This window comes from Poecilia reticulata, chromosome 17, assembly GCF_904066995.2.
Source record: "Poecilia reticulata chromosome 17, P_reticulata-male-v2, whole genome shotgun sequence".
Lineage (NCBI taxonomy): Eukaryota > Metazoa > Chordata > Actinopteri > Cyprinodontiformes > Poeciliidae > Poecilia > Poecilia reticulata.
This window is the reverse complement of record NC_088846.1, coordinates 30,363,693-30,428,832: the sequence shown is the minus strand read 5'-3', so window position 1 is coordinate 30,428,832 and position 65,140 is coordinate 30,363,693. Positions and strand designations below refer to the sequence as shown.

General features: G+C 44.0%; 2 protein-coding genes and 1 long non-coding RNA gene across 6 annotated transcripts; 2 read left to right on the top strand and 1 right to left on the bottom strand.

Annotated features, from left to right (window-relative positions):
* The first annotated feature begins 7,035 nt into the window (after positions 1-7,035).
* Positions 7,036-21,796, top strand: smg7 (SMG7 nonsense mediated mRNA decay factor). Of its 2 annotated transcripts, XM_008434679.3 has the most exons (22): positions 7,036-7,191; positions 7,855-7,886; positions 9,231-9,348; positions 10,198-10,330; positions 10,401-10,572; positions 10,649-10,720; positions 12,048-12,198; positions 12,268-12,403; positions 12,491-12,641; positions 12,813-12,972; positions 13,046-13,116; positions 13,200-13,380; positions 13,452-13,878; positions 13,953-14,094; positions 15,267-15,616; positions 16,157-16,516; positions 16,765-16,911; positions 17,109-17,195; positions 17,367-17,517; positions 17,592-17,762; positions 19,017-19,171; positions 19,773-21,796. In XM_008434679.3, exons 1-22 carry the CDS (start codon positions 7,166-7,168, stop codon positions 19,884-19,886), a joined length of 3,507 nt encoding a protein of 1,168 aa, XP_008432901.2. In that variant the 5' UTR covers positions 7,036-7,165; the 3' UTR covers positions 19,887-21,796. The 2 variants fall into 2 exon arrangements, with proteins under 2 accessions (XP_008432901.2, XP_008432902.2); XM_008434680.3 differs by lacking the exon at positions 16,765-16,911.
* Positions 14,387-15,037, bottom strand: LOC145547918 (uncharacterized). Of its 2 annotated transcripts, XR_014084201.1 has the most exons (4): positions 15,012-15,037; positions 14,928-14,963; positions 14,716-14,787; positions 14,387-14,441 (listed from the first exon to the last, which is right to left on the bottom strand). It is a non-coding gene; the product is annotated as an uncharacterized LOC145547918 (long non-coding RNA). The 2 variants fall into 2 exon arrangements; XR_014084200.1 differs by lacking the exon at positions 15,012-15,037 and having other exon boundaries at positions 14,928-14,988.
* A 2,693-nt stretch (positions 21,797-24,489) lies between the features above and the next one.
* LOC103479960 (uncharacterized) lies at positions 24,490-34,539 on the top strand. 2 transcript variants are annotated; one of them, XM_081598092.1, is made up of 5 exons: positions 28,709-28,836; positions 28,957-29,121; positions 31,369-31,644; positions 31,733-31,759; positions 34,098-34,539. In XM_081598092.1, exons 3-5 carry the CDS (start codon positions 31,491-31,493, stop codon positions 34,205-34,207), a joined length of 291 nt encoding a protein of 96 aa, XP_081454218.1. In that variant the 5' UTR covers positions 28,709-28,836; positions 28,957-29,121; positions 31,369-31,490; the 3' UTR covers positions 34,208-34,539. The 2 variants fall into 2 exon arrangements, with proteins under 2 accessions (XP_081454217.1, XP_081454218.1); XM_081598091.1 differs by lacking the exon at positions 28,957-29,121 and having other exon boundaries at positions 24,490-28,836.
* Positions 34,540-65,140: the final 30,601 nt, after the last annotated feature.

Sequence of the window (65,140 nt, the reverse complement as noted above, 5' to 3'; positions counted from 1 at the left end):
TCAAATCTCATGTTTTCATGTCCCAGAGACAATAAATTAATCGTTTGTTTGTGGCTTAAAATAAACGAAACAATCTTAATAGAACAAAGCTACAAAAATATAATACAGATTTAAAGTTTTGGACCCGTTTTATTTTTTGGTTTCATTAAACTGAAGATTCTTCAACATGAAGCTAAACAGTGAGTGGAGTCAGTGGCGGAGCTAGACTTTTAAAGTTGGGGGGGCGAAGGGGGGGCCAGGACTACCTCTCGGGGGGGCAAAATTTTAAATGTGCGTGTGCACATCTATATATATATATATATATATATATATATAACATTTAAAAAAACCCAAACTGAATATTTGGTTATTTTTTAAGCCCCTCTGTCATTTGACATGTTATAATTAACACCTTTGACTGGAGCACATGGAGACATGATAGACTTTATGCAGAGTTCATCGCAGAGGCAACTAAAATCAATCAAATTAAAGATCCTTTCTGAATATCATCTCATGGACACTGAACTAAATGCGTCTTTCTGACCAGAGCTGACAGCGTGTTGAAGAGTTATGGACACCTTGGTTAGGAAGCTCTGATTGGACAGGTAACAATATTTCTGGTCGGACCAGAACTATTTGCCTGATGGTGTTCGGGCTTCTGATGAGTTTATATTAATGAGTTTGCAGCACACAGAGAAAACCTGAAGATAATTTTATGATCTACTTATTGTAGTTTAAGTAGAGGAATAACAGCTGATTGTTGAGAGAGGAAAGAAATTAAAGTGCAGATCCGTTAGAAACAAGCGCAGAGGGCTGGGCAATAAATGCTCCAATTAATCACACATGAGACGACAAACGCCAAATATACAATATATAGTTACACTGCTGAGTTAATGGTGTTTTAAAAACAAAACCAGTAAAAACTGAGTTAACATGTCAGATTCCCTCCTCACCTCGTCTTGATGAGAACAGAGAGCAGTTCACTGGTTTCTGTCCAGACTGTGATCAGCTGACCACTTGGTGCTCAGACAGTTTAACTTTACGCACAGAGAACATCGTGGAGCTCATTATTAATCATTATTAATCATTATTAATCATTATTAATCATTATTAATCATTATAAGAACAATATCTGTCAGAGAATCACCTCTGATCTGGTCGCTTTAACGGACCAGAGGCTCTGGAGCGTCCAGCAGCTGATCCACTTCTGCTGGTTTTCCTCCTGCTGAGGGATCAGGAACCGATCAGGAACCAATCAGGAACCGATCAGGAACCAATCAGGAACCAATCAGGAACCGATCAGGAACCGATCAGAGTTCTGCCGTCTTCTAATCACGTCATTTCCTGAAATGTTACCTGATTTCAAAAACGTTCTAGCAGAGAAATAATAAATGTTTCGTTTGATGACTACAAATTGGAAATAAAATGATTTTTTTCTTTGACGGACAACAAAAAAACTCCAACCCAACCTCTGCTCCAAACTAGAACATTGTCGGCCCTCTTCGGTTTTTTCTCTTTTTTGCGGAGGATCAATAAATAACTTATTGGTGTTTTACCATCACCACCAGGTATGAAGGGCTTTAGCCTTTGAGTTTCACCACAGCAGCAACTGAAACACCAGGAGAAGAATATCAGCTTGTTGTTATGAGTATAAAGGAGGCTGGTATCACGCCTGATGAAAATCTATTTATTTATGTCACATGAACTTATATAAAGTTTTATACATTTCATATATTTATTATTGTTTTTCTTCTTTAGATAGGTTGACTTAGAATGATTCCAAATAATGTACAGGAATAACCTGGTGCCGTTACATGTCAATCATCAGGGGGGGCCACTGGGGGGCCAATCAGATGACAGGGGGGGCACTGGCCCCCCTGGCCCCCCCTCTGGCTACGTCACTGTCTGCTCTGATTCCATCTAGGAATCAGACCCTTTATTTATGATCTTGTCCATTTCAATCTGCTTGTGCCGTTTGTATTCAACTTGATCATCCCATGCATCAGTCAAATACTTTTGCATTTTGACTTTCTTTTTTTTCTCCTGTTTGTCAAGTAACTTTTGGGCAAACTCCTGCTTAGTAATTTCTTGATTAAGCTTTTTCTCCTCAACAGCTTCTTTGACATATTCTTTTCTCTTTATATCCTCTATATTTTCATAGGCCATCTTCTTACATTTCTCTTGAAATTTTGCCTGCTCGTGAACATTGTTCTCCCTCTCGTCATGAACATATTCTGACCGTTTGCCTTCACTAACTCTGGGTGTTTGCCTGGGCTTCACCAATCGTTCCTCTGCCTTCTCTCTAACCTGTTTGTTGAGTTTTTGTTCATTTCTACTTGACGAAGACTTTTTAAACTGTTTGCCATGCTTGTCCATTCCAGAATCCTCATTGGAAAGGACAATGAGTTTTGGACAAGCTCTCAACTTGTCAGCTCTAAACTTGTCCACATCCGTGGACAAGTTGAGAAGTTTTTGCCCATCTCTGTCAATTTGCAGCAACGTTTTTGATGGAGTTTTCTCCCGCTTGTCTCTCCAGTTTTGCACATCCCGTGCGTAGGCATTCGTTGGTCTTGGCTTCTTCTCCTGTAATTTATGAAGAGCAGCTTCGTGTCTTTCTTTCAACTCCTGTACTTTTCGAAATTTATTACGCAGGTTAATGCGTGTCTGAATATCATTTCCGTCTACCAAACTTAGAAGGAAACCTGAGCTTGTGCTGGAGTTGGAATCACTTGTGGCGTAATTCTCCTGAATATCTAGTTTTCGTTGCGGTATCGGGGTAGGATGGATATCTTTCTTAATTTTAGGTAACTTTAAAATGGAGTTCCTTAAAGTACGGTCCTGATCTTCAATTTTGACGCTCTTCTTGAATCCAACATCACATGGGAGGTCTGGGTCAAATGTCTTCCTCGTCATAGGCACAGGGGTATTTTGCCTCCTGGGGAATCGACGGGGCTCCATCTTGCGTTTCAGTCTCTGGGTGAAAAATTGCACTTCTCTATAAATCCGTTGAGTTCTGCGCATCTGGCTTTAGAACACACGTAACAAGATATTCAAAGGGTTCAGAGCTGATGTCATAGAATCTATGACACAAGGCCTGGGTTCCTAGTGACATCATCAGTTGGGTAGAAGTGTAACAGTTGCTATGGTGACCAGGAAAAGCTCTGAAGGGATTCACTCTTCCTAGTGAAGGAGATGTTTCAACCCATCAAAACATTTCCAAATAAACTCATTCATATTAACACAAATGTAACTTTTTCCAACAGCTTAGACAAGATTCAGCCAATGTGGCTGTAACTGATTTAGGCTTTTCAATGTGCAAAACACAATCACCTGTAAAATAAATAAAATCATAATTCTCCGCCGTTGTTTACGTCCTGACGACGTCTTCCCTGTCGCGGCGCAGAATCGTGATGCACGTCTCACGTCGATGACGTAAAATGTCGCACAAAACGCAACATGACCGCTCAGACTGCAGACACTTTGAAAGCGATCGGATACGAATCTGAATTGGGTCCACATAAGGAAGTGGCACAGATCTAATCTACTTTGGGAGAGAGGAGGTGAAAAGATCAGAACTGGGCCCGTTCAGACGGACGTGGGTCGCCATCGTTTTCCTCCGGGGTGTCACGGTTTCTCCAACGAGCCCCCTGAGATCGGGTCACATTTATATTATTGGCCTGAAGAGCCCAGTGACAGAGCAGATCTCTGAGCAGTGGCTACGCCGTAAAACTGAACGAGATTGTGTTCATCCTTTGGAGAGAAAAAACATCCGACTCCCATCTCATACCTTACACACACACACGGCCTTATTTTGACCCTCCTGGGTTCCACTCCACGCCTCCTTTACTTCCACAAAGCCTGTTTGAGTTTTAAAACGTGTGGGATTTCTCCAGCAAATTTTAAATGTGCGTGTGCACACGTCACTGAGTGGAGGACCTTGTATGTACGACAACGTAGAAATGAACAAACTGACATATTGGGTTCTTAATAGCAACCCTAGCAGTTATTTTACACAGTTTGATTTATTGAATAATGATTGTGTTCATTTACGGACGCCTTCAATTGGAAATCTGCAATCTGAAGCGTCAGTGAAATACTTTAACCAGTCAGTCCTCAGGTCGTCTGCCCTGCATGTTTCAGGCCTCAGTAAATGTCTGATGGATGAACTAATGCTATCGTTTGTATCAGGGGCTCTGGAACAAACACTTTAAAATGTTAATGTCCTGTATAACAGAGTGATATAGACAAATGTTTTCATCTCACTGTCATTTCCACTCTATAGCTGAAGCTCATCACATTTCTGGATGTTCTGTGTTTCAGTTAAATTGAAGTTAGCAGGTTTTTAATCAGGGCCACAACACCCTGTGTGTGTTGGGTTTAAGAAAAGAGGCTGCTCTGTTTGAGCACCAGCATTCATTTTTCCTCTGATGTTTGGGTGAACTCTTCTCTGTGGAGGTCGGCCGTCTCTCTGCTTCTTCCTGAAGGAGACCCATCAGGAGTTCTGGTGCTGCTCACAGTGCAGACGGTTCTCTCTGCTTCTTCCTGAAGGAGACCCATCAGGAGTTCTGGTGCTGCTCACAGTGCAGACGGTTCTCTCTGGTTCTTCCTGAAGGAGACCCATCAGGAGTTCTGGTGCTGCTCACAGTGCAGACGGTTCTCTCTGGTTCTTCCTGAAGGAGACCCATCAGGAGTTCTGGTGCTGCTCACAGTGCAGACGGTTCTCTCTGGTTCTTCCTGAAGGAGACCCATCAGGAGTTCTGGTGCTGCTCACAGTGCAGACGGTTCTCCTCACTGTCAGCCCTGGTCCCTCTCAGCCAGGATCTCCAGTCATTCTGTTCCTTCACCCTTGAATAAACATAACAGAATATGTTCTGGGTTTATGATTCATTTGTTAATTGAAACAATGTTTAATATCAAGATTAATTTATTTCCTTAACAGTTCCTCCTCCTGTTCCCTCAGAAGGGCAGAGTTTAGGAGTGATTAATTACATTTACTTAAATATAGTTGAGTAACTTTTTGAAACTCAAATGAACTTTTAGGAATACTCTTACTATGCTGAACTTTTTACTTTTACTCAAGTCATTTTATTATGAAGCATCAATATTATTTAAACTAATTTTTCATTTTGTCTTTAAAATACCAACATTTCCACTGAACTTAATATTTTGGGCCTTCTAATTGTGTAATTATTTAAAGATATGAAATAATTGATAACTTGGTCAGTTACTCGGTACTGATCAACTTTTTACCAAATGCTTCTTTACTCTTGTTTAATTTCTTATTCAGCTACTTTTTACTTTGAGTAAAAACATGTTGAAGTGCTGCTGTTATTCCTGGACAATAAATTGTGGGTCCTCTGTCCACCTCTAAGGAACAGTAACCACATGTTGAGGCACATGTTGACCAAAAACAGGCAAACTAAGGTGGGAAAGTTATACATACAAAGAAATACTTAAATTAATAGTCATATTTACTTTATATGCATGTGGGCCACACTTGGCACACCTCAGGGATGTAACCAAGAGAGGCAAAGATTGTAGCAGGAGTTCAGCTTTTATCCATTCTGTACCCTCACTAAAGGTCACTGTATTCAGGTTGTCTGTTTACAAAGGTAAAACAAGGCGATCGACTCTAAACCTCTCCTACCTTATTACTGTCTTTAATCAACATTTATTTTTTCCAAGTTTTGCGGGGAAATAGAATGTGATAAATAAGAAAATAAGGAAATACTAAATGAATAAGGGAAATTGGAAAATGGGAAAAGTAACTTTTTCAAACAAATGTTAAATGAAAAATAGATAAAAGAAAAATGGGTAAATAAAAAAGGAATATATTAGAAATTAATGAAACTGGGAAATAGAAAATCAGGTTAAAGGAAAAAGGAAATTGAAAAGTGGTTAAATGAAAAATAGATTAATGAAAAATGGGTAAATGGATAAAGGGATAATATGAAAAATAAATAAATGAAAAATTGGGTTAATGAAAAAGCTAAATTAAAAAATGGGTAAATGAAAAACAGATTAATGAAATAAGTGAAATTGAGAAATTGATAATAAGAAAAATAAATAAATGAAAAATTGGGTTAATGAAAAAGCAAAATTATTTATTTTACTCATTTTTTATTTATTTCACCCATTTATTTATTTATTTAATTTTGGCTGAAACGGCTCTCCATACTCCCTTCACCTTTAAAACATAGAAACAGCCACAAACCTGTGGAATAAAACATGTTATGAAGAGTTTTTCATTGATTTGATCCTCATTTTATTTTATTTTCCTCATCCAGAGTCCAGTGAAAAGCAGGAACATCTCCGCTGTCAGTCAGACTCTGATTCTCCCTTCAGCCTGTTTGGTTTCACTGGATCCCAGCAGGAAGTGATTCAGCAGAGCTGCTCCTCTGCTGCCCCCTGCTGGACGGAAACGGAACCAAAGTATCTTTTTTATTCTGGTTCCAACTCTGACAGGAGTCAGTTTAGCTGCAGACACTGCTGAGTGAACGAACTACAGTTCGTTTGTCTTCAGCGTTCAGCCTTGGATCTGTCCTGATTCTAATGATGCACTTTGAACGGAGCTACAGTCTCTTAATGTAAAATAACAGCCTAATATGAGGTGGGTCTGCAGACTGTGGGGATTTTTGGTTTCCACATTGTTTCAGGCCCTTCAGTGAATCTCTAACATCCCAGGATGAAACGTCCTGATATCATGTTTATGTCAACAGCAGCAGTGAAAACTGAGATCCACCTGAAAGAAACGGTTCAATCTGGAATATTTTCTGCTAAGAATGATAAAGGAATGGATCAAATTCATGGATATTGAAAATTACTTAAACATCTGTGTCTGTAATACTCAAGCAGTGACTCAGTTGGTTTTAGAGAGGATGAGTATTCAGTGTGTATTAGTATTGTTCATTTTGACTGATATGATATTAAAGCAAATGATAATTTCCCAAAACAGCACAGAACCACAAAGCACCTGTGTGTGTTTAATTTATTCATTCATTTTTTTTTCCACTAAATAGTAAGCGGTACCTGATACTCGGGCCCCCGCCGGCCCCCCGGCTCTCCGCCCCTGCTCCGCCCCCGCACCACGGGCCCTCTGCAGGTCACACAGGAACATTATGGCGCCTGGAGGAGAGCTAGCTTCGGGACCAGTCGTAGTATAAAATACCGGTTTTGACCCGGGAGAATGAACCTCTGCGCCCAGTACCTGCGGTGAGTTGGGCTCCGCGTCCCGCCCCGGAGGTTCCGGTGGTTCCGGAGGTTCTGGAGGCCCGGGAAGAAGCAGGTTTCTCCCCGCTGCTGGATTGTTTTGCTCGGCTGTTAGCCTGGAGCTAGCTTAGCTAGCATTACGAGTTGATAGCTTCATATATTTGTGATCAGAGGCAGCAGCAGCTTTTATTCTCAGTCATTATTGTTGGATATTGAGTTAATCTGTGTTTAGAGGCAGACAAGTTTATTAATTTGTGTTTTAATAGTTTGTATAAACAGTTTGTTTGTTGTTAGCTTGTTAGCTTCTCTCTGCGGCTGTCAGGTTAGCATCGATACTGCTACAGTCAGTATCGATGCTCCTGGGCTGGAGCCTCTTCCAGGTGAGATTCCAGGTGAAACCGTCGTGTCAGACTCTCTGTCTGCTCATAGTCAGAGTTAATAACAGCTGAGAGGACGAGTTTCATCTTTAGGAGGCCTCACTGTGTGGTTGGTTAAGGGTTTGGCCCCGGGAAGTAGCCGGAGCCCCTTGGCTTCATGTTGACATGTGATCTGAGCTGTTAAATGTTTTAGTGAGGAGGAAGAGGAGCAGGTGTGATGAAGAGGTGAATGCCGGGGTCCCGCTGTGTGTCTCTAACCTCCTTCTCCTCTCTGTTTACACCCGAGCAGCCAGGCTGAGGCCCTGAAGGCTGACATGACAGGTAGGTCTGCTCCGTCACACGCACACCTGTCCGGGCTCCGTCTACTTCCTGCTGGTTTGGGTCCAGATGTTTTGGTCGTGATCAGCAGGAGCAGCTCGGAGCCTCTGTGAGGAAATGAAAACGAGTCATAACCAAAACAAAAAGAATGTGAATGAAACGGGCAGAAGCTGCTGGGTCAGATGAAGCCATCAGGCTTTTCACTGACCTCTGACCTCTGACCTGCTGGTACCGGTTCTGATGTTATACTTTATGTAGAATAAAACAGATTAAAATGAGGAATAAATGCTCTTTATCTGTTTAATCTGGTTTTCACTGGGAAACGTTTGAATTGAAGCATTTCTGGATAAATGTTTTTATTCATTTAATGACCTCAGAGGTTTTTTTACCTGGTTCTGGTCTCTGATTGGTTAATCTCACTTCACCCAGTCCGGTCTGCTGGTGACCCTCAGGTGAGCCACATGCTGCAGGTGTGTCCAGTCTGACCTGACCAGCCGGAGGCAGGTTATAAACATGTAATAAACACGTTTATTACATGTTTTGTAGATATTTATCCTCTTTATTCACTTACTCAACACTCCTGTAGTTGAAGTTCTGCAGACAGACGACCTGCTTTTCCTCTGATGACCTTTGACCTGACCAGTGGGTTCAGTTTTAGTTCAGCTCCACAGAACCATCCAGCCCAGTCGGATCAGGTTCTGATTGGATTATGACTCTGCACTAAGATCAGCATCTTGATTATTGGTGGACATTTTTCTGCCAAATCTCAGGTTTATTACAGATTATTATTGTTATTATTGTTGTTATTATTGTTATTATTGTTGTTGTTGTTGTTGTGACTGCAGGCTGAGGCAGCAGCTGTTGGCTCTGAGCTGAAGGTCCGACTCGGGTCAGAACCTTACTGGACCTGTAGGTCCGGATGGGTTCTATCAAACCCAGTTTTGTTGAAAGCCAATGGACTTCCTGTTTACATCACAGTCACATGATCTCTGACAACCAATGAAACAGCTCGTTGCAGTTTTGAGGAAAATATTTCAGTTTATTTTGATCAAATTTCAGTTTTTAATATTTGTTTTATTTAAGGTTTTGAGGAATTTCTTAAAAAATAATTTAGATTAAAAAAAAACCCAGTAAGTTTATAAATGTGCAGAAACTCAACTTTAAATGTTGATTTAAGTGAATTGGAGGAAAAGTTCAAAGGAAGCTGAAACACTGACACTGGAGTCGACCTTCACTGATCATAACGTCATCAGAAACGGTTCTGGTCCGATTTGAGTTCAGTCCCCCTCCTCCTCTTCCTCCTCTTCCTCCTCCTCTTCCTCCTCCTCTTCCTCTCTGGGTGTCCAGACTCCAAGCTGGGGGCAGCAGAGGTGTGGACGTCCCGCCAGGCGCTGCAGGACGTCTACCAGAAGATGCTGGTGACGGACCTGGAGTACGCTCTGGACAAGAAGGTGGAGCAGGACCTGTAAGCTGCTGCACACACACAGACACACACACACAGACACAGACACACACACACACAGACACACACACACACAGACACACACAGACACACACAGACACACACACACACACACACACACACACACACACACAGACACACACAGACACAGACACACACACACACAGACACACACACACACAGACACACACACACACACACACACACACACACACACACACACACACACACACACACACACACACACACACACACAGACACACACACACACAGACACACACACACACACACACACACACACACACAGACACACACACACACTCGATCTGTCACAATAAATGAATCTGCAGCTTCCATACCTGTGGTCACCTGGTGAGGAGGCGGGGCTTGGCGCTGCACGCAGACGGTTCAGGTTCAGAGAGATTTATGAGTCATGAGACTTTCTGTCTGTTTTATCATCACCTGGAAACATGACGACCGTTCAGAACCACAGAAGAAGAAGCTGTTAGCAGCAACAGCTAGCAGCAGCTAACGGCAGCGGTTAGCATCAGCTAGCAGAAGCAGCTAATAGCAGCTAGCAGCAGCTAACGGCAGCGGTTAGCATCAGCTAGCAGAAGCAGCTAATAGCAGCTACCAGCAGCAGCTAACGGCAGCTGTTGGCATCAGCTAGCAGCAGCAGCGGTTAGCAGCTAGCGCTAACTGTTGAACTGAGAGCTGAGGGTTTTTATGTTTTCTCTCTATGATCTTTATTTTCCTTCAGGAATGAAACTTGTCCATCCTCTCCTCGGGTTTGTCCCTGTCCTCTGGTGACCTCTGGTGACCTCTGACCTTTCTGGTTTGCTGTTGCTGCAGGTGGAACCACGCCTTCAAGAACCAGATCACCACTCTGCAAAGCCAGGCCAAGAACCGGGCCAACCCGAACCGCAGTGAGGTCCAGGCCAACCTGTCGCTGTTCCTGGAGGCCGCCAGCGGCTTCTACACCCAGGTACGACCCGGTTCCGGTTCCGATTCCGGTTCTGAATGGCCGCGTCTGACCGGCTGCTGCTGTGTTGCAGCTGCTGCAGGAGCTCTGCACCGTCTTCAACGTGGACCTGCCGTGCCGGGTCCGATCCTCTCAGCTCGGCATCATCAGCAACCGGCAGGGCGGCGGCGGCGCCATCGTCACGCCGCAGCCCAGCTCCTGCTCCTACATCTGCCAGCACTGCCTGGTCCACCTGGGAGACATCGGTCAGCAGAACCTCGGCCCGCTGCTCGCCGGCCGGTTCTGATCCGCTCTGACCCGGTCCCTGTTTCTGTCTTTCAGCTCGATACCGGAACCAGACCAGCCAGGCGGAGTCGTACTACCGACACGCGGCCCAGCTGGTTCCGTCCAACGGTGAGTGGCACTGGGTCCACCCAGACCCACTTGGTAGTCTGACTGATGTTCAGCAGCCATGTTTGTAGTCTGGCTGATGTTCGGCAGCCATGTTTGTAGTCTGACTGATGTTCGGCAGCCATGTTTGTAGTCTCTGACGTTTGGCAGCCATGTTTGTAGTCTCTGACTGACGTACGGCAGCCATGTTTGTAGTTTGGCTGATGTTCGGCAGCCATGTTTGTAGTCTCTGATGTTTGGCAGCCATGTTTGTAGTCTGTGACATTCGGCAGCCATGTTTGTAATCTCTGACTGACGTTCGGCAGCCATGTTTGTAGTCTCTGATGTTCGGCAGCCATGTTTGTAGTCTCTGACTGACGTTCGGCAGCCATGTTTGTAGTCTCTGACTGATGTTCGGCAGCCATGTTTGTAGTCTGGCTGATGTTCGGCAGCCATGTTTGTAGTCTGGCTGATGTTCGGCAGCCATGTTTGTAGTCTCTGACGTTTGGCAGCCATGTTTGTAGTCTCTGACGTTTGGCAGCCATGTTTGTAGTCTCTGATGTTCGGCAGCCATGTTTGTAGTCTCTGACTGACGTTCGGCAGCCATGTTTGTAGTCTGTGACGTTCGGCAGCCATGTTTGTAATCTCTGACTGATGTTCGGCAGCCATGTTTGTAGTCTCTGATGTTCGGCAGCCATGTTTGTAGTCTCTGACTGACGTTCGGCAGCCATGTTTGTAGTCTCTGATGTTCGGCAGCCATGTTTGTAGTCTCTGACGTTCGGCAGCCATGTTTGTAGTCTCTGACTGACGTTCGGCAGCCATGTTTGTAGTCTCTGACTGACGTTCGGCAGCCATGTTTGTAGTCTCTGACTGACGTTCGGCAGCCATGTTTGTAGTCTCTGACGTTTGGCAGCCATGTTTGTAGTCTGTGACGTTCGGCAGCCATGTTTGTAGTCTCTGACTGACGTTTGGCAGCCATGTTTGTAGTCTCTGATGTTCGGCAGCCATGTTTGTAGTCTCTGATGTTCGGCAGCCATGTTTGTAGTCTGGCTGATGTTCGGCAGCCATGTTTGTAGTCTCTGACGTTTGGCAGCCATGTTTGTAGTCTCTGGCTGACGTTCGGCAGCCATGTTTGTAGTCTCTGATGTTCGGCAGCCATGTTTGTAGTCTCTGATGTTCGGCAGCCATGTTTGTAGTCTGGCTGATGTTCGGCAGCCATGTTTGTAGTCTCTGACGTTTGGCAGCCATGTTTGTAGTCTCTGACGTTCGGCAGCCATGTTTGTAGTCTCTGGCTGACGTTCGGCAGCCATGTTTGTAGTCTCTGGCCCTGAGTGCTGTGCTCGGTCTGCAGGTCAGCCCTACAACCAGCTGGCCATCCTGGCCTCCTCCAAAGGCGATCACCTCACCACCATCTTCTACTACTGCCGCAGCATCGCTGTCAAGTTCCCCTTCCCCGCCGCCTCCACCAACCTGCAGAAGGCCCTGTCCAAGGCCCTGGAGAGGTACCGGCCCCCACCCGGCTGTGACGCCGCGCATCAATACCGTGTAACCGCTCCTCTGTGTCTCTGCAGCCGCGACGACGTGAAAACCAAGTGGAGCGTTTCTGATTTCATCAAAGCCTTCATCCGGTTCCACGGACACGTCTACCTGAGCAAGAGCCTGGACAAGCTGGACGCTCTGAGGCAGAAACTGGAGGAGCAGTTCCAGGTAGCACACCTGGACCCGGGCCAGCTGGGCCTGGACCAGGACCAGCCGGGTCTGACCAGCAGCCTCTCTCTCTCTCTCTGTGTGCAGAGGCTGATCCTGCAGAAAGCCTTCAGCTCCCAGCAGCTGGTCCACATCACCGTCATCAACCTGTTTGAGCTTCATCACCTGACGGCCGACGGCGGCGAGCCGAGCGGCGCCGAGCATCGGGTCAGCTGGTTCCAGCTGCTCGGACTCTTCAGTAAGAACCACCAACCATCCCGTCTCCTCAGTGTCCTTCCCGTCTCCTCAGTGTCCCTCCCGTCTCCTCAGTGTCCCTCCCGTCTCCTCAGTGTCCCTCCCGTCTCCTCAGTGTCCCTCCCGTCTCCTCAGTGTCCCTCCCGTCTCCTCAGTGTCCCTCCCGTCTCCTCAGTGTCCTTCCTGGGCGTGATGTGCAGCCGGATTCTGCTCAATAAGACGCGGGGCGAGGACATCATGGGGGAGTGTCCCCTGCCGGCCATCAAGCTGTCTCTGGATTGGCTGAAGCTGAGGACCAGCGTCTTCCAGGAAGCTGCCGTGGAGAACAGGAAGTAGTGAGTCCAGCTTCCTGTTGCTGACGCGGCGTCTGAACCGCTGAGACCAAACGTGTCCTCTGTGTCTCCGCAGCGTCTGGCCGTGGCTGGTGTCCGTCCTCAACAGCTTCCAGCCCAGGGAGGAAGACCTGTCCTCTTCCTCAGGTGCGGCGCCATGAAACGGCTCCGCCGGCTCTGGACGTCGGAGCGGTCCGGTTCTGATGAGGGTGCGTTTGTTTCGCCCACAGCGCTGCCGCTGCCGGAGGAGTTTGAGCTGCAGGGCTTCCTGGCGCTGCGTCCGGCTCTGCGCTGCCTGGACTTCACCAAAGGTCACCAGGGCATCCTGGTGGACCGGGACGGCCTGCCGGTCCACGCCCGCCACCAGCGGCTCGTCGCTCTGGGGAAGTGGGTCGCCGACAGCCAGCCGGGGTGAGACTCCGCCTCTCAGTGCGTCTGAGACCCGGTCGGGCCAGAACCGAACCCGTGTCCCGTCTCGGCAGGCTGATCCGGTGCCAGGTGAACGAGGACGGCCTGCTCCTCTTCCTCACCGACATCCCGGAGGAGGCCGTCGAGGAGCCGCAGGAGAAGGAGGCGCCGGTGCTGCAGGAGGCGTCCAACGGCGAGCAGACGCAGAACGACGCCGCCAACTCGGGCCTGAAGTCGGTGCTGTCCGCCGGGAAGACCCAGAGCTCCTGGTCCGACGGCAACGAGCGGCCCGTCGTCACCTTCAAGGAGAACATCAAGCCCAGGGAGCCGGGCCGGGAGCCGGGCCGGAACCAGCCGCTGAAGGAGCTCAGCAAGGAGCGCCGCGACTTCCCCAAGGCCGGCGGCTCGGCCGCCGCCAAGATGGAGCCCAAGAGGGACGGGAAGAGGAAGAGCGAGGTGAAGAAGGCCGCGCACGAGAAGGCAGCCGACGCCGGGAAGCAGGTCGGACCGTAACTGACCCGGTTCTGCCGTCCGGCCCGGTCCTGGTCCACGCAGTAACCGCTGTTCCCCCTCAGGTGAAGGCTCAGACGGAGCTGAGGAAGACTCCGGTGTCAGAGGTGAAGAAGACTCCGGTCACGCAGAGCCAGACGGCCGGGTCGTCCCAGTTCATCCCCATCCATCACCCCGGAGCTTTCCCACCGCTGCCCAGCAGACCCAGTAAGGCTCGACCCGAAACCAGTTACTGATGGGCCACATGACGCCAGCGGAGGGAAGAAACTCCAGAACTGAGCCAGATGGACCCTCAGTGAAGATGAACTGTTTTCCATTTTATGATTAACCCTCTCATGTTTCTACATCTTCTGACAATAACCTGCTTATGTTTCCTTTAAATTACATCCTGACTGTTAGACTCCTGACTTGGTCCATCATTTTACACCAAACGACGGCAACACGACGTTACCATGGCAACCAGCTGGGAGACTTCCTGTCTGAGACACAAGGAACAACCGGCTGACCTTTAACCTGACCTCTAGTCTGACCTTTAACCTGACCTCTAGTCTGACCTCTAACCTGACCTCTAGTCTGACCTCTAACCTGACCTCTAGTCTGACCTCTAGTTTGACCTCTAATATGACCTCTAGTTTGACCTCTAATATGACCTCTAACCCTAACCCTTTAATCTGACCTTCAGTCTGACCTCTAGTCTGACCTTTAATGTGACCTCTAGGCTGACCTTTAGTCTGACCTCTAGTTTGATAGTTTGACCTTTAATGTGACCTCTAACCTGACCTCTAGTCTGACCTTTAGTCTGACCTCTAGTCTGACCTCTAGTCTGACCTCTAGTCTGACCTTTAATCTGACCTCTAGTCTGACCTTTAACCTGACCTCTAGTCTGACCTTTAACCTGACCTCTAGTCTGACCTTTAGTCTGACCTTTAATCTGACCTCTAGTCTGACCTTTAGTCTGACCTCTAGTTTGATAGTTTGACCTTTAATGTGACCTCTAGTCTGACATCTAATCTGACCTTTAGTCTGACCTCTAGTCTGACCTTTAACCTGACCTCTAGTCTGACCTTTAACCTGACCTCTAGTCTGACCTTTAGTCTGACCTCTAACCTGACCTCTAATCTGACCTTTAACCTGACCTCTAGTCTGACCTCTGATCTCTCCCAGCTGTTCTACTCTTGGCCCTCGTCCAGCCGTTCGGGGTTTGATCTGGACCCGTGGTTCTGAATGTGGCCCGGTGATGAGGATTAGAATCAGAACCGGGTCTCAGAGATCCTGAAGTCTCTGTCCAGGCTGCTGGACGTTGGTCAGGAAGTTTTATACGCTGCCAGTCTTTTACTGTGAAAGGAGAGCAGATGTAACTTCCTGTCTGCTCCTCCTAGGTTTCCCGCCGTCGGCCTACGTGATCCCGCCCCCGGTGGCGTTCCCAGGAATCCAGGTGAATCCGGGCTTCACCTTCCCTGCCGGCGTGTCCGTCCCCGCGTCCTTCCTGCAGTCGGCCGTCCACCAGCAGGCGGGCGGCCCGGCCGGGAAGCCGTCCCACATTCCCTACAGCCAGCAGAGGCCGTCGGGGCCGGGGGCCTCGGGCCAGGGGCCCCCGGCCCCCCAGCAGCAGCCGTCGGTGCAGCTGCAGGTCCAGGCCCTCGGCCAGCAGCAGCAGCAGTCCCCCACCAAGCCGGGGCAGCAGGGCGGGATGGGCAAGAGCCCGCCGCACCACCCAGGGCTGCAGCAGGTAGGGGCAGCTGACCCGGGTCAGAGCTGGAACTCCATTCAAGACGTAGTGAGATTTCTGGGCCGACTGGCCGCACCATTCAGAGACCCGTTGGTAGGACAGTTGACCTCATGGCTGGACCAGAGACAGATTTTAATTTATCCCTGCAGTAGTTAAACATTAATCAGCAGTGGATCTCTGCAGATCTGACCAGCACCGCGTTTCCACTCTGACCCTGGAAACGCGGGGCTGGTCAGAGGGATTCCGTCGACTTGATGGGAAAAAGTGATTTATGGAGGAAAGTTTTTGGGATTCGGCTAAACTGATCATTATGCTGACCCTCGGTCCGAATGACGGGAATATTTCAACACAAGTTATCGCTCACAGGAACTTATGCCTTGATGTAGTGAACCTAAGCACCTGGTCTGACCCCTGTCTTGACCCCTGGCTGACCCCTGAGTGGTGCGACCGGGACGGTTCCTGCCCGTTCATCGGCAGCGCCCCGCTCCGCCCGCCTCAGGGTCCAGGCAGGTTAACTCTTCCTCTCTTCCTCTCTAACAGTTCATGCAGGTCCAGGACCAGCCGGCCATGTGGAGCGCGCCCCCGGCGGCGCTGCAGAAGCTCTCCCCGCTGCAGATGTCCATGAAGCAGCAGCAGCAGCAGTTCTTCATGGGGGCCCCGGACTCCCTGAAGCTGTACGAGCAGCAGCTGCCGGGCCCCCAGACTCACGTCTCCAACATGGACAAGAAGATGAAGTTCCCCGACGTGAAGATGCAGGACTTCTACTGGGAGCCGTCGTACCGCATGGACCGGATGGGGGAGGGGCTGGCCCTGATGGCGGAGCGCATGAAGAGGGCCCCGCCTGCTGGGATGTGTGTGGAGCCGGAGGGCCCCGCGGGGCCCCGGGGTCCAGCATACGAGGTCAGCTGGGAGACGACCCTGCTGTCTTTCTGGGGTCTCTCTCTCTCTCGCTGTGCTGCAGCTTCTCCTCCTGTCAGAATGTGTTAGCCGCCTGCTGGCCAGTTTAGGAACTGCACCCTGAGTCTCTCAGCTCAGATGAAACCTGCTGTAGCTCTCTCTCTCTCTCTCTCTCCCTTCCACTGTTCTTACTGCCTGCTCTCTCTGTTCTCCTCTTCCTCCTCCTGCTCTTCCTCTCCCTCTCTCACCAGGACAAGAACTCGCCCTTCCTCCCTCCTGACCTGTTAAAAACTCTAGCAGACCTGGAGGAGGACGAGGAGCTGATCTTTGCTAAGCCTCCTGATTTCTTCCAGGCCCTGGCCGGCCCTCTTAGCTCGGCTCCCGGACCAAATATCTTTGTATGTAGCCACGTCTTCCTCTTCCTCTTCCTCTTCCTCTTCCTCTTCCTCTCTCAGCATGCTGCCCTCCTCCTCCTCCAGGCCGTGTCTCTGTAGATCTAGAAACTTCCTGTTCTCCTCCATTCCCTCCTAACATCCCGACTGGTTGGATGAGATCAGCTGTCAGCAGATGAACGTGTCACTTCCTGTCTCTGCAGCTGCCCAGCCAGAGCAGGATGGACAGCAGCCAGGAGGCCGTCAGCCAGCCGTCCTCTCTGCTGCCCGTCGCCGGCTTCCCCATGCAGGTCAGGTTCTTCTCCGTTCAGCGTTGCCCAGAACCAGAACCGGGTCGTAATGAGACTCTGATCTCTGCCGTTCTGTGTTTGGTCCCCTGGCTCCACCATGCTGTCCAGCAGCAGGGTCACTCCTCCTGTCCGTCCAGAAACATATTCTGATCATGTTTGGTGTTTCTGCAGGATTTCACCCAGAACAGCATCTTCAGTCAGGCGTACGGTAAGAACCTGCCGCCCGGCTCCAAAGCCGACGCTCCCATGATGCAACAGGAGCCGTCCCTGTACTCCCTGTTCGAGGGAAACCCCTGGTCGCCCTCCCTGCCCGCCAGCTCAGGTACGGCCCGGTCCGGTCCAGGTGTGCTCTGCCCTGCTGCGGCGCCGTTAACCATGCTGCTCTCTGATTGGCAGACCACTCCACCCCGGCCAGCCAATCCCCTCACTCCTCCAACCCCAGCAGCCTGCCCTCCTCCCCCCCCACCCACAACCACGGAGCCGCTTCCTTCTCCAACTTCGGGCCCATCGGCACCCCGGACAGCCGGGACCGGCGGGTCGTGGACCGATGGAAGGCCGAGAAACCGGGTGAGTTTCCGGGTCGGAACGTCGACCTGAAGCCGAGTCCTGGAAGCAGACGGTGGTTAAATATTTAATGACTGGAAATCAGTTAAAGTTTTATCTCAACGTTGTGATGAGAGGAAAACATCCAGCAGCTGGAGAGACGATGAGCTTCAGGGAGCCGTCAGCTGCACCCCATGGAAACGGTCACCATCTCCTGGATACGGACCGTTTGGAGGATTTATTGTTACCATGATGAGAAATTTACCCTGATAAACGGGATAAATGGCCACCAGTCTGACCAGTCTGACCTGGTCCCGCCCTCCAGGGTCGGGGGGTAAACACGAGGCTCCCGTCCTCTGCTCGGACCGCGGTCAGGTCAGACTGGTTCGTCCTGTGACTTCACTTCCTGTCCAGACTCGTTTTGGCTGTGATCTGTGGTGCTGCAGTGACCCCCAGTGGCGGTCAGAGGCTCTGCAGTGTGAAGCTGCTGAAATCAGTGAAACATTTAGTTTTTCTACTTTTAGTTTTTCTGCTTTTAGTTTTTCTACATTTAGTTTTTCCACTTTTAGTTTTTCCACTTTTAGTTTTTCCACTTTTAGTTTTTCCACTTTTAGTTTTTTTATTTTTAGTTTTTCTACTTTTAGTTTTTTTTAGTTTTAGTTTTTCTACATTTAGTTTTTCTACTTTTAGTTTTTCTACATTTAGTTTTTCTACTTTTAGTTTTTCTACTTTTAGTTTTTCCACTTAGTTTTTTTACTTTTAGTTTTTTTACTTTTAGTTTTTTTTACTTTTAGTTTTTCTACATTTAGTTTTTTTACTTTTAGTTTTTCCACTTAGTTTTTTTACTTTTAGTTTTTTTACTTTTAGTTTTTCTACATTTAGTTTTTCTACTTTTAGTTTTTCTACATTTAGTTTTTCTACTTTTAGTTTTTCTACTTTTAGTTTTTCTACATTTAGTTTTTCTACTTTTAGTTTTTCTACTTTTAGTTTTTCTACTTTTAGTTTTTCTACTTTTAGTTTTTTTACTTTTAGTTTTTCTACTTTTAGTTTTTTTACTTTTAGTTTTTCTACTTTTAGTTTTTCTACATTTACTCAGCAGGTTAGAGGATGAAACGCTTGTCGTTTGTCATCGTAACGTCATGAACACTCTGGTTTCTTTGCTCAAACTGTTTTCTGCTGTAATGTTTTTAGCTTCGCTGTGTTTCGCCTCCCGTCTGGTTTTCCTGCTGCTGATTCTGCAGTGATTTTCTCTCCTAACGTTTGTGGTGCTGCGTTCAGGGACCGGCTTCGGCCTGGACTACCTCCCAGCCGCCGCCTCCGCCGCGCCGCCCGACTCCAGCTGGCACCAGGCCGGCTCGGCGGGGAGCTCCTGGACCAATCAGGAGTCTCCCATGGAGGAGTCGTCCTCCACCGTGCTGCTGGACAGCCTGAAGGTACCGGCTCTCCTCTGACCACATCACTCCCTTCCTGTTAGCCGCTAAAGCTAGCGCGGCCATTACTGCAAACGGAGAGACGTCCATGAAACCAGACGGTTCTGGTTCAGGACGGACTTCATCCATGAAACATGATGTCAGTTAAAGCTGAAGATGTGGATCTATTAACTATTAAACTAGTTTATCTTTCATGTTAGACGATTCAACAGGAAAAAACTGTTTGATGACTAATGAAAGAGACGGTTGGTCCAGATTTTAAACAAACCGTCATCATTGATAAGTGATCGTCTGATCAGAGCCGTATTGATCAGATCTGTGATCAGCTGATCGGTCCGAAACGCATCAAACTGCAGCAGAGCCTCATGTGGAGGTCAGACTAGCACAGCTGACCTGCAGAGTGTGTGTGTGTGTGTGTGTGTGTGTGTGTGTGTGTGTGTGTGTGTGTGTGTGTGTGTGTGTGTGTGTGTGTGTGTGTGTGTGTGTAAATAAAACTGTAACCTCTGCAGTAGCTAAACTTGTCGTCCTCCTTCAGGTTTTATTGTCTGATTGTCATGTCCATGATGTCAATGTGACGTCCAGTAACACGCTCCATGTCCTGCAGTCCATCTGGTCCAGCTCCATGATGCAGCCCGGCCCGTCGGCGCTGGAGCAGCTCCTCCTGCAGCAGAAGCAGAAGCTGCAGCGAGGCCACGGCGCCATGAACCCGCCGCACTGAAGGGCAGCGCGAGGCGGCGCTTTAGTCCGGACGAACCACCACCAGGAGGGACGGAGGGAACCAAACACACATCAAATTAAAGCGGTGGAGGCTGGGGAGGCGACGCGACCCCCCGACGAGGCTCAATCACCACCCCACCCCTCTCTCGGCCGTTCGAGGAGCGGTGGCGCCCGCATCGGAGGGCGACCGCGGCGCCACGCTGCCGCCGGCTTCCTTCAACCGGCGGGAACCTGAACTTTGAGGAACCCCCAGCAACACCTCGGACCCCCGGACTCAGACAGACGCCTCACCCGGAAATCTGGTTTCTTCTTGGGAAAAAGGTTGGAGCTCCTGGACGTCTGCTTGGTCCTGAGGCCGACGGGGCGAGGGCGGCTGGTTCTGGTTTAAGGGAGGCCAGGTGGAGAACGGGCCGGACACAGACTGGACTTTCTGATCTCTCCTGTCATTTTCATTGGAGTGAAGGAGGAGGAGGAGGAGGAGGAGGAAGGTCTTTAAATACCTACTGATTATATATGGGCGTAGCTGAACCAGGGTTCAGACACCTGGCGGCGGCGGCGCAGTGGGCGGGGCTTAGAGCGGCCCAGTAGTGTTACTGTTAGCTTACAGAGATTACAGATATTAACTGAAAAAGAAAAAACTGTATTTTGTGATTTGTTTGTAGCAGTTTTAGCTTCTCGCCCTCGAGGTGAACGGCTTCATCCGTTAGCTTCCTGCTTCAATACTTCCGGGTTTTCCTGCCTCTACTTCCTGGAACGCTTCACCTGATGATGAACAAACTCCAGGTGTGACCTGCTTGCTTACTGAACCGGATCTGCTCCTTTACTTTCTGTTCCTGTTCTGCCTCGTTTTAGTAGCAGCTGCTGTGGGTCCGCCGGGCCACCGGTCCGCCGGGCCACCGGTCCGCCGGGCCGCAGCGTCTCCCTGACGACCAAAAACACAGCAGCTTCACTGCTGCTTTAGAAAAAAGGAGGTAATTAATTGCATGACGTGAACAAAATGGTTGAAAAGCTTCCTGATCAGATCCAGTTGGAGTTTATTAGAAAGGCTGAAAGTTTCCTAAAAGCAGGAAATTCATGTTTCAACCAGAAGCTTCTGGGACCAGAAAAGTCCAGAATCCTAAAATATCAACGGTTTTTCATCCACGTCTTAATATTCCAGTCTGGGAGCTGAGCGGCGCCATCTGGTGGACGGAGAGGAGATCTGCAGCTGGCTGGGATTTGAACCAGCCGGCCAGGTTCTGGTTCTGGTTCTGGTTCTGGATCCTTGGAGCTCTGAGGCGCCAGCAGGATAAAAACTGAACGTTCAGCTGCAGCTGCTCTGGTTTAAACTTCACTTTTTATTGAACTGTTACAGTATTGTAAATATCCAGTTATGAAAAAACGAGGTGCCGTTTCTGTCACGTGACTTTTTGTTTTATAAAAAATGATCAGACGGTTCTGAAAGCCCAGCGGGTTATTGATTATTGATCAGCTGGCCGTCTGAAGGTTCAGATGAGGGAACAGTTCCAGGGTTTGATCCGGTTCGTTTTACAGTGGAGCTAAAATCAGCTGGACTTTGGGTTCTGACCTGAAGTTCTGCAGTTCCAGGCTCGGTTCTGGTGTCTCCCATGCGGTCAGGGTGGACCCGGTTGGACCCGGTTCAGCCCAGCTCAGCTGCTCTTTTCCCTGGGATGTTTTCTCCAGACTTTGTGGTCGTGCTTTTCCTGTTGCTTCATCTGAAGACCAGCTGCCGGACCGGACCGGACCGGACCGGAGGAGCCGGTTCTGGTCCCGGTTTACTCTGCAGGTTCTGGTGGGTTGTAACGCCAGCCTGGTGTTCTGGTTCAGGGCTGACCTTTGACTTCTTGTGTTTGTCTCTGTACTTTCAGATTTGGTGGAATTAGCCTTTAAATAAACGTGGACTGTTTCCTCCACTCGGCTTTTTATTTTAACACTTTTCTTATAAATTCAGAATTTATCAAAGTCACAAACAACAAACTGGTTGAACATGTTGCTGGTCAGCGGTGGAACCTGGATCCCGACATGCTGCAGGTTTGAAGCGCCTGGGTCACGTGATGGTCACCTGATGACCTGCTGAGGTTTTTGTTTCCGCCACCAGGGGGAGACAAACACCTGCTGGACCCACTTTGACCCTCTGCTGCTCATCGGGCCTCATGATGATCCTCAATAAGTTCACATCGATTTTGAATCAATACATCACGTGACTTGGATGCTATTGAAGAGGAAATTTAACTTTTAAATGTAGAATTAGCTGAAAAACATAAAAAGGTTCATAAAACGAGTTTTCCTCATCTGGTCTAGTACAATCATTTCACAGATTGTCAGTGGGTCACATGACCCGGAAGCTATTGAAGAAACAGATTCGGTATTTTTTTCATATTGAATAAAGTGAATGTGCCTCATGTAGTAACACGAACCAGACGGCAGAAGGCAAAACGCCTATTTGGTTCGGAAATCTGTTGACGGGCCCGAACCGAACCTCCGAGGTTCCGAGCAGGGAGCGGAGAGGACGGCTGGCCGAGATTAGCGTTCATGAATCGGGTCAACCTTCAGCTAAGAGCCGATAAAATCCACCAGGAAACTAAAACTGCGGTGAAAAACCCACTAAAGTTATGAAGGAAAAATCTGAGAACTATTAGTTATATTTTAGTTATTATATTTTAGTTATTGTATTTTATTATATTTTAGTTATTATATTTTAGTTATTGTATTTTATGCAAAACGCTCCAGTAACATTACATAATGTTTTTTAGCTTCAGAAAATAAAACTTTACCTTAGAAAAAAGAAGCTGTGACTCAGCGTGACGTTATCATGACGTAAATGACGTAAGAGCGTTTATCGCATTTTCTGTTAAAATACAAATTGTTCTGTATTGAGCGAAGAAATCAGAGGTGGGCGAGAAACTAAATAAAAAATTAAAAAGGATAACTTGCAGTGTAAAAGCTGACCGGATGTCAAAACCGGACCAAGAACCTTTGTAATCCAAATAGACATAAGGATAGATATAGATATCTATATCTATAGATATAGATATCTATAGATATAGATATCTATAGATATCTATAGATATAGATATCTATAGATATATATATCTATAGATATATATATCTATAGATATAGATATCTATAGATATCTATAGATATAGATATCTATAGATATCTATATCTATAGATATAGATATCTATAGATATATATATCTATAGATATAGATATATATATCTATAGATATCTATATCTATAGATATAGATATCTATAGATATAGATATCTATAGATATCTATAGATATAGATATCTATATCTATAGATATCTATATCTATAGATATAGATATCTATAGATATAGATATCTATAGATATAGATATCTATAGATATCTATAGATATAGATATCTATATATATCTATAGATATAGATATCTATAGATATATATATATATAGATATATATATCTATATATATATATATATATAGATATATATATCTATAGATATAGATATCTATATATATCTATAGATATCTATAGATATAGATATCTATATCTATAGATATAGATATCTATAGATATCTATAGATATAGATATCTATATCTATAGATATCTATAGATATAGATATCTATATCTATAGATATAGATATCTATAGATATCTATAGATATCTATATCTATAGATATAGATATCTATAGATATATATATCTATAGATATCTATATCTATAGATATCTATAGATATCTATATCTATAGATATCTATAGATATAGATATCTATAGATATCTATATCTATAGATATAGATATCTATAGATATCTATATCTATAGATATCTATATCTATAGATATCTATATCTATAGATATCTATAGATATAGATATCTATAGATATCTATAGATATCTATATCTATAGATATCTATAGATATAGATATCTATATCTATATCTATAGATATAGATATCTATATCTATATCTATAGATATAGATATCTATAGATATAGATATAGATATCTATATCTATAGATATCTATATCTATAGATATAGATATCTATAGATATCTATATCTATAGATATCTATATCTATAGATATCTATATCTATAGATATCTATATCTATAGATATCTATAGATATAGATATCTATAGATATCTATAGATATCTATATCTATAGATATCTATAGATATATATCTATAGATATCTATAGATATAGATATATATAGATAAATATAGATATCTATATCTATAGATATCTATATATATCTATAGATATAGATATATATAAATATCTCATTAGCATCAGTCAAAAAGTGTAAATATTCAGAAAGTGTGTTAGTTACTTTGTAAACATCACTGCTGTGTTTTTTTTAAAATTATTTTTCTTTTTTTTTGTCCATCACTGCAAACACAAAATCTTGCCCAGTATTTTTGGTCTAATTTCTAGTGTGAATATCTTTTGACTTATTTTAAATGTGCTTCATCAACAAATAATCGCTTGTTTAAAGACACGATTCCTTAATATCGATGAGAAAGAACCACAGTTTCACTGGATCATTTCACTTGAAACAACATTTTTCCTGTTAAATTTATCTGCCATTGGATCTGGTACATTTCCACCAGTTGTTCTTGAAACAAAGGCCTGTTTCTAAGTTTCTTTTTCGTTAGTCTTATTTGAACTGAGTTATTTTGTCTATAAGACCAAACTGACGTGGTAAGTTTGTGTCTTTGCAGTGTGATGAGCTGCAGTAGATAACGATCCTCCTCCCTTCAATCCAACCACAGCGAGTTGATAAGAAAAACCTCAAACCGCCTTCAGCTGCTGCTGCGACGCTCCCATAGAGAAACAATTCAACAGTTTTTGTATGAGTGTTTCTCACCGTGTTTACGGACCACAGTGACTGAAGTCGGCCTGAACGTCTGACAAAAACCTCCGAGCCTTACGACGAACCGCTGATGGATTCAACACAAAGCTCTGATTCCTCCAATCCTTATTGTACAACTTTGGACATTTAAACCACCGATCCACTCCACCTGCATGGTGACCCAGCTTCTAGGAGTCACTAGCTGGTCAAATGTTGCCTGATAAGGTTTTAGGCAGAGAAATTACAATTCCCATCAGTCCGTCTGTCTGTCCATTAACTACATTTAACTTCTCACCTTCACATTTCGCTACGTTCTTCCCTCAAATGGTCCAAAACTCCATCCATCCATCCATCCATCCATCCATTTTCTTCCGCTTATCCGGGGTCGGGTCGCGGGGGCAGCAGCTTCAGAAGGGAGGCCCAGACTTCCCTCTTCCAGCTCCTCCAGGAATCCCAAGGCGTTCCCAGGCCATAGAGAGACATCGTCCCTCCAGGTGTCCTGGGTCTCCCCTCCTCCCGGTGGGACCTGAACTCCTCACCAGGGAGGCGTCCAGGAGGCATCCTGACCAGATGCCCGAGCCTCAACTGGCTCCTCTCGACGTGGAGCAGCAGCTGCTCTACTCTGAGTCCCTCCCGGATGACCGAGCTTCTCTCTCTAAGGGAGAGCCCAGCCACCCTGCGGAGGAGGAAACCCATTTCGGCCGCTTGTACCCGTGATCTGGTTCTTTCGGTCATGACCCAAAGCTCATGACCATAGATGAGGGTGGGAACGTAGATCGACCGGTAAATCGAAAGCTTCGATTTACCGGTCGATTTAGCTTCGCAAATGGTCCAAAACCCAGAGACGCCAAAACTCAGCCACTGGAAGCTGCGACTCAGTTTGACCCAAAGGTGACCATTAAACTGGTTCTGCTCTTCAGCTGCAGACCCAGCAGAACCACTTCACCTGCCCAACCACACAGAATCCAAACAATCTGAGTCTTAATGGGCCTCAGCTGTCTCTAGTAAAGACCAGTGGAAAAATCTGACCTTCACTGAGAATCAACCTGAATGTTTCACAGCAGCTTTAAAGCCCAGATTCACAGGAACCAACGAAGGAAAAGAAAGTCCTTCCACATCGAGAGGACGGTGGCAGACGAGGGCCAAAGCAGAGTCCCAGCTGAGTCAACCGGCTGTTTCAGCATCACAAGAACAGGAATCTCAACGACCACCTGATCTGATTCTGCCTGAAGGCTTGAGCTGACGGACTGATCCTCATCTGCACTCAGATTTTCCAGATGTTTCTGTAGTGGTGGGATGTTTCCTGCTGCTGGACAGCAGATGTGGTTCCTGGTATCTATGATCCTCAAGTCTTGGGAGAGCAGTTGATGCCTCTGAGATCGTCTCAGGTTGCTGAAGGCTCTGCAGTTTGTTTACAGTAACAGGGTTTCCCCCAGCGACCCGCCATCCTTTACTAGCGCCACCGCCTGGCTAAACCTTACTTGTTTATGTTTTTAGGAAAATAATAATTAACAAAAAAACACGGGCTGCACAGTGGTGCAGTTGGTAGAGCTGTTGCCTTGCAGCAAGAAGGTTCTGGGTTCAATTCCCGGTCTTTCTGCATGGAGTCTCCATGTTCTCCCTGTGCATGGTGGGTTTTCTCCTGGTACTCCAGTTTCCTCCCACAGTCCAAAAACATGACTGTCAGGTTAATTGGTCTCTCCAGATTGTCCCTAGGTGTGACTGTGTGTGTGTGGTTGGTTGTGTGTCTCTGTGTTGCCCTGCGACAGACTGGTGACCTGTCCAGGTGACCCCGCCTCTCGCCCGAAACGTTAGCTGGAGAGGCAGCAGCACCTCCTGACCCACTGAGGGACAAGGGTGAAAGAAAATGGATGGATGGATGGACATATGTTTATAGCAGATAGGTTTCTAGTTTAGGCATTTAAAACCGGACCAATCACACCGCTGGCGCCTCGCGCGCTGCAGTAGCTGGAATAAGTTTACCTCAGCGCAGATCCTGCGCGCATCCTTTCACTCAAACTGGACACAGGCTGACCTGTATGGATATTTACATCAACCCCCTGTGAGGAATTATGATTCTTTGCAGAGGTTTTGATCAAGGTAGGAGTTTAAACACCACTCTGGTTGGCTCTGGTTGCGCAGCTCTACGTGAACTGCAGAAAGAACTTGTAGTCGCTTTCAGAGGTCTGTTGAGAGAGCGGTGAGAATGATTTATATTTATGGACAAAGAGTTTTGTGTGGCTTTTCCATCTCAACACGCTGCCCAGCGCCCGGCTCTATCTGTGTTCCCGGTTGGCTGGTGTATTAGTTAATGCACAGTAGGTGAGGCTGCCATGCATCGGCGCCACTGGGCCATCTGACCCACAAAGCAGGTGCAACGTTTAGCCCAAAGACAGACAGGTGGAGCGGGAATCGAACCCTCTCTTTGTGGAACAAACTCCTACCACCGTCACCATCAGCACAGCTTATCATGATACAGTCACACTTTGAAACAGTTCTGCTGCAAAATGTCTGCAACCATTTGGCTCCTCGGGGATTTGAGTTTGAAACCTCGATGTGTTTAGTGGCATCACGTTCAGAACGTCGTCCAGGAAGCCTCGTCTGCCCACCGCTGAGTCCTTCATACAGCAGCTTCCTGGACATCAGCCAGCCTCTGGAAGGCTCTGGACAGCCGCCTGGAGAATCTACTCAAACCGTCAGAACCGTTTCCTCACCTGAAAATGAAAAGGGTGGTTTGAATTGTTCGTCCACATGGATTCGGCATCTTGGAGCCCAGAATTGATGGACCTGAAACCAGGACCCAGAGTGGATACATTTCACAATGTCTGCATCCAATCCAACACATCTCTGTTGGTTTTGCACCTTCCTCTCTCAAATGACAGACATGGGGCAGTTTGGTGTGTTTTTGTTCATTGTGTGGCGGCGTTGCAGCGCCCCCGATTGGCCTGGCATACCTACTACACCATTTTCTGCAGCGCTGCTCCGTGTTCTGTGGATGCTCAGGTTTTCTTCATCATTTACAACTTTTCCATGTTTCTCTGTGTAGACGGGGCCTAAACCAGGAATGTTGGCCGTTTTTGCTCTGTGTCAACACAGAAAATGTTTTTCATGTTCACGGAACATATTTGTGAAAATGCTGATGCATTTGCCAAACCTCTGACCTCTGACCCCGACGACGTCACACAAACAGTAATGATGATGTCCAAGGTTCCCCCAGAAACATGCTAACCGCGGCGGTTGGGCTCAGTCCCAGCGACTCGCCGTGTCCGACTTTGAAATGTTGACAGGAAATTTAAAGTATCACTTGATTATTATGTGTTATTAGAGGATTAATTTCTGAACACCAACTATAAAGTTGTAAAAAATGTAAACATTAAAAATAATTAAAAGAGCAATGCTAAGCCTGGTGTAGCTCAAGTAAAGCCTGGCGGGCTGCCAGGCTTATAATAGACTGGAGGAAACCTGCAGCAAAACCTCCACAAATCTCAAATTATGTCTTTTTGTTGTTATTTTTATTGCAGTGTTGCGTTTATGGCCGACTGTGTGCGGATGCCTTATTTGCATACTTGCTGTTTAGCGCCACTTACAGGTCTGGAGGAGTAACAGCAGCAGTTTGGTGCCGATTGAAACGGTTCTGTGTCGATGGATGATGATCATTTCTGACCCACACAAATGGATCAGACTGAGATCTGAATATTGAATTAATAAGTTTATAGATGCAGCATCAGTTTTATGAAGGTTAACTTTGAAATCAGTTTTGATTATATGCATGTTTAGTTTGTAAAAAGCCAAAACAAAAACCCACATGCATAAATATTGTGGTAGAGATGAAAATCCAAACTGTTTGTATCATATTAGAGTTTGTTGATTTTTATGCATAATGATGGAGGAAAACACCAGCAGGAGGTTTTTTCAGTCTGGAGGTTCAGCTGGTTTCCTGCTGCAGGTTTTTGTTGGGCGGTTTCTCATCGTGTTAGCTGGGGTACCACTCTGACTGAACCTGCACACACAGCGCTGCAAAAACCTCCAGGCTCTGCTGACCTGCCTGGAAAACCCTTAAAACCCCCATGGAGACCCAAACAACCGGAACCAAGCTGCGTTTCAGGTCAGTCCTCTAAAAGCTCCTTTATGAAGAAAACCTGAAGCTTTTCTTGCGCTCACATCTCTGCTGTGCTTCTGATCAAACGCTCGTCGGAGTGAAATCCACCTTTTAAAATCCCAACAGATCCTCGTTTACCGCTGCCGGATTCATAACGGCTCCGTTTGAGGAGCTGCAGGATTTTTCTGCTCCTCTGGAAACGATTTCAGCTCCCAGGTTTTTGTACGAGGCTGTAATACTGTGATGCTCTGACGTTCGGGAAGCCGATCCGACTCACCGTCTCTCCTAAAGGTCAGAACAAGCTTCCACACATTTAGGATGTTTTTACCTCCAAACGAGTGAAAGAGGTTTCATCTGAGCTGCACAGACTTTGACTAGGACTCGTTTCTCTGTAGATCTGAGCAAAACGAGCCGTTGAGACCGAAACGCTCTGAGCGACGATCTGATCCAAGAACCAAACTTTATGGTTTCAAAAACATATTTATGCTGTGATGTGGCATCAACACTCGATAATTAATCCTTATTACGTCATTAAAGGTTTTTCTTTTCAGGATCCAAAAATAAATGCATTAAAATAGTTGGAATTAAATATCAGTGTGAAAATGTTGACGTTACACAAAATATATTTAATTGATTTGGATAAATCAATGAGTTGATAAACGTCTGAAATTAGTTTTTAATGTTTTAGTAACTTTAGATTTTGAGTCTTGGATCTGAAATTAATCTGAGAAAAATGTTGTTTTGGTTTATTGTAATAATTGAGTCGTTTCTAAAATGATCAGAAATGTTCAGATAAAAACATAAACGTTCAGATATTAAAAATAAATGTTCAGATATTAAACATAAACGTTCAGATATTAAACATAAACGTTCAGATATTAAACATAAATGTTCAGATATTAAAAATAAATGTTCAGATATTAAACATAAATGTTCAGATATTAAAAATAAACGTTCAGATATTAAAAATAAATGTTCAGATATTAAAAATAAATGTTCAGATATTAAAAATAAATGTTCAGATATTAAACATAAACGTTCAGATTTTAAAAATAAACGTTCAGATATTAAACATAAACGTTGAATCGGCACTAAAGTTGTAAATGTTTGATCTCATCAGGAACAAAAACTTAAACCTGATCAAAGTTATAAAAAATAACAAATAATTTTAATCAGTTTAGTTTGTAAAAAATAAAATTCCAGATCTAATAAAATGTTTAATGTAAACCAGGATTTGACCATAAAGGCTCATCAGAGGAAATGATCTGGTTTATATTCATAAAATGGAACAAATTAATTAATGTTCATGTTTAATATCTTGGTTAACAATAAACACAAAGAAGGAAAATTAGTTTTTATTCTCATTTTCAGAATATTAATTCAGCCTGAGATGAAACTTCATGGATATAAAATCTATTAAATCATCAAAATCAGATTTTAGTTTTTATCACCTGCAGTTTAATATTCAATATGGTGGAAAATGATTTAAAATAAATTTAATATTTAATATTAGGAAGATAAAAAATGTCAATTTAATATCATAGAATTTAACACAATTATATCAAACTTTCTTATTATTGTCATTAATTTCAACTGGAGCATTAAAATAAACATTTAGTCATAAATATGAAGCTTTAATATAAATGACTGTTTGTAGTGAATCTGCATAAAAATGATTATTTTAATGTTTAATCAGAGACTTTCTGTAATAAACTGGTTTCATTTGGTCCAAAATTATCAATTATTAAAGTTTATTTTAATAACTTTATTAAAATTCCTGCAATGTTTTGTGTTTAATGTTTGACCCGGTTCTGGTTCTTAATGTTTGACCCGGTTCTGGTTCTTAATGTTTGACCCGGTTCTGGTTCTTAATGTTTGACCCGGTTCTGGTTCTTAATGTTTGACCCGGTTCTGGTTCTTAATGTTTGACCCTGGTTTTTATTGTCTGACCCGGTTCTGGTTCTTAATGTTTGACCCGGTTCTGGTTCTTAGTGTTTGACCCGGTTCTGGTTCTTAGTGTTTGACCCGGTTCTGGTTCTTAGTGTTTGACCCGGTTCTGGTTCTTAGTGTTTGACCCGGTTCTGGTTCTTAATGTTTGACCCGGTTCTGGTTCTTAATGTTTGACCCGGTTCTGGTTCTTAATGTTTGACCCTGGTTTTTATTGTCTGACCCGGTTCTGGTTCTTAATGTTTGACCCGGTTCTGGTTCTTAATGTTTGACCCGGTTCTGGTTCTTAGTGTTTGACCCGGTTCTGGTTCTTAATGTTTGACCCGGTTCTGGTTCTTAATGTTTGACCCGGTTCTGGTTCTTAGTGTTTGACCCGGTTCTGGTTCTTAATGTTTGACCCGGTTCTGGTTCTTAATGTTTGACCCGGTTCTGGTTCTTAGTGTTTGACCCGGTTCTGGTTCTTAATGTCTGACCCGGTTCTGGTTCTTAGTGTTTGACCCGGTTCTGGTTCTTAGTGTTTGACCCGGTTCTGGTTCTTAATGTCTGACCCGGTTCTGGTTCTTAATGTCTGACCCGGTTCTGGTTCCCCAGATGACTCCCCCGTCAGTCCGGTCCTCTTCCTCCTGGGTCGCCTGCAGCCTGCCGGTTCTTCCCCGGCCCAGTCGGGTCCAGATGTGTGTCTGGCTGCAGGTTTCCGTCCCAGTGGACCCGACATGGTTCTGGAAACCACGGTGGGTCGGGTCGCGGTGAAAACGGGTCCGGCTCGCCGTTCAGCCGCCACCAAGACCTTCTACTACCCCGGATTCAGCGACGGAACCATCAGCTCCTGCAAACTGGGCCAAACGTCCAGCGGCGGCCAGAAAGCAGGTAAGAAACACCTGGAGGTCAAAGGTCAAAGTTCTGCTCAGGAGATTCTGGAGCTTTTTGTCTCTGATGGTCATTTTCTGTCCAACAGGAGAAAAACCTGACAAGATTTATCCAGGCAAGTTCACACACACCTGAACACACACCTGAACACACACACCTGAACACACACACCTGAACACACACACCTGAACACACACACACCTGAACACACACCTGAACACACACACACCTGAACACACACCTGAACACACACACACCTGAACACACACCTGAACACACACCTGAACACACACACACACCTGAACACACACACACCTGAACACACACCTGAACACACACCTGAACACACACACACCTGAACACACACCTGAACACACACCTGAACACACACACACACCTGAACACACACCTGAACACACACACACATGAACACACACCTGAACACACACACACATGAACACACACCTGAACACACACCTGAACACACACACACATGAACACACACCTGAACACACACCTGAACACACACACACCTGAACACACACCTGAACACACACCTGAACACACACACACATGAACACACACCTGAACACACACCTGAACACACACACACACGAACACACACCTGAACACACACCTGAACACACACCTGAACACACACACACATGAACACACACCTGAACACACACCTGAACACACACACACCTGAACACACACCTGAACACACACCTGAACACACACACACACCTGAACACACACCTGAACACACACACACATGAACACACACCTGAACACACACACACATGAACACACACCTGAACACACACCTGAACACACACACACATGAACACACACCTGAACACACACCTGAACACACACACACCTGAACACACACCTGAACACACACCTGAACACACACACACATGAACACACACCTGAACACACACCTGAACACACACACACATGAACACACACCTGAACACACACACACATGAACACACACACCTGAACACACACCTGAACACACACCTGAACACACACACACATGAACACACACCTGAACACACACCTGAACACACACACACCTGAACACACACCTGAACACACACCTGAACACACACACACATGAACACACACCTGAACACACACCTGAACACACACACACATGAACACACACCTGAACACACACACACATGAACACACACCTGAACACACACCTGAACACACACACACATGAACACACACCTGAACACACACACACATGAACACACACACCTGAACACACACCTGAACACACACCTGAACACACACACACATGAACACACACCTGAACACACACCTGAACACACACACACCTGAACACACACCTGAACACACACCTGAACACACACACACCTGAACACACACCTGAACACACACCTGAACACACACCTGAACACACCTGAACACACCTGAACACACACCCGCACACACACCCGAACACACCTGAACACACCCCAACACACACCCGAACACACACACACCTGAACACACACCTGAACACACACCTGAACACACACCTGCACACACACCTGCACACACACCTGAACACACACCTGAACACACACCTGAACACACACACACCTGAACACACACCTGAACACACACCTGAACACACACACACATGAACACACACCTGAACACACACCTGAACACACACACACATGAACACACACCTGAACACACACACACATGAACACACACCTGAACACACACCTGAACACACACACACATGAACACACACCTGAACACACACACACATGAACACACACACCTGAACACACACCTGAACACACACCTGAACACACACACACATGAACACACACCTGAACACACACCTGAACACACACACACCTGAACACACACCTGAACACACACCTGAACACACACACACCTGAACACACACCTGAACACACACACACACCTGAACACACACCTGAACACACACACACCTGAACACACACCTGAACACACACCTGAACACACACACACACCTGAACACACACACACCTGAACACACACCTGAACACACACCTGAACACACACCTGAACACACACACACCTGAACACACACCTGAACACACACCTGAACACACACCTGAACACACACACACCTGAACACACACCTGAACACACACCTGAACACACACCTGAACACACACACACCTGAACACACACACACACACCTGAACACACACCTGAACACACACACACCTGAACACACACCTGAACACACACCTGCTCTCTCTCTCCCTCTCTCTCTCTCTCTCTCTCTCTCTCTCTCTCTCTCTCTCTCTCTCTCTCTCTCTCTCTCTCTCTCTCTCTCTCTCTCTCTCTCCCTCTCTCTCTCTCTCTCTCATGTCGTGATGTTCCCTCTGGTTCTGATCCGTTTCCTGGTTCCTGTGTGAATCCAGACCAAGCCCATCAGAACTCCTTCCTGCTGCTGATCAGCGGCGTCCGGCTGATCTTCGCCAAGGTCGTGACCTTCAACACCATCCTGACCATCAGAACCTTGATCATGTGACCCGTTTGGGCCGAACCGACTGCAGGACACAGGAAGCATCACGGCGGATTTTATGCTCCTAATCTGGTGGAAAATAATCCAGGATAATAATCCAAAGGGAACAAACTGGAGTTTGAAATTAGAAGTTTATTAGATGAACCTGAGGGATGAAAACCAAACATGAACTAAAAACCTGTTTAGTTTTAATCCAAACATTTCATTTGACCAAAATACCTCAAGTATCAAAGCAAAGTGAGAAATAAGGTTATTAATTATAAGTTTATGAAATATGATGTTTTTAATCCTGTTGGTTTTTCCTAATCAGAAAACAGTTCAATAAACGTTTAACTTCATCATGGCTTCATGTGTTCATAGAGGTGAAACTGTGACAACATGAAGTTAGAATCTGATTTTTAACCGTCATTTTGACTGAATCTTTATTTTCCTCCTGGTTTTGCTTCAGTTCAGCTGTTTGTTGTTTAGATGGATGATTTCAGCAGGTTTGTGATGAATGAGGCGTCCCTCAGGGCGGCAGGCGTCCCTCAGGGCGGCAGGCGTCCCTCAGGGCGGCAGGCGTCCCTCAGGGCGCCAGGCGTCCCTCAGGGCGGCAGGCGTCCCTCAGGGCGGCAGGCGTCCCTCAGGGCGCCAGGCGTCCCTCAGGGCGCCAGGCGTCCCTCAGGGCGCCAGGCGTCCCTCAGGGCGCCAGGCGTCCCTCAGGGCACGGCAGGCGTCCCTCAGGGCGGCAGGCGTCCCTCAGGGCGGCAGGCGTCCCTCAGGGCGGCAGGCGTCCCTCAGGGGGCGCCAGGCGTCCCTCAGGGCGGCAGGCGTCCCTCAGGGCGGCAGGCGTCCCTCAGGGCGGCAGGCGTCCCTCAGGGCGCGCCAGGCGTCCCTCAGGGCGCGCCAGGCGTCCCTCAGGGCGGCAGGCGTCCCTCAGGGCGCGCCAGGCGTCCCTCAGGGCGGCAGGCGTCCCTCAGGGGGCGCCAGGCGTCCCTCAGGGCGCGGCAGGCGTCCCTCAGGGCGGCAGGCGTCCCTCAGGACGGCAGGCGTCCCTCAGGGGGCGCCAGGCGTCCCACAGGGCGCCAGGCGTCCCTCAGGGGGCGCCAGGCGTCCCTCAGGGGGCGCCAGGCGTCCCTCAGGGCGCCAGGCGTCCCTCAGGGCACGGCAGGCGTCCCTCAGGGCGGCAGGCGTCCCTCAGGGCGGCAGGCGTCCCTCAGGGCACGGCAGGCGTCCCTCAGGGCGGCAGGCGTCCCTCCGGGGGCGCCAGGCGTCCCTCAGGGCGGCAGGCGTCCCTCAGGGGGCGCCAGGCGTCCCTCAGGGCGGCAGGCGTCCCTCAGGGCGCGCCAGGCGTCCCTCAGGGCGGCAGGCGTCCCTCAGGGCGCGCCAGGCGTCCCTCAGGGCGGCAGGCGTCCCTCAGGGGGCGCCAGGCGTCCCTCAGGGCGCGCCAGGCGTCCCTCAGGGCGCGGCAGGCGTCCCTCAGGGCGGCAGGCGTCCCTCAGGGAGCGCCAGGCGTCCCTCAGGGCGCGCCAGGCGTCCCTCAGGGCGGCAGGCGTCCCTCAGGGCGGCAGGCGTCCCTCAGGGCGGCAGGCGTCCCTCAGGGGGCACCAGGCGTCCCTCAGGGCGCGCCAGGCGTCCCTCAGGGCGCGGCAGGCGTCCCTCAGGGCGCCAGGCGTCCCTCAGGGCGCGCCAGGCGTCCCTCAGGGCGCGGCAGGCGTCCCTCAGGGCGGCAGGCGTCCCTCAGGGAGCGCCAGGCGTCCCTCAGGGCGCGCCAGGCGTCCCTCAGGGCGGCAGGCGTCCCTCAGGGCGGCAGGCGTCCCTCAGGGCGGCAGGCGTCCCTCAGGGGGCACCAGGCGTCCCTCAGGGCGCGCCAGGCGTCCCTCAGGGCGCAGCAGGCGTCCCTCAGGGCGGCAGGCGTCCCTCAGGGCGCGCCAGGCGTCCCTCAGGGCGGCAGGCGTCCCTCAGGGCGGCAGGCGTCCCTCAGGGCGGCAGGCGTCCCTCAGGGCGGCAGGCGTCCCTCAGGCGCCAGGCGTCCCTCAGGGCGCGGCAGGCGTCCCTCAGGGCGCCAGGCGTCCCTCAGGGCGCGGCAGGCGTCCCTCAGGGCGGCAGGCGTCCCTCAGGGCGCGGCTCTCGGACCTCCTTTATTCTTGATTTATTCCTGTTGAAGCTCCAGCGGCGGCCGGTCGCCTCCATGTTCCTCATCATAACGTCTCAGTTTGATCGGTTGGAACAGGAAGTGACAGGAAGGTTGGAACAGGAAGTGACAGGAAGGTTGGAACCACATTGGAACAGGAAGTGAAGCTGCAGATGGAATCAGTGAGAAACCAAACGGCTGCAGTTTCACATCGACAGGAAACGTTTCAGCTTCCTGCTGTTCAAACTTTGTTCATGTTTCACTTCACAGCTTCAATAAAAGTCTAAACAAACCAAACTGCTTTGTTTTATATTTCAATGAACAGAAATGAATTCATTTATAAAACAGATAAACCAGGAGAAACATCCAAAAAACAAGAACTTTAAACTTTTAAATTCAGGTTAAACATCTCGATCTGCTTTCAGTTGATTTCCTCCTCATGCCTGAATGAAAATGTATTTTTAACTGATAATCAAACGTCAGTCGCACATCTGAACTCAGATCAGTTTCACAGCAGAGCAGATGCTGCTGCCCCCTGGTGGACAGGAGGGAGACGCTTTACAGGGTGATCAGACGCATCAGCTGCGTCACATTCAGCACCAGCAGGGACGGGTCGGTGTTTCAGAACCTCAAACGGGTCACAGGTACCAGCTGGTCCAGAACCAGAGAGGTTCTGCTTCCAGCGACCCGCTGGGGGAAAAGGCAGCCGGAGCAACGGGAGTTAAAACGGAAACCAGGAGGAGACGGGAGGAAAAGCTGCCGGGTTTGTTCCAGGTTCTGTTGGTACCGTTGATCCAACACTGAACTCGGCCGGTTCCCAGAGTCTGCAGCAGAACCAGAACCAGAACCAGGAGAGACCAGAAAGGTTTGACCTGAAGCAGAACGAAGACGCTGCAAGTTTTCAGTCTGGAGACAAAATCAGGTCATCATGAGGTCACCATGAGGTCACCATGAGGTCACACCGAGGGTCACCATGAGGTCACACCGGGGTCACCATGAGGTCACCATCGGGTCACAATGAGGTCACCATGAGGTCACACCAGGGTCACCATGAGGTCACACCGGGGTCACACTGAGGTCACACGAGGGTCACCATGAGGTCACTATGAGGTCACCATCGGGTCACCATGAGGTCACACCAGGGTCACCATGAGGTCACACCGGGGTCACCATGAGGTCACCATCGGGTCACAATGAGGTCACACCGGGGTCACCATGAGGTCACCATGAGGTCACCATGAGGTCACACTGACGTCACCATGAGGTCACCATCGGGTCACCATGAGGTCACACCGGGGTCACCATGAGGTCACACCGGGGTCACCATTATGTCACCATGAGGTCACCATGAGGTCACACCGAGGTAACAATGAGGTCACCATGAGGTCACATAGGGGTCACATAGGGGTCACCATGAGGTCACCATGAGGTCACCATGAGGTCACACCGGGGTCACCATGAGGTCACCATGAGGTCACATAGGGGTCACATAGGGTTCACCATGAGGTCACCATGAGGTCACACCGGGGTTCAGGTCTCAGGGTGGGAAACAGGAATCACTTCTCCATATGAACAGTTCTTCAGTTCTCCTGATTCTGCCTGTTGGCTCCGTCGTGCTTCTCGCCCCCCGTTGGGTTCTGAACATTTCCAAGATGGCGTCTCGCCGCAGACGCTCCAGTTTAGCTGCATTTCCAGCTGCAACTTGTGCAGAACTTCAATGTCAATAAAAGGAGGAAAACCTTCAGCGTCCTCAGCTGCAGGCCTGACAGGTGAAGGAAAGATGCTAACAGTGATGAGAGGAAAATGTTCACTTGAATTTAACACAGATGGTTTTTCTTATTGGTAAATTCATCAATTTATGGTCAAATGTTCTGAATTTCCGGATTGAAACGATTGAAAACAGACGGATCAGAACCGCGTCCAGCCGCTCGATCTGATGTCTGAAAATGAGAATCTTTACTTTTGCAACAGGATGACAGAAAAAGGACGGATTTTAAAATAAAGACACAATTTTAAAAAATGAGACCTTATTAAATATATTCATCTTTCTTGCTATTATATTAACTTACATTAGTTATAGTCGAAATTAAAATATATGCTTCAGTTTTGGATTTGAAAATAAAACTGATGGAATCTGCAGCCTGAGTGGTTGCTTAGCGACGGTGACGAAGTGATGGAGTGGTTGCTTAGCGACGGTGACGAAGTGATGGAGTGGTTGCTTAGCGACGGTGACGAAGTGATGGAGTGGTTGCTTAGCGACGGTGACGAAGTGTTGGAGTGGTTGCTTAGCGACGGTGACGAAGTGATGGAGTGGTTGCTTAGCAACGTGATGAAGTGATGGAGTGGTTGCTTAGCGACGGTGACGAAGTGATGGAGTGGTTGCTTAGCAACGTGATGAAGTGTTGGAATGGTTGCTTAGGGACGTGACAAAGTGATGGAGTGGTTGCTTAGCAACGTGATGAAGTGATGGAGTGATTGCTTAGCGACGGTGAAGGAGCTCGCAGCTCAACCTCCTCCAGGTCCTGCTGGTTTCTGGCTCTTTCTGACTTCGGCTGACGGGCCGGACCAGAGAACGGAGCCACAGGTTGAGCCACAGGTTGGAGCCTCAGGTTGAGCCACAGGTTGGAGCCTCAGGTTGAGCCACAGGTTGAGCCACAGGTTGAGCCTCAGGTTGGAGCCTCAGGTTGGGCCACAGGTTGGGCCTCAGGTTGGAGCCTCAGGTTGGAGCCTCAGGTTGGAGCCTCAGGTTGAGCCACAGGTTGAGCCACAGGTTGAGCCTCAGGTTGGAGCCTCAGGTTGGAGCCTCAGGTTGGAGCCACAGGTTGAGCCTCAGGTTGGAGCCTCAGGTTGGAGCCACAGGTTGAGCCACAGGTTGAGCCTCAGGTTGGAGCCTCAGGTTGGGCCTCAGGTTGGAGCCTCAGGTTGAGCCTCAGGTTGGAGCCTCAGGTTGGAGCCACAGGTTGAGCCTCAGGTTGAGCCACAGGTTGAGCCTCAGGTTGGAGCCTCAGGTTGGGCCTCAGGTTGAGCCTCAGGTTGGAGCCTCAGGTTGAGCCTCAGGTTGAGCCTCAGGTTGGGCCTCAGGTTGGAGCCTCAGGTTGGAGCCTCAGGTTGGAGCCACAGGTTGAGCCTCAGGTTGGAGCCTCAGGTTGAGCCTCAGGTTGAGCCTCAGGTTGAGCCTCAGGTTGGAGCCTCAGGTTGGGCCTCAGGTTGAGCCTCAGGTTGGAGCCTCAGGTTGGGCCTCAGGTTGGAGCCTCAGGTTGAGCCTCAGGTTGGAGCCTCAGGTTGGAGCCACAGGTTGAGCCACAGAAACTTAGACAGTTTCCACTTTATTCTGTTTTCTAACTCGGCTTCCTCTCTGGACACTCAGATGGAAATTCAGAACGTTTGTGTAGAAGTTTCTGTTTCTGCTGTAATAATTCCAGGTGTGGATCCAGAACAAACCTCACCGTCTGCATGGAAGCAGAGCGGCAGACGACCCACATGCTGCCTTCCTGTGTTGCTCTGGTGGTTCTGAAGAACCTTCTGGGTCAGAGACCCGCTGAGCAGCTGCCGTTTCCTCTCTGCAGGAGTTTCTAGGCTGCAGCTGAAGTTTGGCTCAGAAACGGGTCACATCAGTTTCCTGCCTCTCAGAAGTTCTGATCGTTTCCATTCAGGACTTTTTATCCGCAGCAGAAACAGTAAAACTGATCCGGGTTCAGGATCCAGAACCTGAGCCGACCCGGCAGCGGCTCACATGGAGCTCAGCTTCACAGAAACATTCAGTAAGATTCATCAGTGAACAAGCTTTAGAAAATAATGGGTCTTAGATGAACCTTTCTGCAGATCCTGTTTGGAAACTGAAGCCAGGATTTGACTAGGATTTTACAGAAAACGCCTCCAGATGTCAGAAGATGTTTGTCAGAACAAAACGGATGAAACGTCTCAACCTGCAGCTTCTGAGATCCTGGAAGTTTCAGGAAACTTTCCAGGTCCTTCAGGAAACTTTCCAGGACCTTCTTGCCTGTTGCTGTATTTAACATGGAGGTGCTTCCAGGACATGGATCAGAACCTCAAGTCCCTCTGAGGCAGCAACACGATCAGACGATGCTGGTCTGACTTGGTCCTGTTCCTGTCGACTCATTTCCAGGCAGCGATGGTTTAATGGAGCCGGAGACCAGTTTAACCAGTATAACCAGTTTAACCAGTATAACCAGTATAACCAGTTTAACCAGTTTAACCAGTATAACCAGTATAACCAGTTTAACCAGTTTAACCAGTATAACCAGTTTAACCAGTCTAACCAGTATAACCAGTCTAACGGAGCCGGAGACCAGAGACCAGCCTGACTCCCGGCTCACGGCTCGCTCGCGCCCCCTTCAGGTCATCCTGTTTGGACTCGTGATGCAGGTCAGTTTATTTTTATTTGAAATTGTATAAAATGTGAAGAAAATTGTAAATTTATAAACTGAAGTTTTGAGCAGAATTTATGACTTTTGGGAAAATTGATTCTGAAATTAACAAAATTTCAGACAAAAATATCCCAAAAATAAAAATAATAATATAAATGAACAAACTGGAGATTTGGACAAATTGAATGTTTTCAGCTTTACTGCAGATAATAAGATAATCCAGGACCAGATAATCCAGGACCAGATAATCCAGGACCAGATAATCCAGGACTAGATAATCCAGGACCAGATAATCCAGGACTAGATAATCCAGGACCAGATAATCCAGGACCAGATAATCCAGGACCAGATAATCCAGGACCAGATAATCCAGGACCAGATAATCCAGGACCAGATAATCCAGGACCAGATAATCCAGGACCAGATAATCCAGGACCAGATAATCCAGGACCAGATAATCCAGGACCAGATAATCCAGGACCAGATAATCCAGGACCAGATAATCCAGGACCAGATAATCCAGGACCAGATAATCCAGGACCAGATAATCCAGGACCAGATAATCCAGGACCAGATAATCCAGATTACCGGCCTCTGAAGCTCGCAGCAGTTTTTGTCACTGTCTTTATTTCTGTGTGAATCAAGGAGCTGAAAAAATGTTTTTGGGAAAAGGAACCGAACTGAGAGTGGAAAACGGTGAGAAGAAACCCGGATTATTTCTCAGCTTCATAGATATTTGATGACCAGATTAGAAACAAGGAATAAAACTAACAAACTCCGATATGAATGGAGGTTCAGGATAAAACAGCAGCAGTTTGAGCCTCAGGCTGAGTGAAACACAGGATCCACTTTGGACCAGAACCAGACTGTGTGTAGAACCCGATTATTTTAGTTCATTTACTCCGTTTTTTAATAACGGAAACTAAACTACCAGAAGTAAAAGATGAAAATCTGATTTAATAAACATCTTTATTATTATTGAAGCTGAGTTGAAATGATAAAACATGGAACCGGGTCGGTTCTGGTTCAGTCGGTTTCCCTCAACACAGGAACATTAATGAGACTAAAGCAGAAACTGATCAGCTGATATGAAATCAATGTTTCATGGTTTTAATCAAAGTCATGAGAAAAACAGAAAATCCGAAAGATTTATGAATTATTATTATTATTATTATTATTATTATTATTATTATTATTATTATTATTATTATTATTACAAAATAAATCTAAACATTTAGATATTTAAATAAATTTAGTTGGAATAAAAAATAATTTCATGATGTTTCTGGTTTTTGGATCAAAAAATAAATAAACAGGCAGGAACTAAGATAAAGTTTGGAGTCGGAACCGAACCGGCTGTAGAACCGAACCGGTTCCGACTGAGACCGTCACAGTTTGTCCATCTGGGTTCAATCAGACCCAGTTTGGCATAAAAACCCAGAAGTTCTGCAGAACCTAACAGACAGAGAGGAAAACAGCCGAGTCCAGGTGGAAACGGCTGCAGGAGCTTCAGAACCGGGTTCAGAACCGGAGCTGCAGCCTCAGAACCGGGTTCAGAACCGTCAGCTCAGATCCCAGCTGGGCTCCACTGGTTCCCAGTCCGGACTGGTTTTTGCTGGGCTGTGCGTCTCAGTGGGTCCGCTCAGGGTCGGTACCGAACCGTTTTCGGAGACGGAACCAGACTGTTTGTTCAGAACCGTGAGTAAAACTGGACCATTCTGAGTTTGTTGGTTTATAAATTTATCATCAGTTAAAACTCAGCAGCATTCATTCATTCATTCATTCATTCATTCATTCATTCATTCATTCATTCATTCATTCAGACTTTGCTGGTTTTTCATAGTGATCTGATGATGTTTGGCTCCTCGTTCACAACGGTGAGAAAAACGATCCTTTGATAACAGCGTCACGTTTTACAGTGAATCTGATTCATGTTGAAATTCATCCAATCAGATTTCAGGTTTTATTGAAACGATCAATAATCAGAAATGATCAGAACCCGGAAATAAAAATGTTTACTTTGTTTTAGTTCATTTATAACCAAATGATGAACCATCAGAACCACCACGGGTCGGTAGAACCCGTTGAATCAGAACCGGTCCTGGTTCTGGTCCTGGTTCTGGTTCTGGTTCTGGTTCTGGTCCTGGTTCTGGTTCTGGTTCTGGTTCTGGTTCTGCTCCTGGCTCTGGTTCTGGTTCTGGTTCTGGTTTTGGTCCTGGTTCTGGTTCTGGTTCTGGTCCTGGTTCTGGTTCTGCTCCTGGTTCTGGTCCTGGTCCAGGTTTTGGTCCTGGTCCTGGTTCTGCTCCTGGTTCTGGTTCTGGTCTCAGTCACGGTGTGAAGGGATCCGCTGCCAGGCTGCTGTTTGCTGCAGGAACCCGACTCGTCGTTGGTTCAGGTCGGTTCAGGTCCAAAATGACCCGATCCAGTTCTGATAACTTCTGGTTCTGGTTCTGGTCCTGGTTCTGGTTCTGGTTCTGGAACAGAGCGACGGGTCAGATTCAGTTTAACGAATAAAAATAAATCAGAAGATTAAATACAGAGAAATTCATCAAACTGCATGAACCAGAACCGGAACCAGAACCAGAACCAGAACCGGATCATCTTCAGCTTTCAGAAACAAGTTTTCAGATTTTAAAAGTTTTTTTTCCTCTTTAAAAACGTGAAGAAAAAAATAATTTTCAGAAAAACTGAATTTTCTGTGAATTTAGATTTTATGGAACTGAAATGATCAAAGTTCTGGAGCGTTTGGACCCGGTCCGTTTTTGTTCTGCTGTTTCCTGGTGTGTGAATTCTGGTTCTGCTTACGGGAAACTGCTGTTTGGACCCGGAACCCGACTCACCGTTCAGAACCGTAAGTTCTGTTCTGGACTCAGAACATTTTGATCCCATTATTACAGGGACCGGTTCTGATCCGGTTCTGATATAATAAATTTATTATTTATTTTATGAAGTTCTGAGAATCCAAACGGGCCTGAGTTCTGGTTCTGGTCCTAGTTCTGATCCTAGTTCTGGTCCTGGTTCTGGTTCTGGTCCTGGTTCTGGTCCTGGTTCTGGTCCTGGTCCTGGTCCTGGTTCTGATCCTAGTCCTGGTCCTGGTTCTGGTCCTGGTTCTGGTTCTGGTCCTGGTTCTGGTCCTGGTTCTGGTCCTGGTTCTGGTTCTGGTCCTGGTTCTGGTCCTGGTTCTGGTCCTGGTTCTGGCTCTGGTTCTGGGTTTTGGGTCGGCCGTCTCTCACTGTGTGACAAGAGGAAACGACAAGATGATCTTTGGAGATGGAGTTCTGCTGCGAGTCCAACCGGGTCAGAACTTTATTTAAATTTCCAGTAAAATCTGCTGAGCTGGTTCTGGTTCTGGTCCTGGTCCTGGTTCTGGTTCTGGTTCCGGTCCTGTTTGACCAGTGAAACCAGTAAATTCTGCTTCACCAGACTGGAAACAATCTGAACATTTTTATCTGAATTCATCTAAATATGAAGCTGAAGTTTTATTTGAAATCAAGAAGAAAAGAAATTTAAGCAAAAAAACAAAATAAGTTTAATTAAAAATCAAAGTTAAATTTTTAATCCTGGATTATTTAAAGTATTTTATCTCGGATTAAAATCCTAATCTAATCTGGTCGTCGTGTTTCTGAGTTTCTGTCCTGAAGCTTCATGATGTGTGAAAACTGGAGCTCAGAAGATTCTGTTTGGACCCGGAACCAGTTTAACCATCAGAACCAGTAAGAGATCAGAAAACAGGAAGTTAAAGATTAAAATGAATCAAAAATTATCAAAATGCTGAAATTTTTTAAAAAATCCAGAGAAATGAGAACAGAAGTCAGAAAGTTCTGGTTCTGGTGCAGAAACCAGAACCAGAAAATAGAAATGAACAAAAATCTGAATCTGTAAACTTTTTAATCTGAATTAAATTAAGAATTTAATCTGGATTATTCTGAATTTAATTTGAATTAAATGCTGAATTTAATCTGGATTATTCTGAATTTAATCTGGATTATTCTGAATTTAATTTGAATTAAATGCTGAATTTAATCTGGATTATTCTGAATTTAATCGGGATTTTTCTGAATTTAATCGGGATTTTTCTGAATTTAATCTGGATTATTCTGAATTTAATCTGGATTTTTCTGAATTTAATCTGGATTATTCTGAATTTAATCTGGATTTTTCTGAATTTAATCTGGATTATTCTGAATTTAATCTGGATTTTTCTGAATTTAATCTGGATTATTCTGAATTTAATGAATAAAAAGTTTTTAGTTTTCGTCATGAGTCTTCCGGCTGTGTGACTGGAAGCTCTCAAAAGATGCTCTTTGGAACTGGAACCAGTTTAACCAGTGAAACCAGTAAGTGATGAAAAAAGAAAATAATCATCTGAAGGATTAAAAACTCAGAAATTACATAATTAATTTTATTGTAGTAAATAAACAACTGTAAAAATATTCAGTCATTTAAAATGTAATACAAATTTAATTATTATTTACTGATAATCTGGATTATTCTGAATTTAATCTGACTCTGTGTGACGGACGGAGTTTTCCAGAAAACCATGTTTGGACCTGGAACCAGTTTAACCAGTTTAACCAGTTTAACCAGTTTAACCAGCGAAACCAGTAAGAGATGAAAAACCTTTAAAGACGAAAATAAAATCATCTGTAGGCATAAAAATAATAAATAATGTTTTATTGTTGCCATAAATCTAAAGTTTAACTGTAAAAATAAGAGAAATTAAAAGTCTTTGTTGTAAAATAATAATTTTGAATTTAATTTAATTTAATGAAATAAAAACATAAAACTTTTATTTTTATAAATGTTATGAAAACAATTTTACTGAAATAACAAAGTTTAAAACTATATTAAAGTTTTTGTCATGAATCTTCCGGCTGTGTGACTGGAAACTCTGAAAAGATTCTGTTTGGACCCGGAACCAGTTTAACCATCAGAACCAGTAAGAGACGAAAAACCTTTAAAATCATCTGAAGGATTAAAGATCAGAAATTATTTTATTCTAGTAAATAAACCTGAAGTTCACTGTAAAATATTCACTAAAATCATTTTTCAGAAAATTTTCAGAATTTTAAAATGTATTTAAATTTAATCAAAAATGAAAAACCGTAAATATTACTGATAAAAATCTGATCATGTCGGAATAAAAAGTTTAGTTTTCGTCATGAATCTTCCTGATGTGCGACTGGAAGTTCTGATAAAATCATATTTGGACCTGGAACCAGTTTAACCAGTGAAACCAGTAAGTTCTGATCTTAATAATTATCAGTGATAATGTGAAATATTTCTGATTGTTTTAAAACTTAAACCTGAAGAATTTAATATTTTCAGATCAAATCAGAAACATTTAGATGAGAAAATAAAATATTTCAGTTTCATGAATTCAAACTTTCATCATTTTTAATAAACTGATGAAGAAGAAAATAAACGGAGGAAAATCAAACGATTCTGTTTTTGAAGTGTTTGGATGTGAAAACTGGAGACCAGATTAAATATTAAAACCAGATTAAATATTAAAACCAGATTAAATCCAGATTAAATATTAAAACCAGATTAAATCCAGATTAAATATTAAATCCAGATTAAATATTAAATCCAGATTAAATCCAGATTAAGTTCATCGTTATAATAATAATAATTATTGTTAATCCGGTTCATGAACCAGTAGAACCAGTTTAATGGTTTTTGGCCCAATGAGGCTCATCTGGGTCAGAACCTGCTGGTTCCTAAAGTTCTGGGTTTTTGGTCCGGGCCGCCAGGCTGTGTGACTGGAACCGGCCAGAACAAGATGTTCTTTGGACCCGGAACCAGTTTAACCATCAGAACCAGTAAGTGATCAGAAAACAGGAAGTTAAAGATTAAAATGATGAAATTATTAAAATGATCAATATTGAAAAAATGCAGAGAAATGAGAACAGAATTCAGGAGGTTCTGGTTCTGGTTCCGAAACCAGAACCAGAAAATAGAAATGAACAAAAATCTGAATCTATAAACTTTTAATCTGAATTAATTTAATCTGGATTATTCAGAATTTAATCTGACTCTCTGTGTGACGGACGGAGTTTTCCAGAAAACCATGTTTGGACCTGGAACCAGTTTAACCAGTGAAACCAGTTTAACCAGTTTAACCAGTTTAACCAGTTTAACCAGTTTAACCAGTAAGAGATGAAAAACCTTTAAAGAAGAAAATAAAATCATCTGAAGGCATAAAAATAATAAATAATGTTTTATTGTTGCCATAAATCTAAAGTTTAACTGTAAAAATAACAGAAATTGTAAAATAATAAATTTGATTTAATTTAATGAAATAAAAACATAAAACTTTTATTTTTATAAATGTTATGAAAACAATTTTACTGAAAAATCGTCAAAGTTTAAAATCAAAGTTTAAAACGATCTTAAGGTTTTTGTCATGAATCTTCCTGATGTGCGACTGGAGGAAACCAGAAGATTCTGTTTGGACCCGGAACCAGTTTAACCATCAGAACCAGTAAGTTTGATCCAGTTTGGGTCGCATGAGTCTGAACTGGTTTTAATCAGAACCAGTTCTGGTCAGCAGATGATCAGGGTCCGATTCTGTGGTTCTGTTCGGCTCAGTCTTGGTTCTGGAGGTTCTGATGGTTCTGGAGGATCATCAGAATTTTGCTGCTCAGGTTTACTGATGGACCGAACCGGCTCTGCTGGTTGTGTCTGAAGGTTCTGTTGGGTCCGGGCCCTGCTGAATGAAGGTTCTGTTGGGTCCGACCCGGTTCGGGTTTTTGTTCTGACGGTTCTGACTGTGTGACTTACTCCTCTGGAGGGAACCGGGTTCTGTTCGGGTCCGGAACCAGGCTGTTGGTGACCAGCAGTAAGTCCGGTTCTGTACAGATTACAATCCGGATCAGAACCGGTTCCGTTTGGGTTTGGACCTTCATGCTGTGTTGAAACCAGTAAAACCAGTAAAACCAGTTTGTCTGTTCTGGGAGTAAAACTAATCAGGAGGTATTTTCTGGTTCTGGTTCTGGTTCTGGTCCTGGTCCTGGTTCTGGTTCTGGTTCTGGTTCTGGTCCTGGTCCTGGTTCTGGTTCTGGTTCTGGTTCTGGTTCTGGTCCTGGTTCTGGTTCTGGTCCTGGTCCTGGTCCTGGTTCTGGTTCTGGTTCTGGTTCTGGTTCTGGTTCTGGTCCTGGTTCTGGTTCTGGTTCTGGTCCTGGTTCTGGTTCTGGTCCTGGTTCTGGTCCTGGTTCTGGTTCTGGTTCTGGTTCTGGTTCTGGTCCTGGTTCTGGTCCTGGTTCTGGTTCTGGTTCTGGTTCTGGTTCTGGTTCTGGTTCTGGTTCTGGTCCTGGTTTGTGTTGAGGGGCTTCCTGCTGTGTGACTGATGGGAGGAAGATTCTGTTTGGACCCGGAACCAGTTTAACCATCAGAACCAGTAAGAGACGAAAAACCTTTAAAATCATCTGAAGGATTAAAGATCAGAAATTATTTTATTCTAGTAAATAAACCTGAAGTTCACTGTAAAATATTCACTAAAATCATTTTTCAGAAAATTTTCAGAATTTTAAAATGTATTTAAATTGAATCAAAAATGAAAAACTGTAAATATTAATGATAAAAATCTGATCATGTCGGAATAAAAAGTTTAGTTTTCGTCATGAATCTTCCTGATGTGCGACTGGAAGTTCTGATAAAATCATATTTGGACCTGGAACCAGTTTAACCAGTGAAACCAGTAAGTTCTGATCTTAATAATTATCAGTGATAATGTGAAATATTTCTGATTGTTTTAAAACTTAAACCTGAAGAATTTAATATTTTCAGATCAAATCAGAAACATTTAGATGAGAAAATAAAATTTTTCAGTTTCATGAATTCAAACTTTCATCATTTTTAATAAACTGATGAAGAAGAAAATAAACGGAGGAAAATCAAACGATTCTGTTTTTGAAGTGTTTGGATGTGAAAACTGGGAACCAGATTAAATATTAAATCCAGATTAAATCCAGATTAAATATTAAATCCAGATTAAAACCAGATTAAATATTAAATCCAGATTAAATATTAAATCCAGATTAAAACCAGATTAAATATTAAATCCAGATTAAATATTAAATCCAGATTAAAACCAGATTAAATATTAAATCCAGATTAAATATTAAATCCAGATTAAATATTAAATCCAGATTAAATATTAAATCCAGATTAAATATTAAATCCAGATTAAATCCAGATTAAGTTCATCGTTATAATAATAATTATTGTTAATCCGGTTCATGTCTGTAACTCTCCTATGCTGCGTTCCGGATCAGAACCAGAACCTTTTCATCAAATGGTTTGATAAGATAAAGTTCTATAGAACTGGTTCTGGAAATGACCCAGAGCTCCCAGTTCAGAACCAGTAGAACCAGTTTAATGGTTTTTGGCCCAATGAGGCTCATCTGGGTCAGAACCTGCTGGTTCCTAAAGTTCTGGGTTTTTGGTCCGGGCCGCCAGGCTGTGTGACTGGAACCGGCCAGTACAAGATGTTCTTTGGACCCGGAACCAGTTTAACCATCGGAACCAGTAAGTTTGATCCAGTTTGGGTTGCATGAGTCTGAACTGGTCTTAATCAGAACCAGTTGTTCTGGTCAGCAGATCCTCAGGGTCCGATTCTGTGGTTCTGTTCGGCTCAGTCTTTGTTCTGGAGGTTCTGATGGTTCTGGTTCTGGTGGTTCTGGTTTCTGATGGTTCTGGTTTGGAGCTGCCTGCTGTGTGACTGATGGGAGGAAGATTCTGTTTGGACCTGGAACCAGTTTAACCAGTGAAACCAGTAAGTGGAGAACCATCCACTCCAAATGTTCAAATCATTTGTTGAGCCTCCTGGATCAGAACCAGAACCGTTTGAGTTCCAATAACTAATCGATAAAGTCATTGATTAACATCTGCAGCAGGTTTAATGTTCTGGTTCCTGCTGCGGTGTGACTGGTTCCCAGTATAAGATCTACTTTGGAACTGGGACCAGTCTGGTGGTGGAAACCAGTAAGTTCAGAAACATCATTTTTATTAAATGTGATTTAAAAAGCAGAAAAATTATCCAAAATATTCAACAAAATTCAGAATTTAATCTGATTTGGTTCCAGTTTGAAATCAGATTTTAATGTTTTGCTTCTTTTTAACTAAAAATTCAAACTGGTGCATAAAATAATCAGAACAATTTCATTATAAATAAATAAAAATTTATTTTGTCTGAAATGATTAAAAAACATTTTATGATCAGAAAACCTGAAAAAATCTTATAAAAATGATCCAAAACAAAAAATTAGAACTAATTCAGAATTTATTTTTATTTTTATAAACTGGAGCATAAAAATATAAAAACATGAATTTTGATAAAACTGTCATAATGTGGTGACTGGTTTCAGTGCTGGGAGTTCAGCAGCTCCCAGTTCATGTTCTGGTTCCTGCTGCTGTGTGACTAACAACCAGTACAGGATCCACTTTGGAACTGGGACCAGTCTGGTGGTGGAAACCAGTAAGTTCTTTCATCATATTAATATTTACAGTTCAATTATTAGAATCCAGAAATAAAAAAGTTAATTTGAATTTTATTCATTTAAAATCTGAACTTCAGAATTTAACTTTTAATATTTACTGTCGACATATTTAACATAAATATGAACAAATTTATGACTGGAGGTGGAATTTAACTGACCTGTGGAGCCTGGACCAGTTTAACCAGTTTAACCAGTTTAACCAGTTTAACCAGTTAGTGTTGCTTCTGAAAATAATATTTTAAATTCATCGCTAACATTTAAACATTAAAATACAGAGGAAATAATTCATGATTAAATTTGCAGCTCAGCTGCGGTTCTGTTCAGTCACTGAGCCGAACAGAACCAGGATCCAGTTCAATGAAATCAGATCCATTACAAAATAAAACGTCTGAAAATATAAAAATGCCAGAAATATAAATTCTAAGTTTTAATTTGAATCACAGTGAATTGTAGAAACGGATCCGTGGTTTAGAAAATAAAAGCTCAGATTTTATTTTCTTTTATTTTATGAGGCTGATGATGGAGAGTTTGCTTTTAACTGGTTGAACTGGTTTATGCTGGGCAGCTTCATGCTGTGTGACTGGAACCAGTGTGAACAAGCTGCTGTTTGCCAGTGGAACCAGATTAACCAGTGAAACCAGTAAGTAGCAGGTTATAAATTTATTTTAATGAAAATTAAACTAAAAAACGGTAAAAACATCAAAACATTTAATAGAGTAAAAAAAAAAAAAAGACAATTAAATATTAAACTGGTTTAAAGTCAAATTTATGTTTCTAATTTACATCCTGAGGTCAGAAGGGTTGAACTGGGTGAACTGGGTGAACTGGTTTACGTTGTGGAGCTTCTTGCTGTGTGACTGGTGCAGACAGGAACAAGCTGCTGTTTGCCAGTGGAACCAGATTAACCAGTGAAACCAGTAAGTACTGATTAGATTTCACGTTAAAAGTCCTTCAGATAGAAACCAGTCAGAAACCAGTCTGACCAAGACTGGTTTCTGACTGGTTTTACTGGTTTGTGATGTAATAAAACATTGGAAGGCGAGTTAATAAAATTACTTTAGTTTAATATTCAGGTTTACAGTGTAAAAACTAAATGGTTAATATGAACCGGCCCAGTCTGGGACTGGGTGAACTGGGTGAACTGGTTGAACTGGGTGAACTGGTTGAACTGGGTGAACTGGGTGAACTGGTTGAACTGGGTGAACTGGGTGAACTGGTTGAACTGGGTGAACTGGTTGAACTGGGTGAACTGGGTGAACTGGTTGAACTGGGTGAACTGGTTTACGTTGTGGAGCTTCATGCTGTGTGACTGGTGCAGACAGGAACAAGCTGCTGTTTGCCAGTGGAACCAGATTAACCAGTGAAACCAGTAAGTACTGATTAGATTTCACGTTAAAAGTCCTTCAGATAGAAACCAGTCAGAAACCAGTCTGACCAAGACTGGTTTCTGAACCAGACTGGTTTCTGACTGGTTTTACTGGTTTGTGATGTAATAAAACGTTGGAAGGCGAGTTAATAAAATTACTTTAGTTTAATATTCAGGTTTACAGTGTAAAAACTAAATGGTTAATATGAACCAGCCCAGTCTGGGACTGGGAACTGGTTGAACTGGTTGAACTGGGTGAACTGGTTGAACTGGTTGAACTGGGTGAACTGGTTGAACTGGGTGAACTGGGTGAACTGGGTGAACTGGTTGAACTGGTTTACGTCGTGGAGCTTCTTGCTGTGTGACTGGTGGAACTGGGAGGAGGATGATTTTTGGAGCTGGAACCAGATTAACCAGTGAAACCAGTAAGTATCAGGTTATAAACATGTTTATTTAAATTTTGTATCAAACTGTAAAACAGAATCTTATTTAATTTAACTAATTTAATAAAGTTTTAAACTAAAAACTCTTCAGTTCCCAATAAAATGTTGAAATTTGAGCAAAAAAAAAATTCTGATTATTGGTGAAAAATAATTAAGGAGTCTGGTTTGTACTGGTTAAACTGGTTGAACTGGTTGAATTGGTTGAACTGGTTGAACTGGTTTGTACTAGTTAAACTGGTTAAACTGGTTGAACTGGTTTACGTTGTGGAGCTTCGTGTTGTGTGACTAATGCTAATCGAAACCAGCTGCTGTTTGCCAGTGGAACCAGATTAACCATTGAAACCAGTAAGTAGAGAATAATAAATGTGTTTTATGAGTTTTTTCAACTCAAAGATTTTAATACATATAAATATAAATATAAACTTCAGCAAAGGGACCAGAAAAACTGATGAATGTTAAAAAGTTAAACCAGAATCATCTGTTAAAACGCTGAGATCAGAATAGAACTGGTTAAACTGGTTGAACTGGTTAAACTGGTTGAACTGGTTGAACTGGTTAAACTGGTTGAACTGGTTGAACTGGTTGAACTGGTTTACGTTGGGCGGCTTCATGCTGTGTGACTGGTTCTAACCAGAATAAGCTGATCTTTGCCAGTGGAACCAGATTAACCAGTGAAACCAGTGAGTTCTGACACCATTTATAACTTTAATATCACAATGTTTAAAAATAAAAATACAAAATAGTAAAAATGTTTAAAGATGTTAAAAACTAAAAACCTTTTTATATAATTTATGGTTGAAATTCATCCTTTAATGTCCTGAAGCTGAAAAACCAACCAGTAGTTTTTACTGGTTTTACTGGTTTTACTGGTTTTACTGGTTTATGTTTCGGTGCTTCATGACGTGTGACTGGTTCCAACCAGAGGAAGCTTCTGTTTGCAGCTGGAACCAGTTTAACCAGTGAAACCAGTAAGTGTTGATTGTTGTCTCTGCAAACAGAACCTTAAAGTTCTGTTCTGGGTCCGTTTGGTGCCGGTTCTGATTTAGTTATTATTTTATATTATATATATTTATATTATTTAAAATGCAGTAAAAACTAAAAACGCTTGTTGATGAAAATCTGGAACGGATCCAGTTCAGAACCGGTCCGGTTCTGTCTGGCTCTGTCTGGTTCTGTTCGGCTCTGGTCCGGTTCTTGAGCGGCCCGGTTCGGCCCGGTTCGGCCCGGTTCGGCCCGGTTCTTGACATCGGCTCTCTTGCTGTGTGAATTACGGAGGAGGAACCGGGAAGCTGATCTTTGGTACCGGAACCAGATTAACCATCCAAACCAGTAAGAACGTTGAACTGGTTCAATGTCGTCAGAAACTTTCTGCTGATTTTATATTTTTATTTCTCAGAATTTAATAAAAATAAAGACGATAAAATAATAATTACTGATAAAATAATCAGATCAAATTATTTTCAGATCAAATTTAAATGAAAAATTTCAGAATTTTCCACATAAAATTTCCTCCAAGTTTTAAACGTTTGAGGTTCACCTCTGTTTGGACCGGAACCAGAACCAGAACCGGAACCAGAACCATCAGAACATTTTATGCTCAACAGGAAAAATATGAAAATTACAGAAAAATAAATTCTGATTATTATTATTATTTCAAACTAAGAACCAAAGTTCAGCAAATTGAAATAAAGGAAAAAAAACAAATTTAATAAATAAAAATAATAATAAAATTTATTCAGATCATAAAAATAATTTTTAACCAACATTTAGAAAAGGTTCTGGTTCTGGTTCTGGTTTCTGCTCTGGAGGTTCTGGTTCTGGTTCTGGTTTCTGCTCTGGAGGTTCTGGTTGTGTGAATGTTGGAGCTGCAAACCGGATCATCTTTGGTACCGGAACCAGTCTGACCATCAGAACCAGTAAGAAACTGGAATAAACTTTAATAACATTTAAATTTCACTGTAAAAATTTATTACATTTTGTTGTTGATTTAAATAATCTATAATCTGTCGGTTTTCCTCAGATTATTTAATAATCCGGCTCCTTCATCATAAATCTGTAGATCAATTTTCTGCTCTTCATTTTAAATCTGCAGCCGTCAGATTATTAATCCCAGTATAAATTATGTCAGATTAAATTATTGATATTGTCAATAACTAATTTAATCCCAGCAGAACCTGAACTTTAGAAACGGTTCTGTTGGTTCTGCCGGGTTTTTGTTCTGGAGGTTCTGGTTGTGTGAATTCTGGAGGAGCTTATCGGATCCTGTTTGGTACCGGAACCAGATTAACCATCAAAACCAGTAAGTTCTGCTTCTAATCTGGAGAAGAACTGGGCTCAGACCAGAACCGGGTCCAGAACCGGATCCAGAACCGGGTCCAGAACCTTCTCCTGGTCCAGTTCTGAGAATCGGATCAACCACTGAAACGTCTAAAATAAAAAATTTCTCCAAAATATGAAACTAAAATTTTTCTAAATTTGATTTTAATAAAAATCGTTTAGAGAAAAAAATGAAAAGTTTAATTAAATTTAAAATAATTTGATTCTAAATAAAATGCTGATGACAGTGAGGTTCTGGTTCCGGCCCGGCTCGGCCCAGTTAGTGTCATGGAGCTTCATGCTGTGTGAATTCTGGCTATAAGATGTTGTTTGGTACCGGAACCAGTCTGACCATCAGAACCAGTAAGTTCTGATCAACATTATTTTATTGGACTTTATTTGTTCTGGAGATGTGAATGTTTGGTCTGTTTCTCCTGAAACTCATCAGAACCTCGGCTGAAACGGGTCCAGAACCGGTTCTGAAAGACAAAATCAATCAAATCAAATTTTTTTTAATGAATCAAAAATATTTAATATTCTGACATTTCAAAGTAAAAGCCTTTCTTTAAGGATCAGAAACTATTTATTTTCCTGGGACAGGAGCGGTTCTGATCCGGTTGGTACCGGCTGGGTTTCGGTTCTGGAGCCTCAGGCTGTGTGAATGCTGGGCAGAAGTTGATCTTTGGTTCTGGAACCAGTTTGACCATTGAACCCAGTAAGTTCTGTCCTCCGGCCCGTTTGGACCGTTTGTAGCTGCAGTTTGGTTCTGATGAAGTCGGTTTGGAGACGGAACCAAACCCATCGGGTCTTAGAACCAGAACCAGAACCAGAACCAGAACCAGGCAGAAACTAAAACCTAAAAAACTAAAGAATCCAGAAGGTTCTGCCAGGCCCGGTTTGGTTCTGGTTCTGGTTCTGGTTCTGCAGCTTAATGTCAGGGCGCTTCACGCTGTGTGAATTCTGGTGGAAACCAGTTCAAGATCCTGTTTGGTACCGGAACCAGGCTGAGGGTCCAGAACCGTAAGTTCTGCTGAACAAATGAAATAATTTAATGAGTTTCTGGTTCTGAAGCCGTTTGGACCCGGAACCAGAACCTTCTGGTCCGACCCGGTTATGGACAGAACCTGAGATTTTAAATGATGAATTTATTAAAATTTTATTTATTATTATTGATTTTCTGCCTCATTAAAATTTAATTTTGTTTAAATTAAAATTAAGACAAATTTTCACTTTTATTCAAATCAAAGTTTCATATTGGTGGATGTTTCCAGCAGAACCGGCCCGGTTCTGCTCGGTTCTGCTCGGTTCGGTTCTGCTCGGTTCGGCTCGGTTCGGTTCTGCTCGGCTCGGTTCTGCTCGGTTCTGCTCGGTTCGGTTCTGCTCGGTTCGGCTCGGTTCGGTTCTGCTCGGCTCGGTTCTGCTCGGTTCTGCTCGGTTCGGTTCTGCTCGGCCCGGTTCTCCCCGGTTCTGCTCGGCCCGGTTCTGCTCGGTTCTGCTCGGTTCTGCTCGGCTCGGTTCTGCTCGGCCCGGTTCTCCCCGGTTCTGCTCGGCCCGGTTCTGCTCGGTTCTGCTCGGCCCGGTTCTGCTAGGTTCTGCTTGGCCGGGCTCATACCAGAACCGAGTCCAGACCATCTCCTGGTCCAGTTCTGAGAATCGGATCAACCACTGACCATCAGAACCAGTAAGAAACTGGAATAAACTTTAATAACATTTAAATTTCACTGTAAAAATGTATTACATTTCGATGTTGATTTAAATAATCTATAATCTGTCGGTTTTCCTCAGATTATTTAATAATCCGGCTCCTTCATCATAAATCTGTAGATACATTTTCTGCTCTTCATTTTAAATCTGCAGCCGTCAGATTATTAATCCCAGTATAAATTATGTCAGATTAAACTATTGATATTGTCAATAACTAATTTAATCCCAGCAGAACCTGAACTTTAGAAACGGTTCTGTTGGTTCTGCCGGGTTTTTGTTCTGGAGGTTCTGGTTGTGTGAATTCTGGAGCTTATCGGATCCTGTTTGGTACCGGAACCAGATTAACCATCGAAACCAGTAAGTTCTGCTTCTAATCTGGAGAAGAACTGGGCTCAGACCAGAACCGGGTTCAGAACCGGGTTCAGAACCGGGTCCAGAACCGGGTCCAGAACCGGGTCCAGAACCGGGTCCAGAACCGGGTTCAGAACCGGGTCCAGAACCGGGTTCAGAACCGGGTCCAGAACCGGGTCCAGAACCGGGTCCAGAACCTTCTCCTGGTCCAGTTCTGAGAATCGGATCAACCACTGAAACGTCTAAAATAAAAAATTTCTCCAAAATATGAAACTAAAATTTTTCTAAATTTGATTTTAATAAAAATTGTTTAGAGAAAAAAATGAAAAGTTTAATTAAATTTAAAATAATTTGATTCTAAACAAAATGCTGATGACAGTGAGGTTCTGGTTCCGGCCCGGCTCGGCCCAGTTAGTGTCATGGAGCTTCATGCTGTGTGAATTCTGGCTATAAGATGTTGTTTGGTACCGGAACCAGTCTGACCATCAGAACCAGTAAGTTCTGATCAACATTATTTTATTGGACTTTATTTGAATCTGGTTCTGATCCCGTTTGGACCCGGAACCAGAACTTCTACTGATCAAACCTGATTATTGGCAGAAACTGTTAATCAGTTTGGATCAATTTTATTTATAAACTTTTTAAAATCAATTTAAATGTTAAATGTTTTTATTGAATCTTTAAATTTCAGATCTTCATAATTTTAACTCTAAATTTCAAAATCTATAGATCAATATTTATATTTATTAGATAGACATTAATTAACAATAATAATTATTGATGAAACGGAGCGCGCTCAGTCCGCTCATCAGTTATGGATTATTGATGGATTATTGATCCAGATTGTGTCATGACGTTTCACACAGTGTGAACTCAAACAGGATCCTGTTTGGACCTGGAACCAGTTTAACCATTGAACCCAGTAAGTTCTGGTCTTAATTGTTCTTTACAGAACCAGAACCAGATCCGGTTCATCCATAGAACCCGGTTCTGGTTCTGGTTCTGGTTCTGGTTCAAAGTTTGGTTTCAAAGTAAAAGCCTTGCTGTAATAATCTGAAATAATCCTGAAACTGCAGCGGTTCTGGCCCGGTTCTGATCCAGTTCTGATCTGGTTCTGATCTGGTTCTGATCTGGTTCTGGCCCGGTTCTGATCCGGCTGGGTTTCGGGTCTGGAGCTTCATGCTGTGTGAATCTTGGGCAGAAGTTGATCTTTGGTACCGGAACCAGTTTAACCGTCGTACCCAGTAAGTTCTGGTTTTAATTGGTTCTGGACTCTACAGAACCGGGTCGGTTCTGTAAAATGTGGATCATTTTTATATTTCATAGAAAAAAAGAAACATTTTTATTTAAAAAACCATAAAAATAAAATAATTTATAATTTCCCCTCAAAGACGGAACTTCTGAAACCCGTTTACCTGTAGAACCCGGTTCTGGTTCTGCTGAACCCGTTTATGTTCTGGACCTTCCTGCTGTGTGACTGATGGATTAAAGTTGATCTTTGGTTCTGGAACCAGTTTGACCATTGAACCCAGTAAGTTCTGATCCGGATGTTTCATGATTTCATTTCAGATCAATAAAAACCCGACCAGAACCGATCAGAACCAGTAGTAGAACTGGTTCTGTAAATCAGCCCAGCTTCAGAAAATAATCCAGATTAAATATTTAATTTATTGTAATAATCAGGTTTTAATATCCTCGGTTCTGGTTCTGGTACCAGAGTGTTTATCAACCGGACCGGTTCCGATGGTTCTGGTTCTGGAGCTTCATGCTGTGTGACTGACAGCAGTGGATTAAAATTGATCTTTGGTTCTGGAACCAGTTTGACCATCGAACCCAGTAAGTTCTGGTTCTGACCCGTATCAGAATGATTTAATAATAATTATTGGTGATTATTGATGAAACGGAGCGCGCTCAGTCCGCTGATCAGTTATGGATTATTGATGGATTATTGATCCAGATTGTGTCATGACGTTTCACACAGTGTGAACTCAAACCAGAACAGGATCATATTTGGTTCTGGAACCAGTTTAACCATCGGACCCAGTAAGTTCTGCTTTTAAGTGTTTCTTTCAGAACCAGAACCGGGTCCAGAACCGGGTCCAGAACCGGGTCTGGTTCTATGAGATGCGGATCATTTTTACATTTCAGAGAAAAAATTTAAATTGTTTTAAAATCTGAATGTTCTGGAACCTGTTTACCTTTAGAACCCGGTTCTGGTTCTGCTGAACCCGTTTATGTTCTGGACCTTCATGCTGTGTGACTGGTGGATATAAGATGATCTTTGGTTCTGGAACCAGTTTGACCATCAAACCCAGTAAGTTCTGGTTCTGTTCATTACAGAGGAGGTCCGGTTGACCCAAAAGTTCTGGTTCTGAAACAATGAGAAGATTTTCTACAAAATACAAAATAGTAAAAATATTTAAACATATTAAAAACTAAAAACCTTTTTATATAATTTATGGTTAAATTCATCCTTTAATGTCCTGAAGCTGAAAAACCAACCAGTAGTTTTTACTGGTTTTACTGGTTTTACTGGTTTTACTGGTTTATGTTTCGGTGCTTCATGACGTGTGACTGGTTCCAACCAGAGGAAGCTTCTGTTTGCAGCTGGAACCAGTTTAACCAGTGAAACCAGTAAGTGTTGATTGTTGTCTCTGCAAACAGAACCTTAAAGTTCTGTTCTGGGTCCGTTTGGTGCCGGTTCTGATTTAGTTATTATTTTATATTATATATATTTATATTATTTAAAATGCAGTAAAAACTAAAAACGCTTGTTGATAAAAATCTGGAACGGATCCAGTTCAGAACCGGTTCGGTTCTGTTTGGTTCTGTCCGGTTCTGTTCGGCTCTGGTCCAGTTCTTGAGCGGCCCGGTTCGGCCCGGTTCGACCCGGTTCGGCCCGGTTCGGCCCGGTTCTTGACATCGGCTCTCTTGCTGTGTGAATTTCGGAGGAGGAACCGGGAAGCTGATCTTTGGTACCGGAACCAGATTAACCATCCAAACCAGTAAGAACGTTGAACTGGTTCAATGTCGTCAGAAACTTTCTGCTGATTTTATATTTTTATTTCTCAGAATTTAATAAAAATAAAGACGATAAAATAATAATTACTGATAAAATAATCAGATCAAATTATTTTCAGATCAAATTTAAATGAAAAATTTCAGAATTTTCCAGATAAAATTTCCTCCAAGTTTTAAACGTTTGAGGTTCACCTCTGTTTGGACCGGAACCAGAACCAGAACCAGAACCAGAACCAGAACCATCAGAACATTTTATGCTCAACAGGAAAAATATGAAAATTACAGAAAAATAAATTCTGATTATTATTATTTCAAACTAAGAACCAAAGTTCAGCAAATTGAAATAAAGGAAAAAAAACAAATTTAATAAATAAAAATAATAATAAAATTTATTCAGATCATAAAAATCATTTTTAACCAACATTTAGAAAAGGTTCTGGTTCTGGTTCTGGTTTCTGCTCTGGAGGTTCTGGTTCTGGTTCTGGTTTCTGCTCTGGAGGTTCTGGTTGTGTGAATGTTGGAGCTGCAAACCGGATCGTCTTTGGTACCGGAACCAGTCTGACCATCAGAACCAGTAAGTTCTGATCAACATTATTTTATTGGACTTTATTTGAATCTGGTTCTGATCCCGTTTGGACCCGGAACCAGAACTTCTACTGATCAAACCTGATTATTGGCAGAAACTGTTAATCAGTTTGGATCAATTTTATTTATAAACTTTTTAAAATCATTTTAAATGTTAAATGTTTTTATTGAATCTTTAAATTTCAGATCTTCATAATTTTAACTCCAAATTTTAAAATCTATAGATCAATATTTATATTTATTAGATAGACATTAATTAACAATAATAATTATTGATGAAACGGAGCGCGCTCAGTCCGCTCATCAGTTATGGATTATTGATGGATTATTGATCCAGATTGTGTCATGACGTTTCACACAGTGTGAACACAAACAGGATCCTGTTTGGACCTGGAACCAGTTTAACCATTGAACCCAGTAAGTTCTGGTCTTAATTGTTCTTTACAGAACCAGAACCGGATCCGGTTCATCCATAGAACCCGGTTCTGGTTCTGGTTCTGGTTCAAAGTTTGGTTTCAAAGTAAAAGCCTTGCTGTAATAATCTGAAATAATCCTGAAACTGCAGCGGTTCTGATCTGGTTCTGATCTGGTTCTGGCCCGGTTCTGATCTGGTTCTGATCCAGTTCTGATCTGGTTCTGGCCCGGTTCTGGCCCGGTTCTGATCCAGCTGGGTTTCGGGTCTGGAGCTTCATGCTGTGTGAATCTTGGGCAGAAGTTGATCTTTGGTACCGGAACCAGTTTAACCGTCGTACCCAGTAAGTTCTGGTTTTAATTGTTTCTGGACTCTTCAGAACCGGGTCGGTTCTGTAAAATGTGGATCATTTTTATATTTCAGAGAAAAAAAGAAAAATGTTTATTTAAAAAACCATAAAAATAAAATAATTTATAATTTCCCCTCAAAGACGGAACTTCTGAAACCCGTTTACCTGTAGAACCCGGTTCTGGTTCTGCTGAACCCGTTTATGTTCTGGACCTTCCTGCTGTGTGACTGATGGATTTAAGATGATCTTTGGTTCTGGAACCAGTTTGACCATCGAACCCAGTAAGTTCTGGTTCTGTTCATTACAGAGGAGGTCCGGTTGACCCAAAAGTTCTGGTTCTGAAATGATGAGATTTTCTACGGATCAGATCCGTTTTATGATCCGGATGAAACTCAATCAGAACCAGAGGTTCTGCTATAGATCCTGGTTCTGTTCGGCTCACATTTGGACCCGGTTCTGAAGTAACTGTAGAACCCGGTAGGTTCTGATCCAGATCCCTCTGGTTCTGGAGATGTGAATGTTTGGTCCGTTTCTCCTGAAACTCATCAGAACCTCAGCTGAAACGGGTCCAGAACCGGTTCTGAAAGACAAAATAAAAAACAAACAAATTTTTTTTAATGAATCAAAAATATTTAATATTCTGACCTTTCAAAGTAAAAGCCTTTCTTTAAGGATCAGAAACTATTTATTTTCCTGGGACAGGAGCGGTTCTGGCCCGGTTCTGATCCGGTTGGTACCGGCTGGGTTTCGGTTCTGGAGCCTCAGGCTGTGTGAATGCTGGGCAGAAGCTGATCTTTGGTACCGGAACCAGTTTGACCATTGAACCCAGTAAGTTCTGTCCTCCGGCCCGTTTGGACCGTTTGTAGCTGCAGTTTGGTTCTGATGAAGTCGGTTTGGAGACGGAACCAAACCCATCGGGTCTTAGAACCAGAACCAGAACCAGGCAGAAACTAAAACCTAAAAAACTAAAGAATCCAGAAGGTTCTGCCCGGCCCGGTTTGGTTCTGGTTCTGGTTCTGCAGCTTAATGTCAGGGCGCTTCACGCTGTGTGAATTCTGGTGGAAACCAGTTCAAGATCCTGTTTGGTACCGGAACCAGGCTGAGGGTCCAGAACCGTAAGTTCTGCTGAACAAATGAAATAATTTAATGAGTTTCTGGTTCTGAAGCCGTTTGGACCCGGAACCAGAACCTTCTGGTCCGACCCGGTAATGGACAGAACCTGAGATTTTAAATGATGAATTTATTAAAATTTTATTTATTATTATTGATTTTCTGCCTCATTAAAATTTAATTTTGTTTAAATTAAAATTAAGACAAATTTTCACTTTTATTCAAATCAAAGTTTCATATTGGTGGATGTTTCCAGCAGAACCGGCCCGGTTCTGCTCGGATCTGCTCGGTTCTGCTCGGTTCGGACCAGAAGCTTCTTCACTGAAGACTGAAGAATAATCCAGATTAAATATGTAATTTATTCTAATATTCAGGTTTTAATCTCATTGGTTCTGGTTCTGGTACCAGTTTATCAACCGGACCGGTTCTGATGGTTCTGGTTCTGGAGCTTCATGCTGTGTGAATGATGGTGGATTTAAGATGATCTTTGGTTCTGGAACCAGTTTAACCATTGAAACCAGTAAGATTTTATATTTTATCTGATTCTGAGCAAAAACGTTTAAAATCAATTTTCTGTTCATGAATCATTAAGAGAAACTTTTTAATTAAATTATTTAAGGATTTTATTTATTTGAGTTTTAAAAATCATATTTTAATTCAACCCAACAAAATTCTGAAAAATGAAAATTAATAAAAAGATTAAATCATTTTCAATCTAAATAAAATTAAAATTAAACTTTAAGAAATCAGATTTTATGTTTTACTCCTCGATCCGGTCAGAACTGGTCAGAACTGGTCAGAACCGGGTTCTTGTTGTGGAGCTCCAGGCTGTGTGACTGGATCCAGTGGATATAATAAGATCATATTTGGACCCGGAACCAGTTTAACCATTGAAACCAGTAAGTTCTGGTTTAAATTGTTTTCTGGACTCTTCAGAACCGGGTCAGGTTTTATAACAGAACATCTGGATCAGTGAGTTACTGGATCTTTATTTCATATTTTAAAGAAGAAATAAAAATGTTAAAAAAATTTTTTTTTAAATCTTCAAAATTTGAATTGAACTTTCATGTGGAACCAGATTTTCTACAGAACTCGGTTCTGGTTCTAATGAACCTGTTAATGTTGTGGGTCGTCAGGCTGTGTGACTGATGGATATAATAAGATCATATTTGGACCCGGAACCAGTTTAACCATTGAAACCAGTAAGATTTTATATTTTATCTGATTATTGAGAAAAACATTTACTGATCATTAAATGTTTCTGCTCTCCGTAAACTTTTCTAAACTCGAGATAAAAGTTTTTATTTCATCATTTTTAAATTTAGTCCAACTAAAACTCAAAAAGGAAAATAAGTAAAAAATCTAAATAAAATTTAAATTTAATCCAAAAACTAAATAATAGAAAACAATCAAATTAATAATCCAAATAAATGGAACAGATTTTATGTTTCAACGATCAGAACCAGTCAGAACCGGTCAGAACCGGTCAGAACCGGGTTCTTGTTGTGTAGCTCCAGGCTGTGTGACTGGTGGAGTTAAGATGATCTTTGGTTCTGGAACCAGTTTAACCGTTGAACCCAGTAAGTTCTGGTTTAAATTGTTTCTGGACTCTTCAGAACCGGGTCTGTTCTGTAAAATGTAGATAATTTTTATATTTCAGAGAAAAAAAGAAAAATGTTTATTTAAAAAACCATAAAAACAAAATAATAATTTATAATTTCCCCTCCAAGACGGAACTTCTGAAACCCGTTTACCTGTAGAACCCGGTTCTGGTTCTGCTGAACCCGTTTATGTTCTGGACCTTCCTGCTGTGTGACTGATGGATTAAAGTTGATCTTTGGTTCTGGAACCAGTTTGACCATTGAACCCAGTAAGTTCTGTCCTCCGGCCCGTTTGGACCGTTTGTAGCTGCAGTTTGGTTCTGATGAAGTTGGTTAGGAGACGGAACCAAACCCATCGGGTCTTAGAACCAGAACCAGAACCAGGCAGAAACTAAAACCTAAAAAACTAAAGAATCCAGAAGGTTCTGCCCGGCCCGGTTTGGTTCTGGTTCTGGTTCTGGTTCTGCAGCTTAATGTCAGGGCGCTTCACGCTGTGTGAATTCTGGTGGAAACCAGTTCAAGATCCTGTTTGGTACCGGAACCAGGCTGAGGGTCCAGAACCGTAAGTTCTGCTGAACAAATGAAATAATTTAATGAGTTTCTGGTTCTGAAGCCGTTTGGACCCGGAACCAGAACCTTCTGGTCCGACCCGGTTATGGACAGAACCTGAGATTTTAAATGATGAATTTATTAAAATTTTATTTATTATTATTGATTTTCTGCCTCATTAAAATTTAATTTTGTTTAAATTAAAATTAAGACAAATTTTCACTTTTATTCAAATCAAAGTTTCATATTGGTGGATGTTTCCAGCAGAACCGGCCCGGTTCTGCTCGGTTCTGCTCGGTTCTACTCGGTTCTGCTCGGCTCGGTTCTACTCGGTTCTACTCGGTTCTGCTCGGCCCGGTTCGGACCAGAAGTTTCATGTTGTTTGGTTCTGGCACCAGTTTGACCCTTGAACCCAGTAGGTTCTGATTCTGACCCGTATCAGAATGATTTAATAATAATTATTGGTGATTATTGATGAAACGGAGCGCGCTCAGTCCGCTGATCAGTTATGGATTATTGATGGATTATTGATCCAGATTGTGTCATGACGTTTCACACAGTGTGAACTCAAACCAGAACAGGATCATATTTGGTTCTGGAACCAGTTTAACCATCGGACCCAGTAAGTTCTGCTTTTAAGTGTTTCTTTCAGAGCCAGAACCGGGTCCAGAACCGGGTCCAGAACCGGGTTCAGAACCGGGTCCGGTTCTATGAGATGCGGATCATTTTTACATTTCAGAGAAAAAATTCAAATTGTTTTAAAATCTGAATGTTCTGGAACCCGTTTACCTTTAGAACCCGGTTCTGGTTCTGCTGAACCCGTTTATGTTCTGGACCTTCCTGCTGTGTGACTGGTGGATAAAAGATGATGTTTGGTTCTGGAACCAGTTTGACCATCGGACCCAGTAGGTTCTGATCCGGATCTTTAATGGTTCCAGTCGGAGCTGCAGATTTAATTTCTCTGAAATGTTTTTGCTGAAAGTTTAAAAATGAATAAAATGTTTCAATTAAAACCCGATCAGAACCGATCAGAACCAGTAGAACCGATCAGAACCAGTAGAACCGATCAGAACCGGTAGAACCGATCAGAACCGATCAGAACCAGTAGTAGAACTGGTTCTGTAATCC

Bases quoted from the DNA above. Each gene is read 5' to 3' on its own strand.
- smg7 (XM_008434679.3), top strand. From the start codon at position 7,166: ATGAACCTCTGCGCCCAGTACCTGCG. The intron at 12,642-12,812 runs GTAAGAACCACC...CCGTCTCCTCAG, and splicing joins CCAGCTGCTCGGACTCTTCA to TGTCCTTCCTGGGCGTGATG. The intron at 13,117-13,199 runs GTGCGGCGCCAT...TTTCGCCCACAG, and splicing joins AGACCTGTCCTCTTCCTCAG to CGCTGCCGCTGCCGGAGGAG.
- LOC103479960 (XM_081598091.1), top strand. From the start codon at position 28,605: ATGCATAATGATGGAGGAAAACACCAGCAGGAGGTTTTTTCAGTCTGG. The intron at 31,645-31,732 runs GTAAGAAACACC...TCTGTCCAACAG, and splicing joins CAGCGGCGGCCAGAAAGCAG to GAGAAAAACCTGACAAGATT. The intron at 31,760-34,097 runs GCAAGTTCACAC...GTGTGAATCCAG, and splicing joins ACCTGACAAGATTTATCCAG to ACCAAGCCCATCAGAACTCC.